The following is a 72,089-nucleotide window of genomic DNA, read 5'->3' on the forward strand; positions in this document are numbered from 1 at the left end:
TGCCAAGTCGAGGTACAGGCCTTGCAATGGCAGGCCTGAGACAAGGCAAAGGGGCTACTTAAGTGGGTGGCACAACCAGTGCTGCAGGCCCACTAGTAGCATTCAATCTACAGGCCCTAGGCACATATAGTGCACATTGCTAGGGACTTATAAGTAAATTAAATAGTCCAATCATGTATGATCCAAGGTTACCATGTTTAAAGGGAGAGAGCATATGCACTTTAGCACTGGTTAGCAGTGGTAAAGTGCGCAGAGTCTAAAAGCCAGGAAAAACAGTGTCCTAAAAGTGGAGGGAGGCAGGCAAAAAGTTAGGGGTGACCACCCTAAGGCTGTCAGGTCTAACAACTACCATTGGATCACCTAAAGTTAACCTACACCTATGCTTCTTAAACTTACAAGACAATTTTTATTTTTCAAAACATGGAGCAGGATATTAATCCCTGATGCCCATTACTAAACTCATCTGTTTGGGCAAAAATGGCTAGCAGATTTGTCAGTCTTTTGTCAGACAATTTTGAAGGAGTTATTAGACAGCACATTATGCAGAAGAGTGTTTCATGTATCCTTACTTTATGATACCTTTCATTACCTGACATTATCTCTGCTGAGGGAAGTTGTTGAGGGAGCTGGCCAAGTAGCACTTTGTGCATGAGCTGAGGGTCAGTTTTCAGGCTTCACTTTTTGTATATAACGCACGAGCATTGCTGTGTCAAGCCTGCAAGTATATACTATGAGAACTGGAATCGCTCAGTCAATTTCCATTGATTGCTGATGTAATTTTGTTCCGTATAGTCTTTACAAATCATGCACAGTGTTGATTATGCAACAAACTCTTTCCTGGGGTTGGCTGTGCAGTAATTGCTGCACTCCAATTATGGGCAGGCCCCTTGTGCTCCTGCAGTGTGTACTTGTGCAGCACATACAATAATTGAGCCTTACCAGTTATTCTAAACAAGGGAGCTATCCAATAGCATGCATCTTTCCCCATACACAGTCCTGTTACGTGGTTAGGAACATCCCATAATGCGCCAAGTATCTTGGCGGTGAGAGCTGACACCTCATCATCCAGGTTAGAATGTGTATCTCTTCCAAGCCAGTCAGGCACTGTAGTTGGGGATTCATCTCTCTTCCCCATAATAAAAACACAAACTGTTGGGGAGGGGCACATATCTCATCCCTTTTTTAGGTGATAGCTCTGCCTATAAGCATGGCTATGTCTTTGTCTAGGTGATGCATCTGGAAGGCTATTGCAGCAAGTGTGTCCACCCAGGCTCAATCCACCCTTCCCTCCAGTGTGTTGATGACAGCCTTTAAATAAAACAAAGAGGGTAAGGGGGAGGCCTTGGGCATGCATGTGGATGAAATGGAAATAGCAGCAAGATATGTGTGGCAGGACACAAACCTGGGGCTGTATACATAAGACGGGACCCCTAGCCTAGGGTATGTCAACCCCAAATGTACTCACCTTGTCATGCTTCACAGAGAGCCATATGTAATTTGATCACCTTTACAGAAGTGCTGACTTTTGCAGAAGGGAGCAGATATTTCTGTATGGGAGGGTCACTGTATAAATCGTATGACTGAAGAACAAAAATACATTATTCAAAAGAGCCTTTGAATCACTGTTGAGTCATCTGAAACCTCACATGTCCTAAGCCTTAAGACACAGCCTAGGGAGGTAAGATGTATTAAGATAGAATATTGCACAAAAAGCATCACAATAATACTGATAGCTCTATTTGCAGTCTGCTGTAAGCCCTTTTGGCGTGAACACAGAACACAAGTAATCTTTCTTATAAGATTTATTGGAGCATACAACCTGGTGTCTATCCACTCCAGGGAGCCAGGGGTAACTGTCTCACTTGTCATGCTCCATGCCATCCATTCTAGAATTGCTTATACAAACACAATGCAGACATCATAACACACCCCCCTCTCTCCCTCTTAGCACAACTCTAAATACTTATATAAAACTAACCAAAACATAAGGAAATTTGAAAAATCTAAATGGTAAAAAAGTAACTGTATGCCATATGCCTTATTGTGCACTATGCCATAGATTACTGTATGCCATAGAGAATGGGAACGGCAACAATAAGCACCTGAAAAAAATAAAATGAAGCAAACAAACATGTGTGAAATACATAACCCACCAGATAATTATGACTGCACGTAATATGCCAGGTAAGATGGCGGTCTACAAACACTTGCCTCTGACATCTCTTGAACCTCCCATTTCAACCTCCACAGAATCCACTTGCACATCACCAGTTTCTCCAACCTCTTTCCCATTGATTTCCTCCTTACTAATCAACAACATGCCAGAACAACCATCATACTTCTTCCTACATTCACCACCTTTTTGATATAAGACCAGATTCCTGAAATTCCAACTTTCTCCTCCTTCCACAATCACAAAATATCAACCTATCTTCACTACACGAAAAGGGCCTCTGAATTTATAAAGTCCCCCTTTTACCCTTCCTGACCTTATCTTGACCCATTCACCAACATTAAGGCCCTCATTATAACATTGGCGGTATAGACCGCCTACCGCCACAGCAACTGCCGCCAACATACCGCCGCCGTGGCTACAAGCCGTCTACGCGTATCATAAACGCCAACGGTATTCCGCCAGAATGCTGGTGGAACACCGCCGACGGTCATGATGGCAGACGGCGGTAATGCGGCGCTGCTGACAGCAGCACCGCCACGCCAGCAAAACACCGCTGACCGTATCTTGAGTAATGATACAGCCTGGTGGTGTTTTGCTGGTGGACGCTGCTGCTGACAGCAGCGCCGCGGACCGTCTCCAGCCGGAGGACCCCCTGCAAGCAGGTAAGTCGGGTTCTCCAACCGGAGAGGGGGGTAGGGGTTGTTGTGTGTATGTAGGGGGAGGGTGTATGTTTTGGTATGCATGCATGCGGGTGCGAGTCGCGTAGGATGCATGCATGAATGAGTGATTGTGAGTGTTGTGAATGCATGTGTGTGACAAGGTATGTTGGTGTGTGTTGCGGTGTGTGGGTATGTACGTGTGCATGCGTGGGTGGTGGTGGGTATGCATGTGTGCATGTGTGTATATGGGTGCGTGTGTGGGTGTGTATATGTGCAGGGGGCAGGAGAGGGAGGAGAAGGGCGGGGGAGGGCTCTGGGAAGGGGCGGGGGAGACCCCTATCAGTGCCAGGGAAGGTATTCCCTGGCACTGATAGTGCCTACCGCAATGGTTTTCGTGGCGGTAAGTTTGGTACAAAAACCATGGCAGTAGGCCGGGTCGTAATCCCGAGGGTGGGATTGTGACTGCCGCCGTGCTGGAGACCGAAGTCTCCAGCCCAGCGGCCGTTACCACCCTGGTGGTCGGTGTGTTAAAGTGGCGGTCTTAGATGGCAGTAACCGCCATGACCAAAATCCCATTTTTTTTTACTGCCGGCCTGTTGGCGGTATTACCGCCGCTTTAACACCGACCGCCAGGGGTTGTAATGTGGGCCTAAGTCTGGACTGTTCTGAAGGTCTTACTGCACCCTTATCCCCATAAAACCCATTCTTTTAGCAATGAGGGAACCAACGTGGAACCTGATTTCATCAGCTGAGAAAGCCATTTTTCAGTGACACTAAGGGTGATGGTGCAATAAGCCCATAATATATCAGCCAACATCCTTTTTACACTACACCGATTGGTTGCAGCCATCTGAATGGTACCTTTAGCTAACCTGTTAGCCTTTTCTGCCATATCATTGTCTTTAGAATTATATAGTGAGATTCAAGAATGTTTTATTCCACACAGCTCCAGAAAGTTTCCCATTTCACCAGAGGTTAAATTAGATCCCATTATCTGTAATAAACAGAGAAGGAACCCCTTCTTCCTCAAAATTATTTTCCAAAATCTCTGTAGTAGACTTGGTAGTAATATCTTTCAAAAACGTTACTATAAGCCATTTTGAATGCACATCCACCACCACCACTGCAAATCTCAACTAATATGGCAATTCCAAAAAGGGACCAATAAAGTCTAGGCACACTGTGTGCCATGGCTTACCCGGATCCTCAATGTGACCCCCTTACTCTTGTTACCAACTCTCTATCTTTTCTCACTCTCCTTGCAAATGCTACAATTTTCAACCCAACTTTTGACTTGTTCATCAACTCCCCTTTAAGTCTTCTGGTTCACTGTAAAAATAGTGAAACCCTAAATATCGTGATTCAGAAATATTGTGTCAAAAATATTGAGTACAAAAATATTGTTTTCCCATACTTATAATTGAAAATACATAAATATAAAAAAACAATATCCTTGTAAACTAATATCGAAAATATAGACAAAATATTGTTTTTTATAATACATATAGTTAAAAATAGTAAACATTAAAAATATTAACATGCAAGAGTAATATTATGTAAATTTAATATATTTAGACAATGTAAAAATATATATATAAGTATATACCTATTTAAACAAACACACATGTATGTATATGTGTATTTCTATTTACATATATATGTTGTCAAACTAGTATTAAAATAAAATACTATTTTACATTTACATTATTATTTAGGGCCCATTACGAGTTTTGGCAGATTGCCGCAATCTTGGTGATATGACTGCCAGATTACGATCCTGGCAGTCGGACCATCTGGGGAACGCCGCATTGCAAGGATCATAAATCCGGCAGGATGGCGGCGATTGGAGTCATGGTCAGCCACGGCGGTGCTGAGTTCAGCGCCATTGTGCTGATCACGAGTGGTCTTTCCACCATAAAAAGGCTTGCAGAAAGCCAGTGCTGGGGGCTACGTGGGGCCCATGTCATGGGCAGTGCAGGGGCCCCCCTGCCAGCACCCTCAGCATGCGTCTTGTCTGCATTACAGACAGTGTACATTCTCAGGGAGCTATTGTACCACAGCAATGGCCTCTGCTCCCTCAATGCTGCGGCACTGTTTCCACCAGTCTGACCGGCGGAAACATCGTAATATGATGTTTTCATCTGATGTTTATATGACTGGGGGCGCGCCTCCTCCCCGCGGCTTTGGCAGTCGGATCATTCCGACTACCAAAGTTGTAATGATGCCCTAAATATTTTTTACATTTAATAATATAACAATTAAATATTCATCTTGATAATACATCAAGATATACACTTCCTTAAATCCCTCATGGCTGTAAATACGGTTCCTCAGGAAAGAATGCCGGGACCACTTTTCCTCCAATATTTCAATCGATTTTATTGTGTCAGTGGCAGCAACATCCTGGATGTTGATTCAGGAGGGGTAAAATTTACTATTCCCACTGCAGTCAATGCAAAAGCAGGGAAAGCATTGGACTCAGGAGGGATAAAATGTAGTATTCCCACTCCAGTCGGTGCAAAGGTAGGGAAAGCATTGGACTCAGGAGGGGTAAAATTTACTATTCCCATTCCAGGCTGTGCATCAGTAGCGAAAGTGTTGGACTCAAGAGGGGTAAAATTGAATATTCTCACTCCAGTTTGTGCAATAGTAGAGAAAGCGCTGAACTGAGCAGGGGTAAAATGTACTATTCCTCCTCCTGTCGGTGCAATAGTAGGGAAAGCATTGGACTCAGGGGGGGTGAAATCTACTATTCCCACTCCAATCTGTGTAACAGTACGGAAAGCATTAGACTCAGGAGAGGTAAAATTTGGCTACCTAGGAAGGAGGATAGGCTAGTAACACAGGTAAGAGCCTATCAGAAGGAGTCTCTGACGTCACCTGATGGCACTGGCCACTCAGAGCAATCCAGTGTGCCAGCAACACCTCTGTTTCCAAGATGGCAGAGGTCTGGAGCACACTGGAGGAGCTCTGGGCACCTCCCCTGGGAGGTGCAGGTCAGGGAAGTGGTCACTCCCCTTTCCCTTGTCCAGTTTCGCGCCAGAGCAGGGCTGGGGGATCCCTGAACCGGTGTAGACTGGCTTATGCAGAGATGGGCACCACCTGTGCCCATCAAAGCATTTCCAGAGGCTGGGGGAGGCTACTCCTCCCCAGCCCTGACACCTTTTTCCAAAGGGAGAGGGTGTAACACCCTCTCTCTGAGGAAGTCCTTTGTTCTGCCTTCCTGGGCCAAGCCTGGCTGGACCCCAGGAGGCCAGAAACCTGTCTGAGGGGTTGGCAGCAGCAGCTGCAGTGAAACCCCGGGAAAGGCAGTTTGGCAGTACCCGGGTCTGTGCTAGAGACTCGGGGATCATGGAATTGTCTCCCCAATGCCAGAATGGCATTGGGGTGACCATTCCATGATCTTAGACATGCTACATGGCCATGTTCGGAGTTACCATTGTGACGCTATACATAGGTAGTGACCTTTGTATAGTGCACGCGTGAAATGGTGTCCCGCACTCACAAAGTCCGGGGAATTTGCCCTGAACAATGTGGGGGCACCTTGGCTAGTGCCAGGGTTCCCACACACTAAGTAACTTAGCACCCAACCTTCACCAGGTGAAGGTTAGACATATAGGTGACTTATAAGTTACTTAAGTGCAGTGGTAAATGGCTGTGAAATAACGTGGACGTTATTTCACTCAGGCTGCAGTGGCAGGCCTGTGTAAGAATTGTCAGAGCTCCCTATGGGTGGCAAAAGAAATGCTGCAGCCCATAGGGATCTCCTGGAACCCCAATACCCTGGGTACCTCAGTACCCTATACTAGGGAATTATAAGGGTGCTCCAGTATGCCAATGTGAATTGGTAAAATTGGTCACTAGCCTGTTAGTGACAATTTGTAAAGAGAGAGTAACCACTGAGGTTCTGGTTAGCAGAGCCTCAATGAGACAGTTAGGCATCACACAGGGAACACATACATATAGGCCACAAACTTATGAGCACTGGGGTACTGGCTAGCAGGTTCCCAGTGACACATAACAAACATACTGAACACATAGGGTTTTCACTATGAACACTGGGCCCTGGCTAGCAGGATCCCAGTGAGACAGTGAAAACACCCTGACATACACTCACAAACAGGCCAAAAGTGGGGGTAACAAGGCTAGAAAGAGGCTACTTTCTCACAGTCACCAGCACAGGAGTGACATCCACACACCCAATTAGGTGCCACGTCAATGTAAGGTGCATTGTGGTTCACTGACGTCCCAGTGGTCATCAATGGTATGATGACATAATTCTCCACACGTAATGCTCCCGCAGATGAATACTTGCTTCCGCATGTGCTAGTCCTTGAGGGCTCATCACGGGAACAGTGGGTGCCCCAACGGCAACGTTTAATAAAGGTTTACAGGACTTTTCAGTGATCCTTCACCAATATGGGGCCCTGCACTCCACTCATGCCACCATTCAACTCCTCAGCAGTCGGTGTGGCTTGGTCCCACAACCGCTCCGTTAAGCATCTAACTCATAGCACTTACTGGGATCACCCAGGTTGTGTGCTGGCTTCTATCACCCACATATTGCCTTGATAAATCGTAGCCAAAATGTTGTCTTGGGGTGAATACAGAACACATGCAATATTTCTAGAATTGCTTATGCAAACCCATTGTTGACATCGTAACAAAGTCCCTTTTAAGGACAGAGCTAACTATTACAATATGAGCCAAACAGAACACTACAGGAATAAGACACTCTTGAGGTGAATGAACTGAATACAGACTGCCAAAAAGACAACATTCCCCTCCCTCAACACCAGTAATAAATAGCATGTTAGATTGTGTATCTGCATATGGTTTATTCCACAGTATAACTTCATGTGTACTTGTTTAAAAATAAAAAAGGGTTGCAAGAGAGTAAATTGGTGCAGTATGCTAAAATCACCATATGAGTTGTACATGTTTAATGTAATTTATACATGAAATCTGTGAGGCACTAAAAAATGTTTTTTATGTCAATTTTGACGTATATTATAATTATGTGAATGTGTATTTATTAGTGTAGTTGCTCTAAGTAATTTGCTATTGTGCTACATTTGTTTTCACCGGTTACACAGTAACACTAGTCTCTGTTAAGTTACAGTCATGTCAGAGTTTCCATAGCAAGGCGTTTTCTGTTTAGCTAATAACGCTTGTGCCATTTGACAAAACTTGTGAACTTTCCTCAAAAAAAGTCATCCACCTCAGCTCCTTCTTGTTAACGTTCCAGGACATCCATCAAGTGGGAACAGAGATTCCCAAAACATGTTTTTCGCATGCGAATTTCCATAGAAATTTGGGAAGTGATACAGACAAAAATGCTGAATTGAATTACCCCAAGTATGGCAATAAAGCTATATTTCTGCTTAAAAAGCGTGTTTTTTGTGAGTTGATGTAAATCTGTTCAGCTGCTTTTGATAAATTAGGTTTAAAAACCTAGAGATCAGTACCTCAAATTTAAAAATGAAAGTATTCTGAATGGCTGAGAGGGTTTTTTACCCGTTGGTCCTCTGTTTCCTGCAGGACCTTTAGCAGTCCCATAGGACGGAGTAATCTGATTGGATGGCCACAACATGAAGAGACATTTTACAGCTGCCAGCACAGGACACAGGAGTTGATCCATGTGTCCTTAAGTTAAATTAAAAATTGCATACAAAAGAGCAGAGTAGGGGTACCTAAACCCCCTGGCACCTCTATTGAACACTAGGAGCCCCCTCCCCGAAAGACGCAATAAAAAAGAAAATCCTAGCTGCGTGTACAGCAGTACTTCCGCAGAACCCACCGTGGCCCTGTTGTGGTGTGCAGGACTACCACAAGAAACCGTACCATGAGACAAAGCGCCTGGGTACACTACCTGATGATTAGTCACTCTATACAGATTGACTGATTGCTTGCTTAATTGAAAGCAAGCTTCACAAACTGAAGCTGGCATGGTCTCACAGTATCAGGGGGCTTAATGCTTGGTAGTTGTACTGCAGAACTATAGTGCCAAAGTTTTTTTTTAAAAGAAAACATGAAATATGTGTGGTTGGGTTACTAGCGGGGATGGCCACCTGCATGTGATGGAGCATGGGCCTGGCCACCAGGCAGATCCTGCAGCCAACCCCACATTGACCATGCGCAACAGGGGTTTGATGCCCACTTGGTGATGGGTGAAGGGCATGGCCATAGGCCAACCACACACCATCCATGGTTGAAGGCCATTCAGGGTGGGGGGTTGGCTGCTTCTGGGGGTTTGGGGTGCAAGACCTTTTATGGCTGGTATAGCCTGCTGCAGTGGACTACAAGGATATAGAAGGACATTCTGTCATCTGTTAGGTGGCCAAATCCCCAGTGTGCAAGCCCTAAACCCTGTGCCAAACCCTTTGTGGGCTATCAACCACATATGGGTGGGCAAGACCCTGCTGCACATTGTGTTTGCCCTTCACTTAGCACCTTCAAAACAGCACACTTCCTCCAGACACAAAAGCTCCCTTTAGGTGGCCAAGTCACCACTGCACATGATTTTCACCCTGTCGTGAACCCTTCATGGGCAACTAATCTTCTATGGGCAACCCACCACACATGAGTGGGAAAACCCCTGCGGTCCATGGACTTTGCCCCAGAAATATCCCCTCACAGATAGTCTATTCCCTCCAAAAACATCAGAAAAATATGTTCAAGATCTTAGAAGACCTCATCTCTCTTTAAAAGGCAAACCCAAAGGTGAGAGGCTCTCAGGATCTATTTGATAAACTCAATTGCTTCTCTTAGACAAAACAAAAATAATCAAAGGTAGTATTATGACCATCCATTCTGACTACCCAGAGTCTATATAAAAGCCTAATAGAATAAAATTAACCAGATTCTCTGGAATTAATGAAACCAAGTTGGACAAGCTGATTGATAAGGTTAAATCAGGATCTCCAAAGGGTCCTTGCTCACCAACCATCTTAAAAGAAATGGCTACAGTATTAAACAGTCCTATGAAAGGGCTATTTATTAAATCACTTCAACAGAGCACTGTGCATAAGATGTCAAACATGCTGAAGTATTTCCTTTATTGAAGTAAAAATGGGAGGATGCAATGGTATTGACAATCTACTTTCAAATTTCAAAGTTTCGTTTCACAGCTAAATTAATAGATGTGCATGCTGCACAAGAATTATCCAGACATCTACATGGTACTGCCTTTCTCCACCCTGTGAAAGATAGATTTAGACTATCTCACAGCACAGAGTCAGTGATCACATCTGTGGTGGACAAATTAAGAATGAAGGAGGGACAAGAGAGGGATGTTGCCCTAATTTTGTTAGACCTGTCTGCAGCTTTTGACCCTGTTCATCATAAGATTTGGATCGACTGTGTAACTGAGGCAGGGGTGGAGGGCAACTCAAATTGGAACAAATCCTTTTTTATAAAATTGACAGCAGTCAGCAAAATTGGGCTTATGAAAAGTTCCAAAACACCATGAGATTTATCACAAGATGGGTGAAATCTAATCAACTGAAGCTAAATGCAGACAAGACTGAAATAGTCCTGCCTAACTACAGAACCAATGTTGGAACAACTTTTACTAGCTAAGTGAACTTAATCCAGCATCAAATCCTGCAACTTGTGCAAAGAGTTTTGGGGTTGTGATTGTTGGAAACTGTACATTATATCACCAGGCCGGGCCCATAGTGTCTATATGGTCTTCTATATTAAAAATGATGAGACAATTTGCATCTCTCCTATCTGTCAAGGTGAGGAAATGAAGAGTGACATAGGAAATCACCTTGAGACTTCATTATTCCAATTCTGTTTATGTGTGACTTCCAAATTCTGCCTAAACTTAATTGAAGTCATTGAAAATGAGGCCACAAGGCTGATCTTTCTTCTCCCTCAAAATATCTATGCCACATCCTTATCAAGAACACTACACTGGCTTCCAAAAAAGAAACAAATTCAATTCAAGGTGTTTTGTATGGTACTTAAAAGCATGAATGGAATGGCCCCTTAACTTGTGGTGGAAAGAATCAAGTAATATACACCCTCTCGAAATTTGAAATCAGCAGAGGTAAATCACCTTGTTATTCCAAAAGTTTATGAAACATAGGTCGGGTGGAGTTTTTCAGTATTGGCGTTGGCCACCTGGGATACCCTTCCAGATAAAATCTGTCGGCAGATGGACATTGGGACATTTCGAAAATTGTTCAAAACCAGTTGTGTTTAAACAGGGCTATGGTAACAAGTAATAACTTTCAATGTTCTCAGTCAAGAAGTATTCCTGTGAAGCCAAGAAATCACTGGTGAAGGTGTGCTCTATAAATTAGCAGCAACATAACATTACATCCGCCTAACTATAACATTAACATTACACCCGACTAACTATAACATAACAGAATGAAGGAGGGCCAAGAGAGGGAAGTTGCCCTATTTTTGTTAGACCTGTCTGCAGCTTTTGACCCTGTTCATCATAAGATTTGGATCGACCGTGTAACTGAGGCAGGGGTGGACCACAACTTAAATTGGATCAAATCTTTTTAATAGAATTGACAGCAGTTAGCAAAATTGGGCTTATGAAAAGTTCCACAACACTATGAGATTTATCGCAAGCTAGGTGAAATCTACTCAACTGAAGCTAAATGCAGACAAGACTGAAATAGTCCTGCCTAACTACAGAACCAATGTTGGAACAACTTTTACTAGCCAAGTGAACTTGATCCAGCATCAAATCCTGCAGCTTGTGCAAAGAGTTTTGGGGTTGTGTTTGTTGGAAACTCTACTTTATATCACCAGGTCGAGCCCATAGTGTCTAAATGCTCTTCTATATTAAAACTGATGAGAAAATGTGCACCTTTCCTATCTGTCAAGGTGAGGAAATGAATAGTGGCAGACCTTGAGACTTCATTATTCCAATTATATTTATGTGGGACTTCCAAATGCTGCCTAAACCTAATTGAAGTAATTGAAAATGAAGCCATAAGGCTGATCTTTCTTCTCCCTCAACATATCCATGCCACATCCTTATCAAGAACACTACACTGGCTTCCAAAAAAGGAACAAATTCAATTTAAGGTGTTTTGTATGGTATTTAAAAGCATGAATGGAGTAGCCCTTTAACTTGTGGTGGAAAGAATCAAGTAATATACATCCTCTCAAAATTTGAGATCAGCAGAGGTAAATCACCTTCTTATTCCGAAAGTTTATAAAGCATAGATCAGGGGTGGAGTTTTTCAGTACTGGCGTTGGCCACCTGGGATACCCATCCAAATAAAATCTGTTGGCAGATGGACATTGGGACCTTTTGAAAATTGTTAAAAACCAGTTCTGTTTAAACAGGCCTATGGTAGCAAGTAATAACTTTCTATGTTCTCAGTCAAGAAGTATTCCTGTGCAGGACAAGACAAGAAATTACTGGTGAAGGTGTGCTCTATAAATTAGCAGCAACATAATATTACACCCGCCTAACTATAACATTATCTATCTATCTATCTATCTATCTATCTATCTATCTATCTATCTATCTATCTATCTATCTATCTATCTATCTATCTACCTATTTACACTAAAAACAAGAGGTTACAGGGACGTTATAGTTAGTTTCAGATTTTACACACACAAAATCATAGGAATTCAGAAATTATTGTTATACTTTTCTCAAGAAACTATAACTCGCACCCCCTCCAAGCACGTTTTCTCATCAATAATTCTTTTGCAAATCTTGCAGAGTATTAGAAATGATGTCCTAGGAGATGTCGTGACTGATGTAATATGTTGGCTAATTAGCAGTGCATGAGAGGGCGCAAGGTATAGTTACATTAGAGCACAAGTTATAGTTTCTTAAGATAAGTATTACAATAACTGCTGAATTTCTATGGTTTTGTGTCTGTACAATCTGAACCTAACTATAAGGTCCTTGTAATCTTTGTTTTTTTAAGTGAATTCCTAGTTTTTTTAAAGTAATATTTAATTACCATACTTTTTCAAACCCCTGCAGTGCACGGCCTTCACCCATTTGTTTTAATGGGGGATGGTCTCAGGGCCTGGCCAGTGGCCTGGCCTTTTGGCCAACCCCCGCTTGCAGCCAACCACATGCTGCGCAGGCCCTGCAGCCCATCCCCCATGTGCAGCCAACCCCATGCTGCACAGGCCCAGCAGCCCACCTCCCATATGCAGCCAACTCCATGCTCTGCGCAACCTTTGGCCATGTGCTGCAGGTGGTTTGTTGCAGACCCTGACCTGCAGCCATGCAATGTGACCAGCCTCCTGCTTGCAGCTAGCCCACGCTGTGGGTCTGTGAGTGGGTGTGTGAGTGGCTGTATGGGTGTATGTGGTTTGTAACTGTGTGTGTGTGGTTGTGTGGGTGTGTAAGTAGGGTGTGAGTGTTTGAGAGGGTATGAGTGCGTGTATGAGTGGTTGTGTTGGTCTATGAGTGGCCTCAGGGCCAGGCCATGAGGCCAACCTCCTTTAAGCACCCAGTCTTGCGCCATGAACCATGCACGGCCTTCACCCATGTGCAGGGAAGGTTGCCCGCAAGACTTGGCCTGCAGCCAGACCTTGCGGCCAACACCCCCTAACCACCCAACCCAGTGCTGTGGACGGGCCTTTGGCCATGCCTGGTGGGAGTAGACCATGGCATCTCTGGGTGTGAGAGGATGTATCTGGGGGTGAGAGTGGCTGTTAAATTGTCTGTCTGGGTGTGAGAGTGCGTTCATCAGTGTTGGATGTGTCAGTGTGTGCACGGGTCTGTGAGTTGGTGCATGAGGTTGTAAGTGGGTCCGTGAGTGGGTGCGTGAGTGTCTGAGTGGGTCTGTGAGTGTCTGACTGGGGCTGTGAGTTGGTGCAAGAGCGTCTCAGTGGGTCTGTGAGTGGGTGCCTGAGTGTCTGAGTGGGTTAGTGAGAGGGTGCGTAAGTGTCTCAGTGGGGGTATGAGTGACAGAGAGAGATTGAAAGAGAGGGAGAAAGAGAGGGAGAGGGAGACAAACAGGCACCTTTTTAGGCTTTGATGTATGATATACTTAAAATGACATATTTTTGTTTAATTTAAAAATGAAAATGTATTTTTTATTTAAAAAAAAAACAAAACACTTTTTTATTGTTTATTTAAACATTTGTAATTTAAGGCAAACAAAGAGGAAAACGAGTCCAGCTGGACTTGAACCTTCAGTGTGAAAGCCATTGACTTTGACGCTGAGCTCTCTTCTTTATGTTTCAGTCCTGTTTTTACCACCTTTGAAGGGCTATCGGACACCGTGGGGGAGCCCTTAATGGCTTCCCCGTGGTTCCTGTATTTGTTTTTAATTACAAGCCCTTTATGGACTATCTGGGACCTCAGGGGAAGCCTCAAGACCTCCCCCATGTTCCTATTGCTTCAGCAGCCAAGGAACTGCTTTAAGCAGCAGCTCCGTGGATGCTGAAGCATTTCATCTCTTTCCCCTGCACATGTGCGAGGGACAAGGAAAAAGGCTTCAGGTTTTGACAGTGGGCCCTGCTTTATAGGTCCCACTATCAAAACCTGAAGTTTTTGTTGTGGCTTGACTGCAGCTGAAAAGCTTCAGCCAAGCCACAGCAAACAGCTATGTCCTGGGGGTGGGCACCCCGGAAGATAGCAGGAGCCGGCCCTGGGTGGTGGCAGTCCCCAGGGTTGTGCAGACCACCCTCCAATGTAAAGTTATCCCTGGGGAATGGTGGTCTTGTGGCTTTATTTTTTTAAAGATTTCCTTTGGGAGAGGAGATCCCCAGGGTGAGGGTGGGCCACGTGGCCCCCCCCACTCCAAATACAGTGTTGCCCTGGGGGTGGTGGTCTCTGTGGCAGCATGTGGCCCCCACAAATAAATTGCATTTTGACCCAGGGGTGGTGGTCTCGGGGGCGTGGGAGGCCACAGGCACACCTGCTTATGTTACCTAAAGGCCCCGGGGAGGAGGTGGTCCCTGTCGCTGGGGGAGGGGGCTGGGTGGCCCCCTGGGGAGGTGGTGGTGCTGAGGGCACCAGGATGGGGCCAGGAGCCCCCCTGTTATTATATATATCAGCCCCTGGGACTTGGCCCACCCAGAGACTTTACAGCAATGAATCGTGGGAGACCGCGCTTCGCTTTTTCTTTTATTTTATGGCAGATCCATGGTTCCACCAAGTCTCAGCTTGTAAAATAAAAAAAAAAAGATTTTTAGCCTGGGGGGTCCCTTTAGGACCCATCAACAGGGCTAAGGGGTCAGGGTGGCTGTACCCTGCCCCATTTCGTATTTTTTTATTCTTTTTTTCCGGGACCAAAATGGCTGCCAGCACTTCCTTGTTGACGTTTTATCAGCCAATCAGATCTCTGCACGAAATCGGGAGGGGTCACAAATCCTTTGCGCCCCTATATATACAAAGTTGGATTTTCTTAAATTTCTCAAAACTACTGAACTGATTTACACCAAATAACACAATGGACTCTTTTAGGACCAAGAACTATCTTTCTGCCAAATTTGGTGTAATTCCGTCCAGTGGTTTTTGCACTATCACTGTTAAATTTTTCTATGGGAATTAACATTGGAAAAGCTCTAAATTTCACCCTCCCCCTTTTTCAGCCCTCGCTTGATGAATCACCCTAACATTTTCCAGACAGCAGCTCATGTGACTGTTAAATTTGTTTGGAAAATGTTTTGAAGATTTGTCAAGAGGTGCCAAAGATATAGGCATGCAAAAAATAGTTTTTTCTATAGAAACTAGGTCCTCACTATAACTACCTACTGCCAACCACCATATATATATATATATATATATACATATATATATATATATATATATTATCTACTGACAGTCACCAGTAGGTAGTTATCGTTAGGATATTTGTTTCCATAGACAGAGCATTTTTTGTTTCAGCAATATCTTTGGCGCCCCTTGACGAATCTTCACAACATTTTTAGAACATATACTTCAGTCAGTTCAGCTGCTGTGTTGAAAGTTTCAGAGTGATCCATCAAGCAGCGGATGAGAAATGGGAGGGGTCCCTAAGCACTTTTTCTCCATTCTAAACCAATGGGATTTTTTAAATATTTTAACACGTCTACATCCCGAACCGCTGAACGGACTTACACAAACTTTGGCAGAGAGCTAGCTCTTAGTCAGGAAAGCGTGCTTTTTGTGATTTGGTGTAAATCTCTTCAGTGGTTTTAGAGATATTTAAGTCCAAAATATATAGAAATATAGGGGCGTGTTTCATACGCTGATCCACCGCAGATTGATACCCGGATCTGCATGCTATAGGAAGAATCTGATTGGCTGGCCGCAACCTGACAGGAAAGTTGCGGCCGCCATTTTGTTTTATCAGGGAATGGTACTCAGGGCTGAAAGATGGGGGCAATGTACATGATGGGATCAGGTTAGAGGGCCCTGATCCCAGAGGGTTGATATGAATGTGGAAAAGTTATAAATATTTCACAGAAAATGTATGAATAATATTTATTTGACATTTTCCGAGATCCACTGACTCACCTGCGGATTTACACTGTTGGCCATGCTGAGCCCCATGGATTGATCCATAGCTCTTAGAAAACATCAGAAAAATAGTATTTATGCATTTTCTGCAAATTAATTATAACTTCACCACATTCACTTCTACCCTGACCCCATGATGTACATTTCATTCCCCATTTCAGCCCTGGGAACTGTTCCTGATAAATTCTCAGGTGAACCATTCCCTGGATCTGAAATGGAGGTTTCAATTAAGCTAATAAGGTTGGGGTACAGGTACTGTGACCCCAGGGGGATTATATGAATGTGCTAAAGTTACAACTAATTCATAGAAAATAGACAAATGCTAATTTTTGTGACAGTTTTCGAGAGCCACAGATCAAAAACCAAAGGTTTCAGTGACATTATAGTAAGGAAACAGAATTTTTTAAAAACATAGAAATTCACTTAAAAAAATAAAGTTTACTGGGATATTATAGTTAGGTTTTGAATTACCTGCACAAAACCAGAGCAATTTAACAGTTATGGTTAGAATTATTTCAAGTAACTATGGCCCTGATTACGACCTTGGCGGATCGGATACTCCACCACACACGTGACAGATATCCTGTCTGCCATTTTACAAGTTCCATTATATCCTCTGGAACTTGTAAAATGATAGACGGGATATCAGTCACATTTGTGATGGAGTATCCCATCGGCCATGGTCAGAATCAGGCCCTATAACTTGCGGCCTAGGGTAACCATAACCCACACCCTCACTATGCACTGCTAACTACCCCAGATATTACAGCACTCATGACAACTTTTATAATGTCAATAAAAATATCAATGAAACATGAACAGTCAATTTATAGAAGAAATTTATTGGAGTACCTGGTCTCAAAGGATTCGCTTTTAATTTATTTTTTGCAGCAAATCAATCAATTATAGTATTAGTAATGACATTCCACTTGTTCCCTATAGATCCTTTAGCTACCTCAATAGAAATACTAGCTCTGATTACAAGCTCTGCAAATGTCAGTATTTCGCCCTGAATGTCACGCAGCCACTCATGCATCCACTCACAGACCCACTCAGACACTCACACACCCACTCAGACACTGACGCACCCACTCAGAGGCCCACTTAGATACAGATGCACTCACTCCCAGACCTACTCAGGATGTCACACAACCACTCTCACACCCAGCCAGACACTCTCACACCCAGATACCCCTCTCACACCTATTCTCACACCCAGAGAGACAGACCCTTCGGCTGTGTGTGGTGTGGAGTTGGGTGGTTATAAGGGTTGGCCGCAGGTCTTGTAGCCAAACCCCGCCGGGTTTGGTGGTTTTAGGGGGTTTGATTAATGTATAGTCATTTAAATTACTTTACGTTGAAAACAGCCATTGAAATTCACTGAAAAAAGCTAAGGTTACAGGGACTTTATAGTTAGGTTCTATAACTCGCGGCCTAAGTTAACTATAACTCGCGGCCTAAGTTAACTATAATTTGTGCCCTTGCCATGCACTGCTAATTACCCCAGACATTACAGCGCTCATGACAACTTCTATAACATCATTAAAAATATAAGTGAAACATCAGAAGTCAAATTATTGAAGAAAAAACTGTGCATGGGGGTGCCAGTTATAGTTACCTTAGGCTGTGAGTTATAAATACTTGAAATAACTAACTGTAACTGCTGAATTTTAGAACCTAACTATAATGTCCATGTAACCTTTGGTTTTTTAAGTGAATTTCTAATTTATTTTTAGTTCTATTTCCCAAATATAACGTTCTTGTTACCTCTGTTTTTTTAAGGGAACATATCAATATATATATATTCACTTAAAAACCAAAGATTACAGAGACATTGTTGTTAGTCTCACATTTTAAATTTACAAAATCATATAAATTCACCCAATATAGTTAGAGGTATCTCAAGTAACTATTCCTCCTATGAGCCTAACTATAACATCCCTGTAACCTTAGGTTTTTTTAAGTGACTATATATATATATATATATATATATATATATATATATATATATCTCACTGGAAAAAACAAAGGTTAGAGGGACGTTATAGTTAGGAAATAGATTTAGAAAATGTTAGAAACTCACTTAAAAAAACAAAGGTTACAGGGACATTGTAGTTAGGCTTGTGTTTTAAATGTACAAAACAATAGAAATTCACCAGCTATAGTCAGAGTTATCTCAAGTAACTATAACTTGTGGCCTAGGTAACTATAACTCGCGCCCTCGCCATGCACATTTTTCTTTTTTAATTTACTTCAAATATTACATTGATATTATCCATGATGTTATCAAAGATGCCATGACTGTTGTGTACCAGTGCATGGTGAGGGCGCAAGTTATAATTACCTTAGTGTGAGGGGACGGTTTTGACTGCCTGGTCCACCCAGTTTATTTGCTTTTGGATCACCTGTTTTTTGACCTTTTACTGTGAGGAAGCCTCAAAGCTTGGGACTCACCCACAGTAAACTCATGGCAAAATGGACTGCGCGTGTTTACCACTGGTGACACCTTGTTAAGCAAAGGATGCTGTAATGCATCAAGTTTAGGAAGTCCAGGACTGGTTACACATGATCACATGTGCACATGCGTGTGCACCCTTGTGAGGGCTGCACAAGGAGAGTTCCTGGTGTGCACAGCCCAAGAATTGCTCCTAGGTATCTTGGTGCAAAAAGGACCATGCAGAGTGGGTGGTGACCTGGAGTAGGCCTTATGAGATGGGTGCATACATGTGAGGGATAGTGAGTGTGCTTACTGTCTTCATTGCAATGACACTCCAGAGTTGCACCAATGTACACTGTTACCTGTATACAAAGAATAACGCAGTAGGTTACTAAAGCATATATTTACTGCTTATGGATCATCCAGGAATGTCATCTTTCTCTGACTCAGCTCAGGATCAGGGCAAATTACTGCTCTGGCCAGCTGCAGGCGGCGGGCCTTGCATCAATCAGCCAGCTGTCATTCCGTGTCAGGAACTGGGCCTCAAAGGAGGGGCTCCTTGGAGGAATTGCTGGGAAAGGCGCTGAGAGTCCCTCAGAGTACATGTGGCAAATGACTCCTGTACAGTGCCATTTTGAGCTGTTCCAGAAGACTGTGCAGGAAGGTTGGGGCAGGGGCAGAGAAGTGATGTGGCACATCAGAATAGGCCAGAGATGCAGCAGTGTTGGAAACTCCCCCACCCCCTTGAACAAATTTGCACAAGGGAGAGATCTCTCTTGGATGTGCTTCTCTGCAGAACACTGGGACTGAAGATGGGCATCATGGACAACTGGAAAGAAGAACCCCCTGACTGCCCACTGGGGCACGGACTCTGCCCCAAAATGACCCCAGACCCACTGGGGCACACCTCAGGATCAGGTAAGCTGGTCCCCTTGCTCCCCCAGAGGACCAGTTGGAGGAAAAACTGGGCTCTGGTGCAAGGAGAGTGCACTGCCCAGAAAAAGTGCACCCAAATGAAAGGTTGGTGCAGGGAATCAGTGGGACTGGCTGATGGGAACCTTCTAGGCCAGGAGACCTGAAGAAAGTGCTCCAGGTAGCAAGGGCTCACCACCAGGAGCAACTTGAGCTAAAGATCATTGAAAATGCCCCCCCAGGGCCCAAGATGTGCTGTGGAGAATTTGTGGTGACCTTTGACCTTTGGCAGCACCAGCGATGAAGCACGTGGGGCTCCACTGCCATTCCCATTGAGGCCCCCCGGGAAGTGCCAGTGCCTGCCCCCCAGAAGAAGATGAGTGCAGAGGAGTTCTATTGCACTCCCCGCATTGCAAGGAAAAGGTGCCCCAGATCCCATCCCAGGGCCCCAAGGAGACCTGCCAGCTCAATGGAAAGGGGGGGGGGGGGCGTTGTGCACCCCAGTTACCAGTGTGAAGGGGCTCCAGACCCCATCCCAGGACCCTGTGTGGCCGAAGACAAGGGGGGGGGAGCACCATTGCACTCACCGTGAATGTGTGGGCAGGGCCAGAGCCCAAAGCAAAGCCGGGGAGTGCCATCATGCTCCCCGTGAAGGTGCCGTCCAGGAGTGAAGATCAAGGCTGTATTCACTGTGGCCTGAATGAAGATAACAAGAGATTGTTATAATGGTGAACTCCATCTATGAGTGAAAGGTTATAATTACAGGTGTTTTTACAGAAAAGGGGCCCTTTAGGGACTAGGTTTGAAGTGCAGCACATTGTGCTGAATGTGCTTAAAAATGTCAGGTTGCAGCATTGTGGCCAATAAAATGACATGTGTAGGGTCATATGAAAAGGCACACTCTAGGGGTGAAAGATGGTATTACACAATGTTTAACAACCAAGTGATGTCCTTTAGAGGCTGTGTCAACTGTGCATCATTTTATGTAGAATGCTTCAAAGTGGAATATGATGAACCTTTGCCCACATCCTTCAGGGGTGTGGTTAGACTGCGTAGATCATGCTAAGAGTAATCGTAACAGCACACATAATTCCAACATGCCTATACATGTTTCTTGTTGATGCTTATTGAGTAATGAGACTGACAGCCAATATTAATCAAAGTAGATGCACTTTATTGCCAGTATTAGTTGCTTTCCCTCCACGTTCCAGTCAAATGATGCTTTGGAATACAAGTGAATGTTTTGCCATGTGGGTTGTTGGTTTATATCTCCCTTTGGGAGAGACAAGAATGACAACTCAAGGGCATTCAAAAGTAATTCCATCAACCTGTGTATAATTGTAAATGGTTGAATAGTACTGAGAAGTGTACGTAATGTACTTTTTCTTTATCAAATGAAAAAGCACAGACTGGACAATCATTTATTGAGTGTTATTCTTGTGTGCTTGTGAATGGTGATTACTAACCCACATCACCTCCCTTGAGTAAGCCTTAGATTGCTCTGCAACACTACCCTATGAGAGTCAAGCGCTACAATGGGGTGTTTGGTTCGCAGTGGTGGTCGACTGCAGACCCATTGCATGTTGTCAAGGCACACAACTTATGACCCACCCTCCAACACTTAGGGCACAAGTCATAGTTAATTGAGATAACTTTAAATATAACTGGTGAATTGCTATGGTTTTATACGTTTAAGATGTGAGCCTAACTATAACGTCCCTGTAACCTTTTTTTTCAGTGACTTTCAAAGTTTTTAAAAAATTCTATTTCCTAACTATAATGGCCCTGTTACCTTTGTTTTATTCAGTGAAAAAAATATATATATATCTTCAACTCTGCCACAAAGCCGGCGCTCCACTAGCACAGTGGGTGCTCCAAATGTTAGGGCGGCCTCACAATATCTTTGTTTTACAAAAACACAGAACATGCACTGTGGAGGATTTTTGTAGTATTTATTGGTCCACACACCACCAGAAATGGGTTTTGACAAGTGCGTTTTGCCGTAAAAAGTCTTTCTCAATGTCAAAGACTGACCATGGTGTGGTCATTTAAATAAACAAAATACTATGACTTCATGGCTGCTAAAGTCATAGAAACAGAGGACGCACTAACAATGCTGAGACATAGTGCTTCCTACTAACATGGCAGCCATATTCGAATACATACAGTGAAAAGGAAACTACAGTGCCACAGTCCCAATATGTACGTCATTTTGAACTCATAACAATCAAAAGAAAATAATATTTTTATTTAAATCACCCATTTATTACTATGCCTTTATAAGCATGCAGTCCCAAACCCTTATAAGTGCTCCCCAATCAATGCCTAAGATGCATGGTAATCATCAAGCCCTGAATAGGCAAATTCATACTTATGCAGCAGCCATATTGCAACTCCTACAAATAAGTGCACATAGTGCCAGAGTCCCATTTCATATATATATTCCAGTGCCCAAATTAAAAACAAATCAAAGTAAAAAGAGCAACAAAATCTCTTATTGTGCCCATGCCTAGGAACATCTGACTATGGTCATCCTTATCGGCACAAAATAATCCCCTGAATTATGATATAATAGCCAAACCATTAATAGGCATGATACAGGTTCAATCAGGGTTCAAGCAATGGAATCCCTTATTCTCCCTTCATCTTAACCTTAACTTATGTGGGTCCACATTTCCTCATCCATATTCAACCCTTTTGAGGTCCTAGTTTGCCTGCTGATAGCATAACATGATTTAAGGCATCTGAGTTTCAATATACAATCTCTACCTCATTCATCTTTGGGGACTTGATCTAAACAGAAAAAGTGCAGAGCAAATTTCTATTGTTTGCGTGTGCCATTCTGAAATGACAGGCCACAGGATATGTGGGATCACCATTTGCTATCGCCCTCATGTGTTCCAAAACTCTATTCTTAACTTGTTTCACAGTACTTCCAACACACCTCAAGTCACAGGTTCAAACAAGGCAATATACCACATAGTCCAAGTGGCAATTCAACAATTTAGTTTTTTCTTATTGCTCCCTGGGAGTTCATACTCCATCACTTTAGTACTATACTTACATGTCTTACAATGCATGGAGGGGAAGAAACCAGCCGCTTTAGGTTTTCCACTTTTAAGATCCGAGTAATGGCTGTGTACTAACAAGTTCTTAAGAGAAATGTTATTTGTATACATCACCTGAGGGGCTGATGCTAAATTTGCACCACTAATTCAATCTGTTTGTAGAATTCCTCAATGCTTCTTAAGTACACCATACAGCCATGTTGCTTCAGACAAGAAATCTGTGATCAGCCTTATTGTATCATCACTCTGCTTATTCTGTGCCAAGATTACAACAGTAACTCTTGTTCATTATATATCCTGGCTTTCCCTTTGACTTCTTTCAATGTAGATTTGAAATACGCCCATGCCAAAAACCATGACAAAGTTTCCAATGCCACTTGCATATAATCCGTGTCTGAGGAGCAATTACACCTGACGTGCAGAAGCTCCTCAAACATGATACTTTTAATCAGACTACGAGGGTGCTGGCATCTGTAATGCAAAGTAGAATTCCCAGCAGAAGGTTTCCTATAGAGTTTGGTACGTATGTAGCCTCTCTCTACAGAGACCCACAAATCTAAAAAAGGTATATCCTCAGCACTAATCTGGGTGGAAAAATGCAAATTCAAGACGTTGTTGTTCAGCCTGTCAATATACTCTTCAGCCATTTCCTGGGTTCCTTTCCATATCCAGAATAGGTCGTCATTATACCGGTCCCATAAAATAACAATGCTCATCCAAGAGCCATTCTCCTCTGACCAGGCCACATGTTTCTCCCACTAGCCCACAAATACATTTTGTGTAGGTGGGGGCTAAGTACGTGCCCATCGCTGTTCCCTGTATTTTACAATATAGTTGACCTGAAAAAAGGAAAATATTATTCAAACAAAACTTCACAAACTCCAACAACATCGTATTGTGTTCAGTAAATCTCAATGGCCAGTCCCTCAAAAAATACTCTACAGCTTTCACACCCTGCTCATGATCAATTGAAGTGTATTGACTTTGTATGTCCAAGGTAACAAACAAAACATTATGTATGTTCTCAACAATTCGTATGAAGTCAGGGGAATCTTAAATATAAGAACTCAAATCTTTAACAAATGGAAACAAAAACTGATCCACATAAATAGACACAGTTAAATAAAGACTTCCTCGTGAGGATACTATAAGTCGGGCCGATGATATCAGGGAAGCTTTGTGTATCTTTGGCAGGTAGTAAAAGGTCAGAATTCGTGGATGATCCACTTTCAAAAACTGAAAATCTTCATAATCTAGGATACCATGTGCTTGTCATCTATCCAATAACTCATACGCCGAACAATGGAAGGGGGACTACAAGTCCCAGACTTCTCTAGGCCCCAGGAGGCGCCCATCTCACTGCACCAACTGCCCCTAATCACCTCAACAGCAGTGCTATAATGCGCCAGGGGACAACGCAGCACAGGACGCGCTGAACATTGGAAGGGGGTCTATGAGTCCCAGACTGCTCTAGGCTCCAGGAGGCAGCCATCTCACTGCCCCAGCTTCCCCTAATCATCTCGCCAGCAGCGCTATGAAGCACCAGGGGGACAACGCAGCTTGGAACACGCTAAACATTGGAAGGGGGACTACGAGTTCCAGACCGCTCTAGGCCCCAGGAAGCGGCCATGTCACTGCACCCACTGCCGCTAATCACCTTGCCAGCAGCGCTAAAAAGCACCAGGGGGACAACACAGCATGGGACGCGCTGAACATTGGAAGGGGGACTACAGGTCCCAGACTGCTCTAGGCCCCTGGAGGCAGCCATCTCACTGCACCAGCTGCCCCTAATCACCTCGCCAGCAGTGCTATAAAGTTCCATGGGGACAACGCAGCGCAGGATGCACTGAACATTGGAAGGGGGACTACGAGTCCCAGACTGCTCTAGGCCCCAGGAGGTGTCCATCTCACTGCACCAGCTGCCCGTAATCATTTCGCCAGCAGTGCTATGAAGCACCAGGGGGACAACGCAGCGCGGAACACGCTGAACATTGGAAGGGGGACTACGAGTCCCAGACTGCTCTAGGCCCCTGGAAGTGTCCATCTCACTGCACCAGCTGCCCCTAATCATCTCGCCAGCAGCGCTATAATGCGCCAGGGGGACAACACAGCGCGAGAGGCGCTTGGGCAAAGCCCGGGCCAAGGGCAGGCCCGTCCATGCCCGTCGGAGCCAGAAGAAGTCTAGGCTGGGCCACCCCTCTAACATTCATCATCAAGAGCTTGGCAAATCGAGGGGGGGTCTGCACTATATCCCACAGCAGTCCAGGAGGCAGGGGAGCTGCATACCTCCTCCTGCGGCGACCGGAGGTGCACTGAATGATCTCCGCTTCCGATAGTCGGGAGCCACAGAAGGGGCTGGGCTCACTTATTCGATTCTTATTTTCAATCTCATGAGCAGGGGGAAGTTTGCTAAGGAGAGATGTGCTTGAGCCTCTCGTTGGTGCTTGCTGGGGCCCCTTACTTTAATCTTGCAGCATGCCTAGAGCTAGGACATCTTGTCGTAAGACAACTAGCAAGGCCGCCCCCGGGCCTACGAACTCTATAGGTCAAGTAGGTCCCTGCAAGTCGAGTATGGACAAATTTATAGTAAGGGCTGTGAGGATAATCGATAAAGAAATTGATCTGGCAGATCGTCGGTTTTCTGTATCCTCCCTACGTTCCCTGCCCCTGGGAGGGCTGGGGGCCTCATTAATAGGAGCTTCTAATGATGAAGAGCTGGTTGGGAAGGGAGGTAATAGTTAGGTGATGCATTGTGATGATCCTGTGGCAGTTGGGATTCAGGGGGACGTGGACGAGCCAGATCAGGCTCAGAGGCAGGAGTATGATCCCCTTGAGTTTGGAGCCCTGGATTTAGTTCCCACAAATACTACAGGCGATGAGCTGGTAACAAGAGAGAACAGGACACGACTTGATCCCGAAAGGAATGATAATCGTTTTAGTTGTGGTAGTATTCAGTTGGCAGCCCAATGTTCTATTGCTTCCAAAAAAGAGGGGGCAGCCCACGCTCCATCCACTCTAAAAAATAGGGGGTAGGTAATGGGAAGGGGCAGGGACAAGGGCAGGCTCAGGGAGAGATGTTTGTACAGATGGAAGAAAAATTATGTAGTATCCTTGACTTAAAATTTCAGCCTCTAATTGAGCATCTCAACTCGATAGAGGCTATGATTAAACGATTTGAGTTTTAGCCACGACAACAGAAATCCCTTTACCAAGCCTAGGGAAGGAGGTTGTGGCAGGACCCATGAGCCAGGTGGAATCGCTGATACCCAGAGAGCACGCCCAAGAGGGAATGGAGAGGAATCGTTGATCCACCAAACAACAAGTAAAGGAAGAGGCCCACCTGTAGTTAATGAACTCCCTGAGGGACTTTTCCAACGCCCAAGTAGTGGACACTGTGTGGGTGATGAGGAAGGGGTAGGAGACCGTTGCAGTGGATCTGAGGAAGCTGGGTCTGTGTGTTTGTGTACTGAAACCATTGATATACGAGCATTCTTCCCAAGTGTACCCCATACATTATTATCCTAGAGAATGTTCCTCGGTTACCTAAAGGAACAAGTGAGTCACATAACTCATTATTAAATAAAGTTGCACACTGGTTACGGAATGAGTCGGGCTAACCACAGGTCCTCAGTGAGGAAATTCTCCCTACCCAAAGGGTGGCGTGGGTGGGCCCTATGCCAAAAGCTTCACATGGGGACTGTATAATTGTGAACTTCAAGTCACCTAGCAGTGTCCAATCCCTGTTAAATATGATTGGTGCTAAAAAACAAGTGAATGGGGGTATCAGAGTGTTACCCCTGTTTTTTTTTTTTATCCCCCAGTAGCAAGGGGTTTTGGGAACATACTGTCTGACCAACATCGATCACTACAAACCCGGTGTATACAACATACCTCCTTCAAGGTACCTATTCAGAACCGTTACTACCCACTATCCACACTAGACCAGTTAGACTGACTGGATTTTTTGAGGTTACAGAAAGACAGGGGAACTGTTACACCCCAAGGACCAGCTGCCACCGAATCAACCCTAGAGGCTCCCGTAGGGGGGGGGCATCTTGTATATTGATGGGCGATGGACAAAGGGGTGATCCTCCCAAAAAAGTGGCTGATTACAGGACAAACTTATCACTAATCTCGTGGAATGTGGCGGGGGTGAACCCTAAGGTAGCTAACAAAGCATGGAACTCCCTTATAGGGAAATATGATGTCTGTGTGTTCCCGGAAACATGGGCTGTTCATAAGGTCTTTGTTAGAGGATTTACCACTTATAGCGTTGAGACCCTGCCACCAAGGAAAATGGGCCGGGCAATGGGGGAACTTATGATCTTGGTCAGAAATGACTTAGGGCCTCATTCTCACCCTGGCGGTAATTACCGCCAGGGCGGAGGTCGGCGGTAGCACCGCCAACAGGCTGGCGGTGCTCCGCCGGGCATTCTGACCGCGGCGGTACAGCCGCGGCCAGAAGCGGAAAGCCGGCGGGCTACCGCCGACTTTCCGCTGCCCGTCTGAATCCTCCATGGCGGCGGAGCGCGCTCCGCCGCCAGGGGCCCCGCGGCACCCCCTACCGCCATCCTGTTCATGGCGGCTCTCCCGCCATGAACAGGATGGCGGTAGGGGGTGCCGCGGGGCCCCTGGGGGCCCCTGCCGTGCCCATGCTAATGGCATGGGCACGGCAGGGGCCCCTGTAAGAGGGCCCCAAAAAGTATTTCAGTGTCTGCCCAGCAGACACTGAAATACGCGACGGGTGCAACTGCACCCGTCGCACCTTCCCACTCCGCCGGCTCAATTCTGAGCCGGCATCCTAATGGGAAGGTTGATTTGCCATGGGCTGGCGGGCGGCCTTTTGGCGGCCGCCCGCCAGCCCAGGGCAAATGTCAGAATCACCGCCGCGCTCTTTCGACCGCGGTGCGGTGTTCCGACGGCGGTACCTTGGCGGACGGCCTCCGCCGTCCGCCAAGGTCAGAATGACCGCCTTAGTCTCTGCGCATGAATTACTGAGGATAGAATCCCCCGACCTAATGGGCATTAACTTACAATTCCCAAGGGGATTAACCTTGGTTATATTAAATGTGTATGCACGTACTTTGCCAGCAAACAGAGTTCTCAGTTTTAGCAATGCTTGAAACGCTAGTGAAAACTTATAAAAGTAAGTCTAGCCTAATAGTGGCTGGAGACTTCAATACCTCATTTGAACCATGTCTTGCCCTCAACATGGTAATCAGGGAAGAGGATGAGCTATGGGGTGTCCCACAGCTGGTAGGTAAGCCAATAAGTCATCTTTCCCTCATGGCCCTGCAGATAGTGGCAATGGTGGCGGCCCACAGGCTATGTGCCTGTAATGGGAGAACAAACTCGGATCAAGCACAAGCGCTCACTTTTAGAAGGGGGCACCCGAGGAGTGTCATTGATTATATCTTGTTGGATGTGTGATTATGGCCGGATCTGGTAAATATGGAGGTACTTAGCACCACTGAAAATGACCATCGTCCGCTAGCAGTATGGCTTAATGGAGGGAAATTTGTTAGGCCTCCCATCTGGGGACTTTCAGACCTGCCGGAACCCACTATCTGTAATAATCTGTGACGAGTAATGTGGCCTAGAGTCCTGGCTGATCGGGAAGTGCATGCTGAGATATATCAGTGGTTTGTACAGTTTTTAGACAAATTTGAAGATCTGCATGTAGACCCCAATTTTCTTTTTACAAACTCATGGTCTACTGTTTGATAAACTTAAATTGAGTTTCTCTAGTGGATGCCAAGGCAGCCATAGGTCGGGACCAAAACATCCACATTGGTTTTATCGGGATTATAGGATGGCTAAGCGGGCGCTGGTAACCGCCATAAGGGATTGTAATCAAGCAGATATTAAGTACGCACGAGCAATATATAAAAAGGCTTGAAGGGTGGCAAGGAAAGAAAGACATGATGAAAGCTGGCAAATGCTACTTAAAGTATTGAAGCTAAGAGATAATCATACCTTCTAGGCCATAATATCAGATGGAAGAGGTGAATTGGGTACTTTGAGGCGCTGTAACATTGCACCAGATAAGTGGAGGAACACTTCGGTGCTTTATATTCGGTGATAATGATAAGGGGGAGGCCTCTGGTGGTACCCCACATCAACACACAGGGGGCCCCATAGTAGACCTTAATATAGCATTAGGGGCGGAGAACCCTTGTATAGCTTTGGGTGGGGCAGGTGAGGCAGATTGTACTAAAAAAAAATTTTCAATGGAAGACACGCTGACAGCTATCGATAGTCTGAAACCTCTTAAAGCTCCAGGCTTGGATGGAATTCCCAGAGACGTATACAAGTCCGAACCACGAGTGTGGGCAGGGTACATAAATCTTCTTTCTAATGCAATAGTAAGTGGGGCCAGAATGACGGATACCTGGAAAGGGTCTGAAATTATTCCTGTGTTTAAAAAAGGAAACACAAGCTGCCCTGCGAACTATCGCCCTATTAGCCTGCTGGATAATCTCCCAAAAATATTTTCTAGGCAGGTTCTTGACAAACTGTCGGGCTGGGCGGCTAGCGCAGAGATATTCTCGCCCTTGCAGGCAGGATTTCGGCCCAAGACAAGTACCATTGATCAGGTATTTAGATTTTCAGTTTTGTACTGGAAACAGGTCCTTCTTCAACGATAGAGGTTATATGTAGCCTTTGTTGATCTGCGAGCTACTTTTGACTTAATCCCACATGATAAATTGTGGCAAGTCCTAAGGAAGATGGGAGTCCCTAGTAGTCTAGTGGACATCTTGATTAGACTACATTATGGAAACTACACCTAGGTCCGCTGGGGTGGGCAAGGAGAAGTGACATCTAGAATTCCGATAGGCCGGGGGGTTCGACAAGGTTGTGTGCTGGCCCCTACGCTTTTTTCTCTATATATGAATGACATCACCGAATATCTGGGACAGTGTATAAATGATTCTCCCACCACTTGTGATGGGGAAATCCCCATTCTTCCGTTTTGCAGATAACTCACTGCTAATTTCCAAGTCTCCAATGGGACTGCAAAATCTGGTGTTTAAATTTGGGTCCTTTTGTAGAAAAAGGGGGATGGAGATAAACTGCTCTAAGACCAAGTTTATGGTCTTTGAAAATTCTACAATCAGAACGAGGAGCATAAAAGTGGGTTATTCAAACCTTGAAAGGGTGTCAGAATTTGATTATTTAGGTATCACCTTGTCCCCAAAATTAAAATGGGACCCAAAAGTAGTAAAACGTTCCCTAACACTAGCACATAGATCTAACACCATTCTTCAACTCTTTAGAGCCACAAGCACTTGCTCTATCTCACTAGCTCTTGAGGCTTATCGAGCTAAGGCTCTCAATGCAGAAACCTATGGAGCTGAAATATGGGGGTATGCTAACTCACATAGGATACAGATAACTGAAAAAAATATTATTAGTGCGCTAGAAGCCCTACCACCTAGTACCCCGCTTATACCCTTGAGATATGATATGGGTAATAATCGGGTGATTGATCAAATACAGCTAAAACCCCTACACTATTGGGTACGGGTTTGGTCTACCCCTGAGTTGGCCCCGTATAGTGGATGTCTAAGACACTTGGTAAGGCTAGAGCTAGCTTGGAAAGTCCCTTGGCTAGGCTTTGTCTTCACATGGTTTAAAAAGTTGAAGCTTGAGGCACTTTGGGAACAGCTGGACCAAATCCGCCATGAAGACAAACAGGTAGTTAAGCTTGCTTACTGGCAGTATATTAGGGAGCGCCAACAGTATAGGCCTAACCTGGCTCATCTCAGAGAAACATATCTGGAATTCAAAGTTGTGCCCAAATTTGAAGATTTCCTGGACTATGTTACGCCACCTAGGGCAAAAAGTTTGTATCTGCGATTTAGATACAGCTGCTTGCCCTTAAATGCTTTCTGTAGTTCATGGCGAGGAGATGGGCCATCTGTCTTATGACCCCTGTGTAAATCTAAGCCTGAATCGTTCAATCATATTGTTATTGTCTGCCCTGGGCATCGAGCCTCAAGGCGGTGGTGGCTTAGGCCAGTTTGCTTATCCCTGGGGATTGGGGATTATCAAGTGGCGATGCACCTGTTTAAGACAAGTACAGACAAGACTTTAGTCTATCCTATGAGGCGTTTTCTCCTGGGTGGATAAGAAGAGATAGGGCTCTGGCTCAGGAGCGCCATGCGAGGGGTCTGGGGGAGTTATTCCATATGAAGTTCAAGGACTCTGGTAAAGTAAGGCCCTAGATAGCCTCGTTGTTGCACTGCCACTTTACGAGGATCGATAGTGGGCTAGTTCGAAAGCTAACATAGTAGCCATGCTCTGAATGAGCATTGGTGGTAGTGTAGGAGGGGCATAAAGGTTTTAAACTGGTGTTTTAATTGCTGAAAAGGTTTTAATGATTTATAAGCTGATTATGCGGAGCTAACAAAACCCTCACAGAGATGGCTGTAGTAATATATTGTGACAAGCAATATAGGGCATATAAGAAATGGAGCACCTTAGAAGACTAGAGATCGATTAGTCTTTGCTGTCTTTTATGAGAATTTCATTTTTACTGTTTTATGTTAGTAATATATAATTCTATATTTATTAATGTATTGTTTTGAATAATGTATTTTTCTATGCATGCATTTATGGCAAACCACCAAAATAAAGTATTTAAGCTCATACTATTCCTGCATACTTTTACAATATTGCTCCCTAGTAATGGGCCGGTAACATGTACAATCCTCCAATTGTCTGTGCTCCCCTAACATATTGAATGACAATGTTGCCCCCCTTGTCCGCAGGCTTCATGATTATATTGGCATAATTCTTCAAACTCAATACCGCTTGCCATTGTTCCCTAGTCATTGTGTCTGAAACTTGTGTGACCATGTTTGCAAAGATGATCAATGCCTTCGATTACTGCTTCATAAAAACAGTCAATTGCATCATGAGGGGTCTGCAGCATGTAAGTTGACTTTGATTTCAAGCCGCTGTGTCCAGTACTTTGGGAGATACCTGCTTTTGTCAACTTTATTAAGTCATCCCCGCCAACCCCCTTTGTTCCACATGGTGACATCTTTTCCAACTCCTGTAATGTTACTAGTGTTTGTAAATCATGACCGATCAGAACATCTATATCTTGTGCAAAGTCTCTTACCTCATCTAATCGGTGTTGGTAGGAATTACTATGTATCAGCAATAATAGTGCATCCTCTATTTGTATGATTTTAGCTGCCAGGAAGTCATAGTATTTTGTTTGTTTAAATGACCACACCAGGGCCAGTCTTTGACATTGAGAAAAGTTTTTTTTGCCAGAAGCCGTTTGTCAAAGCCAGTTTTTGGTGTTGTGTGGTCCAGTAAATACTACAAAAATCCTCCAGAGTGCATGTTCAGTGTTTTTGTAAAAACGAATATATACATATTCGCTGAAAAGACCAAAGGTTACATGGATGTCATAGTTAGGTTGACATTTTACCCGCACAAAACTAAATTCAGAAATTCAGCAGTTATAGTTATACTTATAGACAAACTTACATTACAAAACTATAACTCGTGGCCTAAGGCTACTTAAAGGCACGAGTTATAGATCCTTCAGATAAGTATAAGTATAACCATAACTGCTGAATTTCTATGGTTTTGTATTGGTAAAACATCAACCTAGCTATAATGTCCCTGTATCCTTTGTGTTTTTTCAGTGAATTTCTATAGTTTTTTAAACGTAAAGTAATGAATAATTTCGGTACTTTAATATAACCACAGCTGTGCATGGCTTTTTGCCATGCGTATCTTGGGTTTTGTATGTGAATGGGTGTATTTTTCTTTTAGTATGCTTTGGATCTGCGGTTCCATTGCAGATCCATTGTTGATTTACACTGGTAGGGTCACGCTGAGCCATGTGGTGGATCTGCAGTTCCTCCATGTGTCCTATGGGGTCAGGATACCTGTATCATGACCCCATACGTGTTTTTCCCTTTTTTGCCTTCCCTGGTCCAAACAAGAAAGAAAATGGGTATTCAACTTTCCTGTCAAGCTGCCGTCAGCCATTCAGAGCCTTGTATTTCCCTGAGATCCATGTCACTAGATATCTTTATTTTTATTTCTTTAATAAATCCAAACTACTGAACAGATTTGCACAAAACTACAGGAAGGGCTCTTTCTCAACCAGGATCTACCTTTTGCCAAATTTGGTGTAAATTGTTTAGTGGTTCAGGCTGTAGTTGTGTTAAAAAATGCATAATCCCCATAGACACTGTAAGGTGAAAATGCTATTAGGGATCCCCCATTTTTCTCAGCTCTCGCTTGACAGATCACCCTGAAACTTTCCATGCAGAAGTAGGCAAAGTCGGCGACTTGAAGATTCATCAAACGGGGTCAAAGTTATTAGCAAAATAAAGAAAATGCTTTGTCTATTAGAAAAGATGGTCCTAACAATGACTACCTACTGGCTATTGACAGTATGTATGTACGTATATATATATATATATATATATATATATATATATATGGATATATATTTCCTGAACAAAACAAAAGTTAGGTGTGATTAAAAAAATATGGGGGTCATTCTAAGTCTGGCGGGCGGCGGAGGCCGCCCGCCAGACTTCCCCCACCAAAATACCGCTCTGCGGTCGAAAGACCGCTGAGGGTATTTTGGGATTTGCCCTGGGCTGGCGGGCGACCGCCAAAAGGCCGCCCGCCAGCCCAGGGCAAATCAACCTTCCCACGAGGACGCCGGCTCAGAATTGAGCCGGCGGAGTGGGAAGGTGCGACGGGTGCTGTGGCACCCGTCGCGTATTTCAGTGTCTGCAAAGCAGACACTGAAATACAGAGTGGGGCCCCCAGGGGCCCCGCGGCACCCCCTACCGCCATCCTGTTCTGTCAGAATCCCCATGGCGGCGGAGCGCGCTCCGCCGCCATGGAGGATTCTCAAGGGCATCGGAAAACCGGCGGGAGACCGCCGGTTTTCCAAATCTGACCGCGGCCAAAGCGCCGCGGTCAGAATGCCCTGCGGGGCACCGCCGGCCTGTCGGTGGTGCTCCCGCCGACCCTGGCCCCGGCGGTCTCAGACCGCCGGGGTCAGAATCAGGGCCTATATGTTTTAAAGCCAAAAAAACCTTAGCAATTTATTGAATACAAAAGATTAAAGTAACATTATAGTTAGGTGAGTATGTCAGTGACAACATTAATTTTATTAACTCAAAATTAGGTAGAAAAGAAGTATGGTAGTTGCCCACTACTATGTATCCTATAAAACAAACTAAGGGTCAATGTTGCATATAACACATGCTTGCTTCACCTAAGGTAGTTGCACCTGCGTTCGCATGAACTATGCTTCATATTATTCTGTGCTATCTTGTACATATTATTGTGAGCTATTTTGTACTTACTTTCATGCCTCTAATGCCATACTAGTTTACAGAATAATGTGTAAAATTGAAGCCTGGATGATGTCATCAGTGATGTTATCAGTAATGTCATGACTGATTTCATTTAAGGTGTCAACAATGATGTCATAAATTATGTCTTAGAACATGTCATGAGTGATGTAATACATGAGGTCATGGGCAGTTTATGGTGGGGTGCCAGTTACAGTTAGCTTTGCTAACTATAACTGGTGAATTTCAGTGCTTTTTGGAGTTCAGATGTATATGTTGTCACAGACATATCCAGCTAACTACAATGTTACATGGAAAGTTTTGGGGTGATCCATCAGAGGGGGCTGAGAAAAAAGAGTGGTCCCAAAATTCAAAATCTCCATGCATTTTCTGTAGACTTTTTTAAGACGTGCTACCGCAAAAACTGCTGAACAGAATTACACCAAGTTTGCCAGAAAGATAGACCTTGATCCGCAGATTGTACTTTTTTTGGTCTAAATCAATTCAGTAGTTTTTGAGAAATCAAGGTACAAAAATATTTGTACATCTGGACCGTTGGGTCCGTGAGAGTCTTACAAGGCTCTCGAGGGAGCGCCAATTTAAAATAAGAGCGTTCTGATTGGCCTACTGAGCTTTTTTTTCCTTGAGCCAATTTGCTCCTGCGGGTTGCTAGCAGCCATTACAGGACTCGGGGACATAGTCCACTGTCCTGAACTTGAAGAAATATAATGATATCAGGGGGCAGGTTTGGGATACCCGGCTCACCTAGGCCCGGACTCCAGGGACACAAATTGAAAACAAAACCATCAATTGTTTTCTGTGATCCTGCAAACTTTGATTAGGGGGAGCTGCACATTGCCCATCTCCCCAAGCCAATTCCTGCAATGGGGACATCTCCAGGGCCCAATGTAGTTTTTTACATGAGAGGTTTTGGCCCTTCTCTCTGAGCCATATTTGGCCCCAAGGACCCATTCTTCGTGGGGCTGCATGGAAACCCTCCCTGAGCTTTTAAAAGACCCCGGGAACCCCATTCCCCAGGTACTTAACTAAACTTTAAAGAGAAGGGGGCTGCACTGCCCCCTTCCTTGAGACTTTAATGGTCCTGGGAACTCCATCCCCCAGGGACATCTTGCATACTGTGTCCCAGGAAGCCCACCTCCGGAACACAGTGGTCACCCTGCCCTCACCGGCGTGGGCAGGGAAACTTGTGTTTTCCCTGCCTGGCAGGTGCATTTGTGAAATTCACATCAAATGGGAGGACACCTAAAGTCTGCTCCCAACTGGCAGGAGCTTTAAAAATGCTCCTGCCACCTGGGAGCAGACTTGAATTCTCACATAGATGTGGGCAGGGAAACAGAACAATATAATGCTCCTGCCTTGAGGGAGCAGAATAAATAGCTGCTCCCTCTGGGTGGGAGCTATGCGGGGAACAGGCTGGGGCAGTTGGGGACCAGGAGCTCTCCCCGCTGCCTTCAGTGTGTCCATAAAAGGTATCCTGGGTGGACACCTGGGCTCCCACCTATAATAAAGGCAGGCCCGAGGGAAGGCATCCCTGGAGCCATAATAGGCTCTGGTGGGGGGGGCACTTGACCTCACTCTCCTTTAACAAAAATATGGCCCTGCGGGATGGGGTCCCTGGGCCTAATGAGGCTCGATGAGGGTGGTCGTGTTACCAATGTCCTATTTTAATATATTTGCGGCCCTGAGATATCAAGTCCCTGGGGCCCAATGAGGCTTGTGAAGGGAGGACAGATGGCTCCCCTCAAAAAACGGGATGGAATGGGGTCCTCAGGGCCTAATAACACTAGGGGAGGGAGGCCATGTGCCCATCCCCCCTTTTAAAAAAACAGATGGTTGCAGTGGATGGGATCCCCTGGGCCTGAGATGGCTCAAGGGTGGGGGGCCACTGCCCCCTCCCTTTTTTTATTATATTTGGTCCCAGGAATGGGACCTTTGGGGCTCAATAAATCTTGAGGGCGGCTCATGCTGCTTTCTCCCAGCCATGAGGGATGGGGTCTCTGGGGCCTATAAAGGCTTGCTCCCTACCCTTAGATTTCAGCCTTGGGGGATAGGGTTTCCCCAGGGCCCAAGAAGGCTTGTTCGTTGTATTTGGCTCCAGGTGATGTGGTCCCTGGGGCCTATTAAGGGTCAGGCAGGGGGGTTGCATGCCCCCATGTTTAATTGTACTTGGCTCCAGGAAGTAGGTTCCCCAGGACCTATTAAGGGCCAGGGTGGGAGCTGCATGCCCCCACCCTGGCATATATATGCTTTGGTCCCAGTGGAAGGGGTATCTGGAGCCTGAAGGCCAACTCAATGCTGCGCACACCAAAGGCTGCACACAGTGTGTGGTTGGCAGCCTGCTGGGGGTTCAGCCACAGGGTCTGGTGGCAGGCCAAGCCCTGTGACCAATCCTGTGCTGCGCACACAGTGGGGTCGGCTGCCTGCAGAGAGTTGAAAACATGGCCTGGTTGCAACACTGACCCTGTAGCTAACCTCACGCCACACATCATCAAAGGACATGTAGTGATACGCGGACCTCCCGAGGTCCTGTAGGGGGAGTGCTGAGAGACCCCCCTGGGCCAAAAAAATCAGCAGGTTTTGCCACAATTCTAGTGGACTCCTATGAGATTGTGGAAAAACAAAAAAAGAAAACGGCAGCCGACTTTTATTCTTTTAAATATTTGGGGAGCGCAGCGTGAGTGGGACCCCTCTTCCAAAGTCCATTTTGGACTCTAGGGACCCTGTTCTCTGTTCGGGTTACTTAGGGAAGGGGAGGAGGCACATCCCCCCCTCCGCTAGCTGATTGCACCCCCGGGACTCCATTCCCTGGGGCCCATGCTTGGTTAAGGAGAGAGAGCCAAGCTTCCCTCCTCCCCGAGCCCTGTTAAGCCCCTGGGACCCCATTCCCTAGAGCCATATCATAAATAAAGAGGAGGCCGGCCACTCGTGCCCCTCCCCAAGCCTAAACAGGCGCTCAAACCCCTTAAAACCTACTGTGGAAACAACAGAAATTGTTTTAGTGAATAACAAAGCAAACCTATGGACTTCTTCCATCTGGCTGATAGCAGTAGGGGTGCCTCCTTCCCTTAAAAAATCTGCAAAAAGGCTGGGAATCAGTCTGGACAACGAGCTGTCTTTAAAATCCCAGATAGGACTGGTGATTTCTAATTGTGCATTTATGCACAGGAACATTAAGAAGAAATATAGGTTCCTGACTAAATATTGTAGGAGACTAGCCTGTCTTATAGTGGGTACTTGATGGTACGTACACCTTGTGCCAGGTACAGTTATCCCTTATTAGTAGATTAGTAGTGTTCTAGCAGCTTAGGCTGATAGAGGTAGCTAACGCAGAGCAGCTTAGTCTGAACTAGGAGACATGCAAAGCTCCTACTATACCACTTATATCATATAGGTACAATATCATAAGAAAGACAATACTCAGAGTTACTAAAAATAAAGGGACTTTATTTTAGTGAAAATGTGCCAAAAATATCTCAGAGGGTATAGGGGGTCATTCTGACCCTGGCGGTCTATAACCGCCAGGGTCGCGGATGACTGAAGCACCGCCAACAGGCTGGCGGTGCTTCAAAGCCCATTCCGACTGCGGCGGTAAAGCCGCGGTCGGAAAACCGGGTCCGGCGGTTTCCCGCCGGATTTCCCCCGGCTGGGCTAATCCTCCATGGTGGCGCTGCAAGCAGCGCCGCCATGGGGATTCCGACCCCCTTCCCGCCAGCCTGTTTCTGGCGTTTTTCACCGCCAGGAAGAGGATGGCGGAAACGGTGTCCTGGGGCCCCCTAACAGGGCCCCAGCATGCTTTTCACTGTCTGCTTAGCAAGACAGTGAAAAGCGCGACGGGTGCAACTGCACCCGTCGCACACCTGCAACACCGCCGGCTCCAGTCGGAGCCGGCTTCAGTGTAGCAGGCCGCCTTCACGCTGGGCCGGCGGGCGTTAACAATGTTAGCGCCCGCCGGCCCAGCGGGAAGGTCGGAATGGCCCCAGCGGTCTTTCGACCGCGGAGCGGCCATATGGCGGTTCCCGCCTGGCGGGCGGCGACCGCCGCCCGCCAGAGTAGGAATGAGGGCCATAGTCCCTTAGCAGGTAAGTAAAATACAAAAAATATACACACAAACCAAAATCAGGTAAGTAACACAGTCAGAAAGTAGTGCAAACACTGTAGAATAAAATAGGATGCAATAGGCCCAGGGACAACACAAACCATATACTAAGAAAGTGGAATGCAAACCACAAATTGATCCCTAGGCTAGTGTTGTGTGTAGAGGGTCGCTGGGAGTGTAAGAAAACACTAAGAGTGTTCAAGATACCCCACCTCAAGACACTGGAAAGTAGGAGTAAAGTACTACTATTTCCCCAGAAACACACTAAAGTCATGATAGAGGATTTTGCAAAGACCACAAGAGACTGCAAAGCACTGAAGATGGATTCCTGGACCTGAGGACCTGCAAAGGAAGGGGACCAAGTCCAAGAGTAGTGAAAGTGTCCAGGGGGGGGGCAGGAGCCCACTAAAACCCCAGATGAAGGTACAAAATGGCTTCCTCTGGATGGAAGAAGCTGAAGATTCTGCAACGAAAGGTGCTAGAACTTCTCCTTCGTGCAGAAGATGTTCCACGAAGTGCTGGAGGATGCAGAGTTGTTTCCTTGGCAAAATACAGCAAACAAGCCTTGCTAGCTGCAAGAGTTGAGGTTAAAGAAAAAGGGGCTGCCTGGGCCCAGAAAGGACCAGGATGTCGCCACTTGGGAGAGGAGACAGAGGGGGCCCTCAGCAATGTAGAGCCCATGCACAAGAAGGTAGCACCCGCAGAAGTCCCTGAACACGGGTTCAAGAAGTCTGACCATGGCAGTCATCTCAACACTGCAAAAGAGGGTCCCACGAAGCCGGAGATCAACTCAGGGAGGTGAGCATCACAGGACAGAGTGCTGGGGACCTAGGCTTGGCTGTGCATTCAGGATTTTGTAGAAATGTGCACACAAGCCCTTGTAGCTGCAATTCACGTGGTGCACAGGATTACTGTCTGGAGAGGGGAGGCAAGGACTTACTTTCTCCAAATCTGGACAGTTGGACCACTGGACAGTCTGTGTTACTTGGGTCCACCACCTGTGTTCAAGGGTCCACGCTCGTCAGGATGAGAGGGGTCCCAGAGTACCAGTGATGCTGAAGTTTGGTGCCTGCTGGAGCAGGAGGAAGATTCTGTCAACCCACCGGAGATTTCTTCATGGCTTCCAGTGCAGGATGAAGGCAGGCAGCCCCCAAAGCATGCACCACCAGGAAACAGCTGAGAAAGCCGGCAGAATTAGGTGCTACAATGTCGCTGGTAGTCTTCTTGCTACTTTGTTGCAGTTTTTCAGGTGTCCTGGAGCAGTCAGCGGTCGATCCTTGGCAGAAGTCGAAGAGAGAGGTGCAGAGGAACTCTGGTAAACTGTAAACTTCGTACTTGTATAGCGCACTACTCACCCATTAGGGTCTCAAGGCGCTGTACGCATACCGCTGTGGAACCCCTCCTGGCTTTTCCCTGTGAGGTGCCCACTCCTGGGCAACCTCCAAGGTGAAGCCAGGCATCCCAGCGCTGTTGGGGCTGTTGTGGAGATTAAGCAAGCTATTGCCCAGAGTTACAGAGTGGGACCCATGAATTAGATCAGGCACCGATGCAAGAATTATCAGGTCCGAGGAAATTGAGCCCAAGACTCGCCGAGGCGGGAATTGAACCCTGGTCCCGGGCCAGATTTATGCATCAGGGTCTGCCGCTCTGACCATTGAGCCACACTTCTCCACAATTCTGGTAAATTCTTGCAAGTCGTTATCTGAGGAAAAGCCCACTGGAGAGACCCTAAATAGCCATCAGAGGAGGATTGGCCACCTAGTCAGGCAAGCACCTATCAGGAGGAGCCTCTGACGTCACCTGCTGGCACTGGCCACTCAGAGGCCTCCAGAGTACCCTGACACCTCTGGATTCAAGATGGCAGAGGTCTGAGACACACTGGAGGAGCTCTGGGCACCACCCCTGGGGTGGTGATGGACAGGGGAGTGGTCACTCCCCTTTCCTTTGTCCAGTTTCGCACCAGAGCAGGGACTGGGGGTTCCCTAGACCGGTGTAGACTGGCTTATGCAAGGAGGGCCCCATCTGTGCCCTTCAACGCATTTCCAGAGGCTAGGAGAGGCTACCCCTCCCCAGCCTTTAACAAAATTCTTTGTTCTGCCTTCCTGGGACTGGGCTGCCCAGATCCCAGGAGGACAGAACCCTGTTTGTGGGGTGGCAGTAGCTGCAGAGAAAACCCCAGAGAGCTGGTTTGGCAGTACCCGGGGTCCATGGTGGAGCCCCGGGGATGCATGGAATTGGCTCCCCATTACCAGATTTGGCATGGGGGGACAATTCCATGATCTCGACATGTTACATGGCCATGTTCGGCGTTACCATTGTGAAGCTACATATAGGTATTGACCTATATGTAGTGCACACGTGTAATGGTGGCCCCGCACTCACAAAGTCCGGGGAAATGGCCCTGAACAATGTGGGCCAATGCAAGGGTGCCCTCACACTTATTAACTTTGCACCTAACCTTCAGCAAGTGAAGGTTAGACATATAGGTGACTTATAAGTTGCTTAAGTGCAGTGAAAATGGCTGTGAAATAACGTGTGCATTATTTCACTCAGGCTGCAATTGCAGTCCTGTATATAGGTTTGTCTGAGCTCCCTATGGGTGGCAAAAAAAATGCTGCAGCCAATAGGGATCTCCTGAAGCCCCAATACCCTGGGTACCTAGGTAGTATATACTAGGGAATTATAAGGGTGTTCCAGTATGCCAATTGAAATTGGTAAAAGTGGTCACTAGCCTATAGTGACAGATTTAAAGGCAAAGAGAGCAGAAGCACTGAGGTTCTGATTAACAGAGCCTCGGTGACACAGTTAGGCACTACACAGGTATACACATACAGGCCACAAACTATGAGCACTGGGGTCCTGGTTAGCAGGATCCCAGTGAGACAGGCAAAACACACTGACAAATAGGGTTTTCACTATGGCTACTGGGGTCCTGGCTAGCAGGATCCCAGTGAGACAGAAAAAACACACTGACATATACTCACAACACAGGCCAAAAGTGGGGGTAACAATGCTAGAAGGAGGCTACCTTCCTACAAATATACACTTATCATGGTGGTAATGGCCTTTATCACATCTCACCTGGACTATGCTAACTCCCTTTACTTGAGAATTCCTAAAGTCCAAGACAGTAGACTGTAGGGTATACAGAATCAATTTGCTAGATATATTTTTAATCAATCTAGATACTGTCATGTCACTCCACTTTTATTAGACCTTCACAGGTTTCTGGTGGAGCGGAGGACTAAACTTAAGGTTTGCTGCGTTACCGTTAAAGCCCTCTATGATCTGGACCCACATTTTATTCAAACTTAGAATCATGAGTTACACTCCTGGTCAGTTGCTACATTCTTTTTCATCCAACTTGCTGATCATCCTCACTTTAAAAACAAATGGGTGGTACTAGGTTTTCAGTATTAGCTCCAAACTTTTAGAACTCCCTCCCTCCTGCCCTTCTCCTTACCAATGACTTTATGAGGTTTAGGAAAGGTTTTAAAACGTGGTTATTTAAACAAGACTTTATTCTGTAATCTAGTACAGCAGTGTCTCTTCTGGCATTTACTATTGTTACCTGTTAGCACAAAGAAACCTTAGAGTTTACGTATGCTGTATAAATAATATTAACATAATATAACATTCCCAGGACCATACTCAGTAAAAAAGGGGAGGGTGGCCGAACAGCCCACGGGACTGAAAATACGTTTGTGGGTTTGGGGGAGCATGAGCCTCAAGGGACCCAGGGGCCCCATTCCCCAGGCCCAGCTCATTCACTGTGTTCCAGGGAGTTCACCTCCGGGACACTGTAGTTTCCGTGCCCACACTACCATGGCAGGGAAACATCTGCTCCTATCTCCCGGGAGAACTTATAATTCTGCCACCAAATGGGAAAAAACATGCGAATCTACTCCCGCCCAGCAGGAGATTTAAAAATACTCCTGCTTGCTGGGAAAAGACTCCTGTTCTGTTTTCCGGCCCACAGTCCTGCGAGCAGGGAAATAGAACACATATTGCTCATCCTGGAGGTAGCAAGCGGAAAGCAGCTATTCCCTTTGGGCAGGAGCAATGTACTATGCCAGCTAGGGGCCAGGGGGTGATGGGACTCCCCCCACAACCCCTACATATTGCTTGGTGGATGTCCTGGGTGAGCACCCACCTACGATAAAGATAGGCCAAATGGAATGGGGTCACCAGGGCCTGAGAAGGCTCAGGGAATGGAGTCATACTGCCCCTCTACTCTTTTGAAAAAGATAGGGTCCTGGGGGCTGGGGTATCGGGGGCCTGTAAAGGCTCAGGGAGAGGGGGAATTCAGCCCCTTTACCCTTTTTGTTGAATATGACCCTGAGGATGGGGTCCCTGGGCCTAATGAGGCTCAGGAGGGTGGCCCTGTGGCCCCTCCCCTTTTTTAATTGTAGTTGGCTCGATGGATGCGGTTCCCAGGGTTAATGAAGCTCCGATGGGGATCCACAGCCCCCTCCATCTTTTCTAACTAAATTTGGTCCCAAGTAATGAGGATGGAACCCTATTGCCCCCTCCCCTTTTTAATTGACTTTGGTGACCGGGGACGGGGTCTCCCAGGCCTTATGATGCTCAGGGAGGGAGACCCCTTGGCCCCTCCCCTTTTTATTGATTGTGGGTCCCAGGGATGGGATCTCCCAGGCCTAATGATGCTTGGGGAGGGAGGACCCTCGGGCCCACCCCTTTTTAATTGAATTTGGCCCCAGGAGATGGAGTCACTGTGGCCTAATGAGGCTCAGGGAGTGAGGGGGGCTTCACAGACACCTCTCCTTTTAAATAACATATAGTGTTGTGGGATGGGATCCCAGTGGCCTATGAAGGCTCTGGGGTGGGGGAACATGCCCCCCCTTTTCATTTGAAAAAAATGCTGGGGGAATGGGATCTCTGTGGCCCGAAGCCCACCCCTATGCAGCACAAGCCAAAGGCCTGCGCGTCTTGGGGTTGGCAACTTGCGTGGGTTGGGTGCCTGCCAGGGCGTTGGTCACAAGGCCTGGCCATATTTATTTATATATATATATATATATATATATATTCACTGAAAAAACAAAGGTTACAGGCAGGGAGGTTATAGTTAGTAAATAGAATTTTAAAAAAGCTTAGCATTTCAATGAAAAAACCAAGGGTGACAGGGACGTTATAGTTAGGTTCTAAATTTGCTTGTACAAAACCATAGAAATTCAGCACTTATAGTTAGAGTTCTTTCAAGTAACTATAACTCATGCCCTATGGTAATTATAACTTGCGCCCTCGCCATGCACAGCTTTTTCTTCAAAAAGTTACTGCTGATGTTGCATTTACAGTTTTAAGGGCAATATAGAAGTTATCATGACTAATGTATTATGGGGCAATTATAAAAAATAAAAAAAAAGTGTGCTTGTTTAAATGCAGCTCCCAGGAGGGCCAGGTCTGAGGTGCCTTTCAATTTTGAAAGCGGTTCGGCCTCCCAGCCCCAACGCAGCCCCAGGGACCACCACCTCCCAGGGGCTTTACACTAAATGAATCCGGGATGGATGCCCAGCCCCCCTTCAGACCCATGGACCACCACCTCCCCGGGGCTTTAAACTAAATGAATGCGGAGGAGCCGCCTGCTCCCAACCACAGCGCCAGGGATCGCCACCATCCCGGGGCTTTAAACTAAATGAATGTGGGGAAATAGAGGAAACAATTGCTCTCACGGAGAGGGAACTACATGTTTAGCAGTTCCCTCTCTGTGACAGCAATGCTGGCTCCAGCAGGAGGCGGGGAGCCAGTTGGGACCGCAGGGTCCTTCATGCTTCCCCGTGGTCTCCAACCATTTTGACTGGGTACCCTGGGGGTCACCCAGATGAAATGGCCAGGCCCTGGGGGATGGGGTCCAGGGACTGAAATCGGCCGGGGAGGGGGGCTGTGTGGCCGCCTCCTCCCCCCCAAAAAATTAGAAGGCCAGGCCCCAGGGGATGGGGTCCTCGGAGCTGACATTGGCCCGAGAAGGGGGATCCATATAGCCCCCTCCCCCCACAAAATAAATATATAAATGCTGGGCTCCAGGGGATGGGGTCCACAGGGCCGGAATTGGCTGGGAGAGGGATGCCAGGTGGACCTGTGGCCAACTTCCTCTGCACATGGCCAAAGGCTGGGCTCAGCATTGCGTTGGGTGGTTAGTGGGGTTTAATCAATCAATCAGTTTTTATAAAGCGCAGCTACTCACCCGTGAGGGTTTCAAAGCGCTGGAGGTGAAGGGCCTCATCGGAAGAGCCATGTCTTGAGGTTCTTCCTGAAGATAGTGAACAACGGGCTTTGTCTGAGGTGCAGGGGGAGGTTGTTCCAGCTCTTTGCTGCGATGTAGGTGAAGGATCGTCCTTCACAGGACCTCAGGGACTGGCTGCAGGCCAGGACTTGCGGCCAACAACACAGTGCATGGCTGAAGGCCGTGTGTGGCACAAAGTTGTGTGGCTTTAGGAAGTTAGCCACAGGCCCTGCGTCGAGGCATCACTCTGCAAAGCCAAAGACTGTGCGCAGTCGTGGTTTGCTCAATATACAGAAATGAAAATTACTTTACGTTAAAAAATCTATAGAAATTCACGGAAAAAACAAAGGTTACAGGGACGTTATAAATAGGAAACAGAACTAAAAAAACAGTTAAGCTCACATTTTAAAAGAACAAAATCATAGAAATTCACCTGTTATAGTTGGAGTTATCTTAAGTAACTATAACTTAAGCCCTTGCCTTGCACTGCTAATTACCCCACAAATTATGCCACTCATGATATCTTTGATGACATCATTGATAATCTTAAGTTAATATTTGCAGTAACATTTTTGATGATAAAACTGTGCATGAAGGGTGCACAACTTAAAGTTATCTTAGGAAACAAGGCCTCCCTCCAAGTGAAGATAGCCCCGAGGTGTAGTGGTCCCCTGGGCTTACTGGGGGTCTGAAAAGGACCCCCTTTCAATTATTTTCTCAAAAAATACAGAACAGATTTACACCAACTAGCAAAAAGGGCTCTTTCCGGACCAAGAGCCACGCCAGTAGACCACCGCCGGCTGCATTATGACAATAATACGTCCTGGCGGTGTCCTGCTGGTGGATGCTGCTGCTGGCAGCAGCGCCCCATCACGTCTCCTCCCAGAGGAACCCCTGATGACAGGTAAGTCAGGTGATCTGACAGGGGAGGGGGTGGGGGTATTGTGTGAGTGTTTGGGGATGTGTGTGTATGTCTTTGCATGCGTGTATGCAGGTGTGTGTTGCGTGTAGTGTGTGTGCATGGATGGATGTGTTAATGTGTGTATGTTAGGTTGTGTGAATGCGTGTGTGCATGTATGTATGTATGTATGTAAGTGTGTGCGGGTGTATTTGTGAATGGATGTATGCATTCGTGGATGAATGTAGGAATGGATGTGTGTATGCGTGTGTGCGTATATGAAGGGAGGGGCGTGTAGAGGGTGGGGGGGAGGATTGAAAGTGGGGTGGGGGGAGCCAGGGGAGGGATGCATGGAAGATCGCTATCAGTGACAGAGAAGGAATTCCCTGTCACTGATAGTGCCTACCGCCATGATTTTGTGGTGATAGGGATGCCACGAAAACCATGGCAGTAGGTGGGATCATAATCCCATACGCGGCCAAGTGATGGCGGCTGGGCTGGAGAGGGAGGTCTCCAGCCCGGCGGACGTTACCGCTGTGGCGGTCGGTGTGATACATTGGAGGTTTGGCTTTAGCCAAACCACCAATGTCTTAATATGGAGAAAAGTACCGCCAGCCTGTTGGCAGGTCTTTCCTCCATATTTACAGCGACCGCTGGGTCATAATGACCCCATCAGTCTCATGTTTCCTTATGCCTGTGGCCTTTTGCAGGTTTGGGAGCTAAAGGTATGAATCAGTTAATTTTCTGGAGTATAAGGTTTGGTCTTGTCAGCTCTTCACTGCACTCACAGCTGTCTCTCATATGTTTGCTGGGAGCTTATTTCATTTCAATAGTGAGCCCAGAGTAGCTTCTCTGATGTGCTTACTGGTCCACCCATATGCAGTAGTACCGGTTTCTGATCTTCCCTGCTCTCCTTGTTAGTGCTTCAACTCAGCTCACAGTAGTCTCAGCTTCTGCGCTGACCTGCCCTTATACCGCAGCTCCTCTGACATGGTTGCTGAGCTATGCATTTCTTTTTATTGTAGAGCTCACAACATATCCTATCTGCTTGTCAGGCTGCTCATTTGGTATGCAATGCAACAGACATCCACCATTACAACCACTCCCACAGTTTCCATTACCCTATCACCATTCCCATCAAAACCACCAATGTTACCATCAGTATTACATTCATTTCCACTATCACCAATATTTTACCACCCCTATCATTACCATCTATAGTGTTACCACTACCATTAGGACAATTACCACCACTTCCACTACCAACACCATTACACCACCACCATTGACACCACAACTGCCATTACTAGCAGCATAAGCATCACCACTATTACCACCAGTGTCACTGCAATTATCACCACTACCATTCTCACTACCACCACTACTTCCATCACCATTTCTGTCAAAACCACTGATGCTACCACCATCACCATTAATATCAACTACCACCACTATCACCAGTGATACCCTCACTATCTCCAAAACTATCAGAACCATCACCACCACCAGTACCGCTATCACCACTACTACCACCACCTCAACGTATTAGGTGCTCCTGTGCATATGACAACTGTGTTTTGAAAGTGTTGTGTGAGTATGAGAAAAATGACGTGGGCATGTGCTAGAGTTATCAGTAATAAAAAGGACAGATCTATTGGCTTTTCTAGTGCTAGTTTTAAAGTCACTGCAACAATCATAATTGTCATTTAAAGGAGTGGACTTGAGGACATTGCACAAGGGTTTGGTGAAGAAGCTGTCAATCTCCCCGTGAACCTTCCATGCTGACTCCATTAGTATGCAGAAAACCCCTGCAGTTTCATCACATTGAGGGGCATATTTAAGAAACGTGGCGTTGCACACAGAACAGCACTACTTTTCTTGCACCCCTTAGCGCCACTTAATGCCACAATGTGTGCACCATACTTAAAATATGGCGCACCATGGCAGTAGATAGGGGACCAACGTCAGAATTTTTGGTGCTAGTCTGGAGCTTTGCAGGATTAGCCTAAAAAATGTTGGCACTAATCTTGCAAAGCACATTGAGGCCCATTGTAATCAATGGTGTGCCTCCTTTTTATGCCTGCTGTGAGCAGACGTAAAAAGTGCAGAAAAAATGACGCAAAATTTCCTTGCGCCATTTTTTCGTCCACCCTAACAGGGGAATGACCCCATGCATACATTATGCCTGGCGCAGGCATAATGTAGTTCAAACGGTTACAAAGTAGCACAAAATGGCGTGTGGATTTTGGCCATGTTGGGCCATATTAGCATTAAAACGATAATGCTAATGTGGCGCAAGGAGGCGCTAGGGGGCTCTTAAATTCGCCCCGGAGTGTTTGACATGACGTACTTCTTACAAAGGTTGGCCATGATTCAAGAGTGAGTGCCAAGAATCACACTGCACAGTGAACATCGCATTCCCTTCCAGGAACGATGTAGCCATGGTATCTGTTTTTAATTTTTTTTTCCAAGAAGTTACGGACTTTGAAAATCGTAATCTACTGCTCACATTCAAGGCTTCAAGATCCTCGTATGATCCAATTGTCAAAGCACAAAACTCTTTGGGATGAGACAGAGAAGAGCAAAGTGCGGTGACGCTGAAAGTCTGTGAAAGACTGGTTAATTTGAAAAGAAAAAAACTTGCCTTTGGTTAAGATTTTAGTCGTGGCGGACCATTATAGTGCAATAGTTTCAAATTCTGTATAGCCGAAGTTAGAGTATAAGGCTGTTAGTGGGTGAACGCCCTCGGTGTTGAGTGTCTGGAACCCAGCATGAGGGGGTGGTTGTAGATAGGTCGAAACAGTTGTTTCATCCACCCGGTTCAATAACACTGCATGCAACCAAGTGACTGACAGCCTCAGGGAACGTATAATTAGTTAAAAAGGAAGTTGACACAAATTCAAACCAGTATGCTTTTTTTTTTCTTTTATGTTTGGTTTCTTGTTTTTTGAAGTTGGTGGAGCTATTGGGACTGCATAGTGTTATCTGCCCAGTGGCAGAGAGATCTGTCCTTGGCCTCGGGTAGAAACGTGTTTGCTGTTATTATTTTGAAAAATGAATTGATGAACATTCATTTTCTCATAGAAATTATTCTGAGAAGCTCATGATGGTTCTAGAGAACAGGAACACAGTCTGCATGTTTTGACTCTGGGTCAAAGAGGCGTTCCATGGGCATTGCGATGGGTTTTCCCACGCAACATCCATGGGTTTTGACACATTCTCAGATTTAGAAGGATCTGTCAACCTGGGAATGCGTCAAAACTGTGCGCCTCCCCAGGGAAGGAGTACAGAGAAGAAATAATAGAATGACCTGGGAAAGTAGTCCTGCTACTTAATATTGGGGCCCCAGATAAATGTCAGCCGGATTTTTGTATTTGACTAGTGGTCTTTGGGGGACTAATGTAGTACCTTTCAAGAGCTCTGAATGGACATACAGATAGGGGAAAGCAATTGTGACAGCGGACAGTGCGAAAAGATGTCTCAATATAAATCAAAAACACAGGGTGGAAATGCATAAAGGAGGGGACGAGGAGGCGGTGTGGTAAAAAGGCTCCCGGCCCATGAGCATAATTGATGTGACAACTTTGGGAGAAGCATCACAGGTAACCTGGAAGGAAACATGAATACAAGTGTACGGGTGAGGAAGAACTTAGTGGTAAGTACTTTAAAAAGAAGTCATGTGCCCACTGCCAGTCCATATTATCAACAAAGTAATTTACCAAAGAAATGGGTATGAGTGAGGGGGAATGTAATTGGAAACTCAAGTTTGTTGGAACTTGTGTGTGAGTTGGTGCTTTCCGTAAGGAGATAGTTAGATGTGGTGACAATGGGAAATCTTTACCGTAACCTAGATTGTCCTGTTTGCTTCGACTTTCTCCTTATGCAATGGAAAGCTTTATGATGGATAATGAGGGTCTTCTTGGGGAGGGGAATGGTAATGGAAGTGTGGAGAGCAGGTCTCTGGATAACGTAGAAGTAAAGGTGAACCCTGAAAGGGCCTCTCCCCCTCCTCTCCCTCACAGACCTCCCTGGGATTAGATATTTTAGCAACCACTTCCTCATCCATGCTAGAAGTGAGGTGATGTTTTTAATGAAAAATACTTTACAAGGAATTTTAGACGTTTTGATGGTAAATAATGGGTAAAAGCCAAAAAGTCAATAACAGGTGATGTCTGGGGAGCTAACACACATTAGTAATTGAATGCCTACCTTACTTAGACTCATAGTATTAAAAAAGGATCAAGTGGTGTGTGCTTCTGCAGCAGGTGGGGCGGCAGACCCCATTAATGATATTATCTACCATCTGTATATATCTCAGAACAAACCATGTTGATATTAAAATGGAGGGTGTATGGGGGATCAAGGATTACATCCCTTGCACAACAAGAATTCTCAAGACAAAGAGGATAATTGCTAAGAAAGGGGATTCAAAGGCGAAGGTTAGAATGGAAGTAAGCCAGGCTCCAAGGGGCTGAAAACTGAAGGAAAAGTGATAGTGAAGCAAGGAAGAGGGCCGAGGGCACCGCACAGGAAAGGGGTGAAATCTATCAAGATTTATGTGGTTCAACCCTTGAACTTCCCCGTGCTAGGGTGAGGGAGTCCTTAGACAGTAATAGGGAGAAATGTAAGTTGGATAGAGTGGATGCTAGTGTAAAACCAAGGAGGAACTTCCGCTCTGATGAACCCAGGGAGAGGGAGTAACTAACATTACATAGGAGACAAAAGTGAGCGGAGGTCAAAAATAGATAGAGCAGAAAAAGAAGGGAATAAAAAAATGGGAGAGCGTGTGGGTCTTTTAAGAACCTCAGCAAGATTTTAATGGTAGGGAATTCCTCAGAAAACCCAAGCTTTTGAATCATTCCCTCCTTTAATACTCATTTGCTAAATGTCTGTCTGTGTGAGATAGCTTTGTGACATGGCAGGAAGAGAGGTAACGAAGGTACTGTTTTGTAAAATTGATTTTGGTGAGAGTGGAGGAAGAACTTCCGAGGTAAGGCATGAGGTGGCAACATGTGAGCAAGTTAGGTAAGAAAGGGCAAAAAGTCCATAACTTCCTGACAAACCATGCTGAGTTAAGTCTAAACCATGTGAGGATGTGCTTGTAGGAATGTTTCCCCTCAGCAAAACTGTTGTATATTCAAGGGAAGGTGGTCTGCGGGTGACTGTTTCAAGCAAAGCTAAGAGTCTTGAGGTAAGAAACCACTTTGGGTGTTTATTCAATTCCATATTGACCCACAAGGATAGTGTGAAGAGAGGTCTGAGTGATTTGGAACAAGGATTAGGGACTTCGCACAGCCTGGTAGCTCTGACTTGGAATATAGGGAGTTTAGGAAATTGTCAACTCAAAATTAATTCAAAGAAATGTTGGAAATGGATGAGATCATGTGTTTGTAGGAGTTATGGCTGTGCGAAGAGCCTCATTCTTTCAAAGGATGCAAGACATCAGGGTTCAGGTTGCCCATCGGATGGGTTGATCTCGCTCATGTGGCAAACAAAGTGACCGCCGTAAAGGTTAAAAGTTGATGGATCTTGGCAGGTCAAGTAATGCTTTACAGCAACTTAATGGAAAAGGTATGTATAATTGTGATTAATAAATATATTCAATCACTGAATGTTGAAGATTATGCATTACAGTTAGGAATAATGGAAGAAGACTTAGAAAAGATAAGTACAGAATATCCTACCCAGCTGATAGTTCTTCTAGGGGATTTTAACCACAAATTAAACCTAACATTTAGTGATCCAATGTAAAAGATTTATTGTCTGCTACCTAGGTGCTCCTGGTCAGCTTCCCCAAAACTTGTTGTTTAGCGCGCAGCACTGCTTTGTTGAAGTTTCTAGGGTCAATAGGGCTGTTCTATGTAAATGGTCAGGTAGACACAGATCACCCAGCAATTCAAACCTTTCATTATGGGAATCAGGGTTGCCCAAATGATTATGTTTTTAATAATGCATGGCATTTCTCCTTGGTAGAAGAGTTTAAGGTACTGCACACTAATGGAAGTGACCACAGGCCCTTGCATTTAGTTTTAAGTTTAAGGCAAAGGGAGCTAATGTTATCCCAATGCAAGTAATATACCCCAGATGTATCACTACCTGCGTTTCTGAAGCACACCTATAGGTACTTAATGATTTATACAAGAGAAAAAGTTGCCAGAGGTGAAGGAGATCCAGGATGTTTTATTAATATGGAATGACCAGGTTTTGGTGCAGATTGTGAACTGTCTGAGGATGCGTTTTTACAGTAAAGCTCTAAAGGAGAAAAGAGAGCAAGTCATACATGGAAAGAGGAATGGTTTGTTCAATAGAGAATGTTGAGATTAAAACAAAAAAACAGAAATAGAAGCGAACTCTTCAGAACAATTATGATCAGGTGCTAGGTAGTAACCTCTGCATGGTGAAAATTGAATAGAGTAACTTGCTCAAAAGTAGCTCTGCTACGCTGGCAAAGTTAACAGACTTTGTCGCATTCCAAGTTTGACAAAAAAACTCAGCTAGCTCCAGAGCAGAGCGGAGCACACTAGCTTGTGGCCCAGGGCAACTGGGCTGCACTTTACACTCAGCCAAAAATTAAGACATTTGCACTGACACAGGCAAGGAGAACCCTACCTAAGGCTTTGCGTTCTGCCAATCGGCGTGGAGCTTCTGCTGCAGGCTACTGCTGTAAGATGTGGCTGAGTGGCTTCACCGGCGCCAGATCCAACTCCAGCCCCAGCCCCTCCCTCTTTTCACTCTCCTCAGTAGCCCCGGAGCAGGGGACAGAGGGAGGCAGAGAGCCAGGACCCTGGACCCAGCAGCATTCAGACCCTTGTTTCTCTTTCTCTTCTCTGTGCACAGGGGCAGGCACTGGGCCAGGAGATTATTTGCACATGAGGGGGGTGTGCTTGGAAAAAAGGAAACTTGCAGGCAGAGCTCCACAGAGAGAACCTGTTGCCCCAGAGTCCCTGAACTTTGTCAGGGAGTCTGGGGAGACAGGTCCTTTTCCATGGAGCTCTGAAAGAAATATTTGTATTTTTGTCTGAGCACAGACCCCCCGCCACATATGCAATAATGTCCAGGCCCAGTGCCCCATCATCTATGGGCATGGGGGTGGGGGCACTAGGCCTGTTCATTATTTGCATAGTGCTGGGCTCTAAAGAATGGGCGGTCTGAGGCTGTCTGTAAGTGCTGAGGAAGCGATTGCAAGGCTGGTGCAAGACAGGGGGTGTGCTTGGCCCTCTGTTTTAAGTTTGTGAAAGAGGGCTGTTGGTGAAGGGAAGTGTGCAGGTGTGGTTAAGAGCAACAGGCTCCAGACCGGTGGGCCATGTCAGAGACCAGCAGCATTCGCTGCCTAGGGCCCTGACCTGAATTCGCCTGATTTCGAAAGCGCTAAGCTTCCGAGATCGGGTGCAGTCTAGCCAGGGTGGTAGGGCAGGTGGCACTCCATAGTACGCAGAACTCTGCAGATTTCAATGGAGTTTTTTACTGACTCTGTGAAATTTCACAGAGTTGAACTCCATGAGCTCTGCCTACCACTAGTAAAAAAGAGCAAAAATGATTTCATTAGTAAAAAGTGGTGAACTATGATTGAGGTAATAGAATCAAAGAACATCAGGAAATGTTGCTTATTGGCACGTTAAGAAGGATGGTCAAGGAAAATTCGATTTTTGGTTGGTGAAGATGACTGGGTTAACCACCTGGGTAAGATATATGGTAGTGATGATGATGGGGTGTGTCTGAAGGATAAAATAAATTATTCTGTCCCTAACGTTAACTAAGGCAGTGGGAGCAGACAACCTCCCTGCAGTTATAATAAAAAATAATGTAGATTGGTGGACAAGTTTTTATTATGTATTATTCGTCCAAAAGGCATTGGCCTCTGGGAGTTTCCCAGAGAGCTGCAAAGGTGCAATTATAATACCCATCTATAAGAAGGATGATACTACGGCTCCTAAGAATTATTGGTTGATCTGCCTCCTGAATGTGGGTGAGAATGTTTTCTCCCAAAATGTTCTAATGCCTGCTGAAGGTTTGGGTAGAAGAAAATAATATTGTCCCATTTGAACAAGGTCGGTTCAAACAACACCACTCAACCTAGACCATTTTTCAGTTTGTGGGCAATGGCAAGGAAAATATAGATTTATGGGGGAAATTGATTTGTTGTTTTGTCAACTTCCATGCTATTTTTGATCTAGTGGACCAAAAACTATTGTGAGAAATGTTGAGGAGGCTTATAATCCACAAAGATCCACTCTTCCTCCTCAAGGAGTTACATAGCCGGAAGTGAGCTCAGGTGATATTAGATATGACAAGTATCTTAAGAAGGAAAATACAGATTAAGAACAGCGTGTGTCGGGCTGTGTTTATGCCCCTTTATTATTTTCTCTGTTTTTAGCAGATTTGCCAAATATATTAAAAGAAGTAAAAGGTTTATGCCCCCGACATTAATGACTTGCATGTTTCGTGTCTGTTTTATGCCGATGACCTGGTGATAATGGGCATGACGGAAGTAGGCCTACGAAGGAAAGTGGATGTATTCCATGAATAATGTTTAAGGAAGAAGCTAGCTGTGAAGCTTACTGTAAACCTTGACAATACAAAGATCACGGTGCTGGGGAAAGGAAATGCTAGGTTCAATTGGCTTCTGGGAGGGAATAAAGTGGAAGTTGTAGAAAAGTATAAATACCTTGCATGTCAATGTAAAGATAAATTGGAAATAGCACATAGAATCATTTAAAGCCACAGCATTGACTTTGATGTGGGGCCTAAAGCAATTGAACAAGAAGTATGATGGTCCTTCCCTACCGCCTATATTGCTAGCCTACCGTGCTTTTGGTCATCCTCAACTCCAGTTTGGAGCAGAGGTTTTAACCTTAGGTGGTAAGCTGGACTGGAATTATGAAGAAGATAAATATGTGAAAAGACTCCTTGCAATGCCACCTTCATCTTTGATTTAGGCTGAAAGGATGGAGACACAGTTTACCACCTGGAGTCACTTACGGTATGCAGCTGAGGTTAGGTATTGTTTGGGGCTAGCAAGGGAAAACAAATCCAAAAATCTCCTCCTTTTGCAAAAGAGGTCAAAACTAGTGAAATGAAATGCGCAAAGCAGGTGAGACAAGCGTTAAATGAAATCTGGATGAAATCTGTAATAGGTTGACAATAATGCTGGATTAGAGGACATTGGAGTTAAAGATCTCCAAATATGAGTTACAGGTGCTTGTAAACAAATATTTTGGAGAGGAGGCCAAATATACCAGAGAGAAGAACCTGCGGTACCTGGGGGGAAATCATCCATGCAGTTTTTGATCAAAAGCTTACGTTGATGATGACTTCTTTCCATACACTGCAGCTTTACCTAAACCCAAGTTTAGGTATACAGTATTAAAATTTAGAGTTGGGATAAACCCCTGGCATGATGGCAAATAGAAGGAGGGCGCATCTTAGTAAACCATCAGTGATTTCTAAATGTGCGTAAAGTATTTTTAAACCCAATTTTTATAATGTTTAGAACTATTAATTGGAATCAAACACTTAGGGGGTGATTTTAACCTTGGCGGACGGCGGAGGCCGTCCGCCAAGGTACCGCCGCCAAATGACCGCACCGCGGTCAAAAGACCGCGGCGGCCATTCAAACATTTCCTCTGGGCCGGCGGGCGCTCTCCAAAAGAGCGCCCGCCGGCCCAGAGGAAATGCCCCTGCAACGAGGACGCCGGCTCAGAATTGAGCCGGCGTAGTTGCAGGGGTGCGACGGGTGCAGTTGCACCCGTCGCGTATTTCAGTGTCTGCAAAGCAGACACTGAAATACTTTTTGGGGCCCTCTTACGGGGGCCCCTGCAGTGCCCATGCCATTGGCATGGGCACTGCAGGGGCCCCCAGGGGCCCCGCTGCACCCCCTACCGCCATCCTGTTCATGGCGGGTTTCCCGCCATGAACAGGATGGCGGTAGGGGGTGTCTGAATCCTCATGGTGGCGGAGCGCGCTCCGCCGCCATGGAGGATTCACTGGGGCAGCGGTAAACCGGCGGGAGACCGCCGGTTTACCCTTTCTGACCGCGGCTGAACCACCGCGGTCAGAATGCCCTCGGGAGCACCGCCAGCCTGTTGGCGGTGCTCCCGGTGTCGGTGACCCTGGCGGTCACCGGCCGCCAGGGTCAGAATGACCCCCTTAATTTGTTGTTGAGATTCCTGGATGTCACACACGCACTTTGGGGACATTTAATCACCGTTAGGGGTGTTTTAAAGATCTTGTGGTTTGATAAGTAAGACATAGGTGTTGTGCAGAATGGAAATTATTTAGTAAAGATGTTTTTATTTATGGGTATCCTTACATTTGATTCTTTTTAGCGTATTTATTGTATATCCTATGTGTTGATTGTATTTAAGATGGTTTAATAGACTATGGTCTAAATAAACAAACAGCTTTTTGAGTGAGTGAACAAATTTGAATGTCAGTGATTCATGAGTGATTGATTCAATTAGGACTAGCGTGATAAAGCTTAGACAGTTTCTGGACTTAATTTAATGAACGTAGGCACTCACTCTGCATGCTAATATATTCAGCGCACAATGACCCTCACAGCAACATGCATGTGTAGTGCTTAATCCCAAAGTATGACTCACTCCTAAAAAGGATGGGGGAGTCGGGTCATCATGGTACCTCAAGGACTCATCCCAAGAGGTGACCACTATGTAACTCATGTTTACACTGACAGTACTTTAAGATAGCCAGAATTGGTCCTGTGGTCTCAGATGTGAGGATTTCTTGGGATGCTAACAGAAAACATTCAGGACTCTGCACACCCGAAAGCATAGCACCAACAGCAGATGCCAGGTATCCATCAGCACTGAGGGGTTAATATGTCAGTGAGTGCTAAGTGATGTGGCTGCTTGCACTTCCAACTGGATTCTTTTTAGGTTGAGCGTGTGTATACTTTTATTATACTTCTTATGGGTTAAAGCGATTTCATTTGTTGGTGCAGTGTCCTTTAAAAATTCTTGCTCGCTAGTGGTCAGTTCTGCCTCTTTGTCCCTCCTTTTTCTGTTTCAGAGCTGTGACATACTACTGTATTATTTCACTTTGGTGTCTTTATCTGTTGCAGTGACGGACAACTTTGGAATTTTGTTGGTGCACCCCTTTCACTGTGGGTGTTTTAGGCTGGTAGTTGTCTGTATTTTATTGAAGCATTCTGTTCCTCCCACCTCCTTCCATGTTGCTGACATTTGTTTTGGCTTTATTCCACTGCTGTCCTCCGTTGCCTCTGGCTCCTAAAATGAGCTTATTTTGCAAAAGAAACACCCAGTCTTTTATCCCACTGCTCATGAAAGCCACAATATGCCCTTTCTGGTGGAATGTAGCTAAATCTAGAAGCAATGATGTGAAACTTGCTGGACATCACACACTTATCTCCTTTATTGGGGCCATAAATGTTCTCAGTCTGCTCTGCTATTGTTAACTTCATTAGGGCTTTGTTGAAATGTGAGGCAAGAACACTTGCAAGACTTCATTCTGTTAAAATAAAAAGAAAATACTTTTCCAGCCTTATTTTCCATCCTCTCTCCTCAAGGGCTTGTGAGTTCTGATGTCAGTAGCCACCAGTGACCACCAAAGCATGGCAGGAGATGTCAAAATTATGAAACAGGGTTGACCAATTTATGTTGCACGAAAAGTCCAGTTATGAAATTGCAATGCCAATAGCTCTAACTCAAGAAAATGTGAAACCTATTGTATTGCAAATGCGTGTTTAAATACCGTGGTTTACGCAATGGGATCACTGAAGATAGAAGGCATTTCGTAGTTGTTGCTAGTATTTTGCAATGTGTGCTTTGTGCATGATACAAGTCATTGATTGTTACAACATGCGGCTTCTTCAGGTTACCAATAAAACATATTTTTCAGAAAATACAATACTCACTGATAATGTCACAGGTCATTTGATGTTGCTTCCTGTAAAGGCTTCCAGGTCAAACCGCATATGTCATGTCATTTCCTCTTCTTTTAGGCAGTGCTAAATTTGAGGCGGTGGTTGCCAGTGGGTAGTACCACCGCTTATTTTTGAGGGCCGGCACCTATTTTTCTGCATCAGGTATTTATTGCCAGCAAAAGACAATAGAGAAATACATATCAAAGAAAGACGGAAAAGTGTCACAAAGGGAGAAGCAGAAAGCTGCGAGGGTGAGCTGAAGGGGCAGGGAGTGCCTGTAAAAGGATTAAAAGGGCCTAAAATGGCTTTAGGACTATACTGCCTCTGTATTCTGTGCTCGCACAAATGCAGCAGCCTCGTGTTTCAGGGGAGAACTTTGAGCACTGACATATTTATATTTTCAAATTAACCACTTCTCTTAGGATTCTTTTGACCGGGGGAAGTTGAACGAAGTTATTCACATTTTTCATCTTTCATACTTCTATTTTTTTTTTTATTCGACTGGATGTAAAAGTCACTTAGGATTGTGGATTTGCTGGCACAACAAAAAGTTAATGCGGGGTGTACTCATGAATCTGCCTTGTTTACGTCAATGGCACCTGGAAAGCTCCCTGCGTTCTGCCTTTCTGTCAGTGCTGAACAGGATGTACATTTGATGAAAGAGACTAATGATTGTCAAAACGAGCGCCAAGTATCTAATTTCCCACTGACCATGCAGTTACCTTCTTGGAAGACTTATACATGTCATTGTATTCAATTATCCAAAACCTTTGGGGTATTGAAAAGCAAAAGAGATCTATTAACTTTCAAAGTATGGAAGTGCCCCGTGGTGTTATTGTCAGAGTAAGAAGCATCCTGTGATGTGTAAAGAATTACGGCCCCTCAAAATTCTCGAGCACTATTAACCATGGCAAAAATAATCATCTCCAAATTTAGTTAATTTTATGGCCTCTTCCCCCATACCACTAGCTCCCATTCTAGTGTTTAAAGAGTGCGCGTTTTTTAAATGTTTTAACACAGAAATATTAACTTTTGATCGATATCACAGTACCCAAGGGGTGTGCCTGTTTTTTCGCCTGTGCATGTCTATGAGTTGTGAATGTGTGAGTGTGTGATAGATGTAGGTGAGTTGTGCTTGTGTGTGGCTGTCCGTACGTGTCTTTCTGCATGTATGTGTGAACTCTGAAGCAAGAAAAGGAGGTGTGACAAAAGGTGGGCAAGAATCTATGTTTCATCTATGTTTGTTTCCCTTTGACATGTCTTATGATAGCGCAGAGTAGTCAACATTAAGCTTAAAATAAGCCTTGTAAAAGCTAATAGTTCTGTCTGTTTTATACTTAACTGATTGGTCATTTTCCAGTGTGAATGCGTGGATAGGCAAATATGATAATGAGTCAATGGTTGGAAGGATGACTGACTACATGGATGGATGGATTAATACGTGATTGAATGAAAGGATATGTATAAGGTGAGTTCAGAGATGGATGAATATTTCAATACATGAATGTGTTGATGGGTGTATGAATTAATTGCTGAGCGAATAAATGCAAGCATTTCACCTAGAGTGGGCAACACTGTTCCAAGAATGCCTGTAATATCTCAAGGATCACCACGTTCATGCCAATACAAGCATACACAAGAATGGACACCATTGTCACACATAAACCAGCTGCTTTTTAGGAATACCAGAAATTATCATTTTTGAAAACATATTATTTACGTTAAGATATGCTCATCCAAAACCAATGCTTACTTATGTTTGCACCATTACTCAGTGTAAACATTCTGGAGGTCATAACGAGTTTGGCAGTTCCATGTCCACCATGTTGGCGGTGGCGGTCTCACCGCCAACAGGCTGGCAAAGAAGACAGCCAAATTATGACCATGGCGGTCTTCCCAACAGAATACAGCCAATCCACCGCCGGCACCGCCAGTGTGGTCAGGCTGCCGTGGACGACGTCAGCCACCTTCAGGCAGGTGGAGACCATGTTCTCACCAGACAGATTTCGAGGCTGCACACCGCCAAGGTTTTCGCCACGGTCGCACCACCACAGAATCTCTGGAGGAAGCCAACTCTATAAAAAGGAGACACCCACTTTCAGGAACACATACCAGTCTCGAGCCGCCATGGAACCTGAACTGCATGTCTTCCCTCTGCTCCTGCTCACCCAACAACTCCGGAACCAGGAACAATGACGACGACAACGACACCAACCATGAGAACACATGCCTACCTATCACTGTTGGAAAATGCTGATGTACCTATGCACACACAACATACACATCTGGGATGGGTGGCGAGGGCAATACACACACGCAACCTCACACTTGCACACACACAGAGCCACATACACACACACACACATACACAGTACACACACAAGGCAGCCATCACATGCACATGCCAAAAACATACACCAACCCACAGATACACAGCACTGGCACAGTCACACACAACACAACACACAACACCACCAGATTACACAACTACACCACAACCGCAACACAACAACACACCGTTAAGCACCCACAATACAAACCTCCACTTGACAAATCATACATACAACATAATGTAACAACACCAGAGAACAGACACACGCAAACACACATCCAAACTACGAGCCATGCCACATACCCCACAAACACACATCACCATGGATCTGACATACCAATCCCCACACACACTCATGCACACAGTACAGCCACACAAAGGCACACAACACAGCAAATAACACATGTCAAGACAAACACCCGACAATACCAACACAATAACATGTCCCCAACATACACATGCCCAGCACTCAACACACCCATCACTGGGGGACAAATGCCATGCACACAACCACACATGCAGCCCAGACACAACTGGTAGCACAACCACCACTCACACACAAATGCTTACACACAATGCCAGCCAAGACCAAAACTGCCCTTTGTAAAGAAATGCAGGACAAAGTTGTAACCTTGAAACCAACAACAAGTTGGTCCTGAAATATACTAAATACAAAATATAATAGTTCAAATGTCCAAGGCCAGAGGCCAGTCCAATAATCAAAAGTGCAATATGTACAATATGGACATGTGTTTTCCCCGACTTGACTCCTGACTGCCATGTAACCTCCACAGTTTGGGGCATCAAGGGACTGGGCTAAGGGTGGGGGTTTTTGGGCTCAGGCTTGGGTGGGTGATCCTTGGGCTTGGGTTTGGGAGGGGGGGCTATGTCGTGGCTTAGGGGAGGGGTCGATGTCTTGGCGTGCAGGGGCATGGGAGGTCTTGGAGGTGAAGGTCTTGATTCGGGGAGGGACACACAATAGGGGTATCACAGGGTGGGAGAGGAGTAGGGAAAAAGCACAAATTTGAGAGAAAAAACTTCTTACTCACACAGGGACTGTCATGGCAAAAGGGGTTGGGAGTGGAGGGAGAGGTAGTGGTTGTAAGAGGTGTCCTGGTGGATGTCTTGGGTGCATGTGTGTAAAGGTATGCTTGTGGGTGGTGGATGTCGGTTGGGTCGGTGAGTGCTGGTGTTTATGTGTCTTGGGAGGAAGGGGTGGAGGTGCAGGGAGATGGATGGGTGACTGTCTGTGGGGTGGTGATTGCAGGCATGGTGGATGTGCTGCATGTAGGTGTGTCAGTAGTTGTGGTGGCTGCAGATGTGGTGACTGCAGTGCATGTCTGAGGGTCTACTGTTGTGATGACTGTGGGTAAGATAGGTGTTGTGGCTGTATCGGTGAATGTTGGTGTGGTGACTGCAGGTATGTCAGGTGTAGTGCCAGTGGTGCTTGGGGTTGTGGGGGTATCAGGGTACTGTTTCTGTGACTGCAGGTGGGTGTTGTTTGAGTGCACGCCGGTGGTGGGTCTTGTGGTGCTTGCGTGCTTGGATGTTGAAGTGGATGCATGCTTGTATGTCTGTGTTCTTTGGCTCGGTCTAGGAAGAGGGGTTCGGGTTTGGTAAGAGGAGGTGGAGGGGGGATGGAAGACAAAGGGTGACTGGGTGATGTTAGTGTGGGGGCCAGAGTCTGGAAGGATGTCTGTAGAGCAGCCAGTGCACTGTGAATGGCCTCCAGGAATGCATTACTCTGCTGTACTTGAGTTGCCAGTCCCTGGATGGCATTCACAATGGTCGACTGACCCTCATACATCGACCTCCGGAGGTCAACAGCCTCCTCACTGAGGGCAGCAGGGCTGACAGGGGCAGAGGTTCCTGTGGCGAACGAGATGCCCACCCTCTTGGGGGAGCGGGCACAGACAACTGGGTGGGGAGCTAAAGGGTGGGTGGTGGTAGAAAGGGGGCTGGTGGACAGAGATGGTCCTGGGGTGGTCCCAGATGGGTCTGCCACCGCCAGGGAGTGTTCACTGGAGGAGGCATCCGAAGATGATGTAGTAGAAGAGCCAGTCTCCCACGTGGCACTCCCCTTGCCCTCCTGGCCACTGGGTCCCTTTCTGACGTTGGTCTCAGCACTCCAGGTCCTATGGCCAGCAGCATCCCCACTCGCCTGTGCCCATCTCCTTCGCCTGCCGATGCTGATGCACACAAATAGAGAGAGAGGGAGGGAGAGTTAGTGAGGCGAGAGAGGGTCATCACATTCTTCACATACACACATGAATACATGCAGAACTGTAGGTACACACCTCCTTTCTATGGTATCATGTCACTACTATCCATCCCTTCATGTTATATATATATATATAGCGGGTGGAGACACAAAGGTGGCACTGTCAATTGTACATCTCCACATGCAGACATAGATTAATATTGACACAGATGACCTCCACGTACACATACGATAGCCTAGGGCCAGATCTCCATCTCTTAGTCAGGCAAATAGAGTGCTATGTAATCCCAGTAGTCAACATACATGTATCACCTCCTACTTTGTCACAGCTGCTAAAGTTTGAAGCACCAAACTATCAGAGCAAAGTACATGGTTTCTGTAAGTATTTACCCCCTTCTGAGTGCTGTGCTGCCCTCAAACACCCATCCACCTTAGGGTAGGCCACCGCCAAAATGCAGGTGCTATTAGGGGGGTCAGGGTCTGACCGGCACCCCTCCCTCGTTGGGAGGCCATCCCCAGCTGGGCCTCCGCAGTCTTCCGGGCAGCGTCTCAGGTCCTCCCACCACTTATTGCAATGGTTGCTATGCTGGCTATGGACCTCCAGGGTCTGCACTTGCTTGGCGATGGAACACCAGATCCACTTCTTCTGATTGGCATTGACCTGCATGGATGACACAGAGAGAAAAGGAAAAAGTAATGTAAATTGGCACCATACCAATAGGAGTGATCAGTGCACACGAGTCACAGTAAGTTGGCACACATACCCATCCTCTCAGCACACATGCCTACACATCATGCCATTTGCATGCATCAACACCCACACTAGTGCACATGGCCAATGCAATGTCACACACAAAATCTATCACACATGGCTAAGGCATAGGACTCACCTGCTCCTCTGGTGCCCCATACAGCTGTCCATCCAGGGGTAGGAGCTCATCCACCAGTCTCTCAAGTTCTTCCGGTGTGAAGGCAGGAACCCTATCACCTGCAGGACATGGCATGATGGCTCCCAGAGGCAGTACACAGCAGCTCACGTCATGGAGGTCTTGCTGGCAACAGTGTCAGGAGTCAAGTGAGTAATACTACAGAAAATGGTGATCACGGTCGCCACGTTCAGGAACGTCACCGCCTGAGTCCATCACCATTGGCCCAAGTCCGCCAAAGGCAGCAATGTTACCCAATGGCAAGTTGCACGGCGGTTGTGTCCGCCTACTACAATGACAAATTCCGCTGGCAGACTTAGGTCTCTTTCAACTGTCCAGTACAATAGGTCGGGCATCTGCCATTTTGGACACATTTCATCGATGGATGTGTTTATTAATCTGCGTCATTCACCTACTACACCAAAAGAACTGTAGATACGTATGTAGTGCCATCATGTATGCATAAAATAATGTATACATATAATGAAATTATGTGATGAGGTAGTATAAATGGTGAGACTATGTAAAGCTACTCTGAGATGCATAGGCCATGGGTAGATATTGGTATGTTACAAGGAATATGTGTGAATAGTGCTGGCAGGTACATCTTACACAGATGTACACAAACATTAGTTTCATATGTACATTCCCATTTACATGTTATCCAATGTGCAGCAATGATGCTGGAATCGGTGCATATCTATGGGCTGTACTGTTTATGTCAGAAGTGCTACGCATCCTCAACAGATGTTAGGTGTCAGGTAATATATTATGTCTAAATGATGTGTGCATATTGCATAACTCATAGTATATTTACTTCTCTCTACATAGTAATGCTACCATGAGGAGAGTGGAACAACCACCAGTGTACCGTCCACTAGTAGACCTGGAAAATATTCAGGACAGGCATGTCATCCAGACATATAGGTGGTCATTATGTACATGGCGGTGTGGCCGGCCATGCCGGCGGTGGTGAGAAAACCCGCCAGCAGGCATGGCGGGCCACAACGCCACATAATCAACACCATGAGGGCCGCCATCGGCAGCCCTCACTCACCACAAGACTGCCTCCGTCATGCAGCCTGGCGGTAGTCGGAATCATTATCCGACAGGGCAGCGGTGCTGCCCGTTGGATAATGATCCCTAATCCTCCAGCTTTTTCCTGGCGGGGAAACCTGCCAGTGAAAGGCTGGTGGAAGGGGTGCCCCGGGGCACCCCTGGGGGCCCCTGCACTGCCCATGCACTTGGCATGGGCAGTGCAAGGGCCCCTGTGCAGTGCCTCATTGCGCAGGAAATCAGGCAGTGATCTGCGCGACGGGTGCAGCTGCACCCGCCGCACAGTGGCATTGGTGGCGGCTTCATGTGGAGCCGCCGTCAATGTCCCGGCCAGGCATTCCTGTGGGCCACCGGGCGGAAACAATGTTTCCGCCCGCCGGCCCATAGGAATGTTCCTAATACGGCCGGTGGAGATCCAGGGGCACTGGCGGTCAGTAGTTTGACCGCCAGCATGAACACAGCGGTTTCGACCGCCGTGTTCATAATGAGGGCCATAGTCTGAATCGTCATACCTTCATGGATCTGTGTACACAGTTGGAGCAAGATCTGGTACCTGCTTTTCACAATCCCTATGGCAAACCTCCCATTGTTCAAGTCTTGTCAATGCTACACTTCCTGGCCACAGGGTCCTTCAGAATACTGTCGCCTTAACAGCAGGGAAGTCTCAGGCCATGTTCAGTCTGGTGTCGAAGGATGTACTGTGTTCATTGTTGAAACACCTGGACAGCTACATCAGGTTCCCCCAATGTGCAGAATTGTTCTTTGTGAAGGCGGACTTTTATGATATGGGACACATTCCTCATGTGGTAGGAGCCATTGATGGCACCCATGTAGCCCTGTTCCCTCCCAGTGCCAATGAACAGGTGTATAGGAACAGGAAGAGCTACCACTCAATCAACGTGCAGGTAGTGTGTCTGGCAGACCAGTACATCTCACAAGTCGCAGCCAAGAATCCAGGATCTGTGCATGATTCCTACATCATGCGGAACAGCTATGTCCCACATCTAACGGCACGACTACAAATAGAGAGGGCCTGGCTGCTTGGTAAGTTAACTTTGTGGTGTGCATCTGTGAGTTATGTCTCCTGTCATCATAATCGAGCTAGTCCCATGTGCAACAATTGTGTTGTTCAACCATTGTGTACACAGGTGAACCCGACTATCCATATCGTTCTTGGCTGTTGACTACAGTGAGGTCCCCAGCCAGGCCAGGGGAACTCCGTTGCCATGAGGCCCACGGGAGGAGAAGGCATGCAATTGAACGAATGGTTGGACTCCTAAAGGCACGTTTCAGGTGCCTAGACCTATCTGGAGGATCCCCCCTCTATTCGCCCCAAAAGTTATGCCAAATTATCATTGCCTGCTGCATGCTCCACAATCTAGTCCTGAGAAGTCAGATAGCATTGATTGCAGATGAGGGGGAGGCAACCTGACCTGTGGATGGAAATGCTGATATGGTGAGTGATGAAGAGCCAGACGAAGAAGGAGGAGGTGATTCTAGGGCAGATCTCATCAATCAGTACTTCAACTGACATACATGTATGTGAAGTGGACCTTTTGATGTGTTCATGTGTTGAATGTGCACAACTTGAAGTAGATGGCTGCCATTATACCTCCTGACTTGCTGTGGAGGAATCATGAGCTCCAATGCCTAAGTGTGAGTTGTGGATGCAGACTGAAATATGGTAAAGTGTACAGTACATTATATTCTGCTCTGTCATGTTCAGTTACATCAGATCATACCATACACTTCGGTACCGGACTATTCAGTATTGAGCTATGTGTCTGTCATTCCCCTATCCTCTTTCCCACTAACTTTTGTAGCCATTTCCTGTATGCCTCTGCAAACTTTGCTTGAGCTATTCATTATCATTAGGCAATGGTAATTGATGACAGCCATGAGCAGTGTACCAGACAGATAGCTGATAATACGGATGCAGGTACAGTAGGTGGTACCATGTTAGTACTTCCTCCATACAAATGGGGTTGTGACTGCTTAATCTTTTCCTGTTTTCAGTGTGGTTGGGGAGGATATGAAATGGTCTATTATGTGTCAGTTGTAGTTGGTGGCCCATGTGTGGTCTTTGCATGATGGCCTGTGCTTTCACAATGGGTGGGGTACTTAGTGAAGAGCTTGGGACCCAGCTGTGTTTGTATACTGGTGTTGCTGTCCAAGGTGCAGGTAACTGTATACTGACAAATGTGAGTGACAATCCCACAGTTGAAGGGCATATGTTAGTGTATGGTTTCAGTACTGTGTTCCTCTGTGATGTTCTTTGTGTGTTCCATGGGATATGTGAATGTGTACCTATGGTATGGTTATGTGGAGAGTCTGTACCTGGTGATGTATAGGTCCAATCTGGGTGCCCCTGCCTTGTAGGTAGACTACCATGGGCATGACTTCTAGTACCTGTAAATGTGCTTTGTATGCCACCATGCCTTCCATTCTGATGGTACTCTCTGTCATGCTCTAATTGCTGATTAGAATACTGACTATACCCTGGTGTTTCTCTGGATTTCCACCTCTCTGATATCTGTCCAGTGACATTTCTGTTGTCATGTGTGTCCTGCTGATTGAGCCTCTGTCTGATGGCCATTACACTGCCTTTTTGATTCAGGGGGGCATTATCAGACCACATTTGGCAAGCATGACAATTGTTGTTGTATCATTAAAGACACATATACAGTAGCTGTGTCCAAGTGTGATTTATTGTGCATTTAAGATTAGAAAACGTCAAATTAAATGTGAAAAAATAAACACAAAGGTGATGAGTGAAGTCATGGTAGATGGATTCCTCAGAGTAGCTGCTACAACAGTTGGTTACACAGGTCATGTGTCCTTGTACCATGGGAAAATGGAATAATGGCTCAGAACAGTCAACAGGGTGTCTCAGTGGCACACAAGGGTGACAAATCAGGAGAGGTTCATTTCCTTGCAGTGGGTTTGATCTTGGCATCTGCTCCAGCTGGATTTCTGGGTGGACGTCTGCGTTTGCAGGGGGAGGGTTTTCAGCTACAGAGGGAGGGGTGTCTGAGGCATGTGGTTCTGCTGGCAGGGCCTCCATTCCACTAGCTACCGCTGATGTAAATGGGGCAGATGTTATGTTGCTAGTGGAAGGGGTCTGATGGTGTGTTGAGAAACCACGCAGGGTGGTGTAGATGTTCGTCAGCACCCCTGCAATGGAAGCCATGGTGGCATTATGTGCCTGCCACTTCTGCATTACTTCCTGGTGGTATTCCCTCTTCAGGCTTTGATTTTCCCTGAACATGGTGATAATTTGGCCCATCCTGAGCTGGGAACTTTGGTATGCTCCCAAGACTTGGGAGATGGTTTCCTGGTCAGCAGAGTCCCTTGGAGGATCCATCATCTAGCCCACAGCATCCCTCCCACTCACCCTGCCACCAGGTGTCTGTGTCCCTGGCACAGTATGCCCGCTCCCAGTGGTAGCAGGACCATCATTGTCTGGGGTGTGAAGGTTCGACTTAGGTCCCTATGCTGTGGGGAACACATTTGATTGAACAGTCCTTGGGGCACAGGTTTGGGGCCAAATTGTTGGCTGTGATGTGGAGCCCCAGGGGTGGGAGGGGTTGATGTGGGCAGGGCGAGGCAGGGAGACGTTGACTTACCAGGTGTCCAGGATGGGTCAGGTTGTTCATCTCTGTCCAGACATACAGGCGTTTTGTCCTCACTGGGGCCTTCATCCTCTGGGGGGCTGGCAGTCTCTGGTATCCTCTCCATGGTGGCAATGGCACGGTTACCTGGAGAGGGAGTGAGACACAGAGTTCTGGTTACAAAGTATGTTTGCTTACCTCTTTGTGAGATGCAGACAGTGGCTTAACACAATTCCCTACAATTACATTGACAGATGCTGCACAGCATACCTTTGTTGTACATACAACTCTGTGACTTGATTTTCATACTCCATGTTGGGAGCTGTCATGTTTGGTACATATTGCACTGCAAATGGGTTCTGGCTTTGTCTGATACTTGACATGACTGTTCAGCTCTGTTACATAGTGAATAGTCAGGCTTGCTAGAGGCCACACATTAAAGCTGTACATTGCACAATGGTGTCCTAGTGAGAACACAGAATGAGAGTATGCAAGGGTAATAGTCCTGTCTGTGGATGCTGTGCTTGTGCATGGAGTCTGCCATCTTACTTTCCAACCCATGGTCAGTCTATTTCAGGCTTGGTGATATGGATCTGTAGCCTTTAGGAATCGTCATTGAGCTGTAGCTGTGTTTGCTTTGGTTGCTGTTGAGGGTATGCCATTGCCATGTACTGGTCCTCACTAGAACAATCTAGATGGTATGGCTCGTACTTTAGCTGTACATGCATTACATGTGATGTGTTGTGCACATGCCAGGTCTTTACATTGATGTGTTAGTACATTCTGGGAGTCGTAGTGATATTATTAGCCAGTAGTTGACATGCCTTGGCCAAGGGCTGTGTGGGCAGTTGGGCTGAGTGGGGTGGTGGCATGCAGGAGAGGGACATTAGGTGATTAGGTGGTAGGTGTAGTGGACATTCAGTTAATTAGGGAGTATTTGGGTGGTGAGGTAGCATGCAGGAAAAGACAAATGTGTGGCATGGGAGTTGTGGGTACTTACCAGACTCCAGTCCCCCAAATATTCAGATCAGGCCCTCTGGACGCAGTATATCCATGACCTTCTGCCCCAAAGATGTGAACTGTGGGGAGGAAGTGGGGGCTCACCGCCAGTCTTCTGCACTGCGATCTGGTGGCATGATGCCATGGCAGACCTTACCCCCATGGGTTGTGCCACCTCTTCCTCATGTCCTCCCTTGTGCGTGGATTGCTGCTTACTGAGTTGACCCTGTCAACTATCCTTTGCCACAACTCAATTTTCCTGGCAATCGAGGGTTGTTGGACGTGTGCTCCAAACAGTTGTGGCTCTACCGTGACAATTTCAGCCACCATGACCATCAACTTGTCATCAGTGAAATGTGGGTGTTTTGGGGGACACAGTAGTGGTTGTGTAGATGGTGAGTATTCAGGTGTTGTGAGTGTAAGGGTGCAGTGTTGGGTGACTGGTGAGTTGTGGGAGCTGTGTTGTGAGGGTGAGATGCTTGTTGTAGATTGTGTGTGCTTGTTATGTGTTTAATGTATTAGTTGTGCTGGGGTATGGTGTGTGGTGTGTGCTGATTGTGATATCTATGTGTTCCTATAATGTAAGGGTGCTATCTCAATATAATTGCCTGCTCTCGGTGTCTCTGAATGGTGTTTTTGTAGCAAAGGATTGTGGGTTGTGTGGGGGGCTGTTATATAGTGCAGTGTGCAGGTGTGTTGTGTGTGTGGATGTGTGTCAGGTGTGGGGTATTCAAACTATCCAATGTGGTGTTGTATTCTGACAGTAGTGAGTTGTGACCGCAGCGGTTCCAACTGCCAATGGTTTTCCCTATGGATGAACACCTGTGATGATTTGTGGTTCATAATCTGGTGGGGAGGATTTTTGTAGGGATGGCAGTGCTGGTGGTGGAACCGCCTTTTTCCCACCCTCCAGTGTCCTGGCGGTTTCAGATTTTTGGCTGTTTTTTGGTGGTCTTTACAGTGTGACTCTTAATACGGCGGTCAGATGACCACCAACATGGCAGTAGTTTTGGCAGCCACCACTGCAGTGGTCTTGCCAAAAGACAGCCAAACTGGTAATGAGGCCCGCTGTGTTGCTTTGCTCCTAACAAACACATTCAATAATTTTTTTACCTGACAAATATTAGAAGGAATTTACTTATGCACATACATCAAGGTTCAATTAAGCCTTTGCTTAAAAAAAATGTGTTGCTTTTATAAATAAATGACTTATTTTCCAAATATCATCTGTTCTCCCCTAATAATCCCTGAAAGATACTGAAAACAATGCACTGACTACATTGAAATTATAGCACTCCCTGTTGGAAAGTGGTTTATTAGTAAGGGCAGGTAGGTACCAACACTTAGTAATAAGGCCACAGTCACAAAAAGGTCCAGTCAAGGTCTCAGCAAATTAATTCTTCCTCAACTCTTGGGTGGCCCAGGAGCAGCTAGGCTTAACTTTGGTGACAGGTGTGTAAAGCATTAAATATCAAAAACACAGAATGACACAGCACATAATAAAAATCGAACACCAATTTATAAAAATAGGAAATATTGTTATGTTTAAAATGACACCAAAATGACAAATAGCCAATGTAAGGAACCAGAGATATTAATTTTTAAAGATTACATGTAAAAAATGTGCTTTCTAGTGCCTAAAAGCAAAAAGTGCCAACCAAGGCCGTCTGGTCTTGCCTGACCGGGACCAAGTCAAAGTTTGAGGCTGTGATGGAGTCCAAATTGGATACACTGGGCAGTAGGCCTCAGCCAAAATTTTACCTTCGGACTTAAGGCCTGATTTAGAGCTCGGTGGACGGGTTACTCTGTCACAAAGGTGACAGAAATCCAATCTGCCAAAATATAAATCCCATTGGATAGAACGGGGTATAAGTGTCACCATTGTGACGGAGTAACCCATCCACCGAGTTCTAAATCAGGCCCTTTTTTCCGTGACATCGAACCAGTCTCCTCCTCAGGCCGGCTTGCGGTTCAATGACGACAACTTGGCTCAGCGTGATGCCTCAGTCAACTCCTAGAAGTCTTGTTGATGGCAAAAAGCTCTTGAGCTTCAGCAGGGCAAACCTGAAATTCAGGCTGGGTTGTGGTTAGACATCGTCGGCTTGGCTCTCGACAACAGGTCCGTCACCTTACGGAGCCTTTTTCCAAACATGTTCCAAACGTCTCCAAACTTTTGGATCTTCTTCCACAAGGACCTTTTGGGGCCTTGAAGTGTCCACAAATGTTCTAGAAGCACCGAGTTGCTCCTTAGGAGTTGAGACTACAATTCACACTATGCACCTGTCCAAATCCTTAAAAGTCCACTGGACGCTGGTCATCTGGGCTCCTCTTGCAGGACTTGATGCAGGGGACTCTTGGTAGCTCCTGTGTACCTGCTGCTTACAGGCAGTCCACTCCTGTGTCTTTAGAAGGAAGCCAAAGTCCTTTTTGTGGTGAAACCCAGAGTGTGCAGCAAGTATAGGTCTTCAGAATGCAGTCCTTCTTAGTGCAGACCAGGAATTCAGTAGGGCAGTCCTTCTTCTTCTGATTTCTTCCAGCTGGGATCTGAGTCTTCCGGGAAGCTCTTCCATATTTATCCAGGTTCCTAGGCTGGTAAGCAGGGGGCACCCCTGATCAAAGGGGAGCAAGGTGTCACCCTCAGTGGTGACCACTTCTTGCGAAGTGTGGCACATTTTTGTCCCAGAAGGCACTGTTTCTCAAAAGTTCAAGATGGAGAAAATCTCTAATAGAGGTTCAGGTCTGGCTAGGCCCACCCACAGGTGTGGCTACCATGTCCCTACACTCCCCTTCCAGACCTTCTCTTATTCTAATTACAGGGCACCCAGTTGGCTGGGGATGCAGGAAATGGGAGAGGTCTGGTTTCTGTTACAGCAGTCTTTCCCCCTATGGAGTCCAGTTTGGCCACCCAGCCCCTTCCTGCTCTGGCATCTGCTGCTGCAGTTTTCGTTCCACCAGATCATTCCTTTGTCTCAGCTCAGGCCACTTCACACCTCATCAAGGCAGCAATGCCAGCCTGTCAAAGGCTGACCAAGCAGGACAGGCTGCTACAAGGCTAAATTTAGGTAACTTTAGAAAAGAGTTCCAAAACTATTTCCCTGTAATAGTTAGGCAAGTTGTTGGACTTATCTTAAATAGTAATTTGACTCCTTGAATGAAATTGTTAGCTCACTCCTATATATCAAAGACTTTAATAATTTTAAATAAAGCCTTCCTATGTCAGCCTATGGAGATAGTGCACTACAATGGGAAAAACGAAATTTCCTGTTTGCCCCTTACCAGGGCTTATAAAACAACTTTTATAATGCCCCTGCTTATGATTACATTTGCACCCTACCGTTGGGGCACGTATTGTAGACCTTAGGGGTGGCTTTTATATATAAATGAGGTAGTTTAGACTTTGTAAGTTCTTTTAATTTCAAAGTAGAATTTGAGCTTACTTTTATTTTAAAAGCAGCCAGCAAGGCAGGGCTGCCTTTCAAATGACGCCACAGCAGTGCACCCATAAGTGCTGTATCTCAGCTGGGGTTCATAAACCTACATGCCATACCACATACTAGGGATTTACAGGTAGGTTTGCAGAGACAATCATTATTGTGCCTAATTACAATATACCTATTAAACAGAGCCCTGGACCCTGTTAGCAGAGCCCAGGACACACTCAGTAACCACCAGTATCAGTCAAAACATGGGGTGATCAGGACCAAGAGGATGACTTTCTCACACTCCC

This window comes from Pleurodeles waltl, chromosome 9 (assembly GCF_031143425.1).
Source record: "Pleurodeles waltl isolate 20211129_DDA chromosome 9, aPleWal1.hap1.20221129, whole genome shotgun sequence".
NCBI lineage: Eukaryota > Metazoa > Chordata > Amphibia > Caudata > Salamandridae > Pleurodeles > Pleurodeles waltl.